The sequence below is a fragment of the Stomoxys calcitrans genome, chromosome 5 (assembly GCF_963082655.1).
Source record: "Stomoxys calcitrans chromosome 5, idStoCalc2.1, whole genome shotgun sequence".
Taxonomy (NCBI): domain Eukaryota; kingdom Metazoa; phylum Arthropoda; class Insecta; order Diptera; family Muscidae; genus Stomoxys; species Stomoxys calcitrans.
In genome coordinates, this window is record NC_081556.1 from 16,376,881 (window position 1) to 16,448,969 (window position 72,089).

The 72,089-nt window shown below is 33.8% G+C and overlaps 2 protein-coding genes and 1 long non-coding RNA gene across 3 annotated transcripts; 2 read left to right on the forward strand and 1 right to left on the reverse strand.

The window, feature by feature from the left end:
• The first annotated feature begins 7,291 nt into the window (after positions 1–7,291).
• Positions 7,292–8,595, forward strand: LOC106088183 (tRNA methyltransferase 10 homolog A). The gene is made up of 3 exons (XM_013253573.2): positions 7,292–7,536; positions 7,611–8,187; positions 8,252–8,595. Exons 1-3 carry the CDS (start codon positions 7,363–7,365, stop codon positions 8,554–8,556), a joined length of 1,056 nt encoding a protein of 351 aa, XP_013109027.2. The 5' UTR covers positions 7,292–7,362; the 3' UTR covers positions 8,557–8,595.
• Positions 8,596–10,695: 2,100 nt separating this feature from the next.
• LOC106088185 (ribosomal RNA-processing protein 8) lies at positions 10,696–32,767 on the reverse strand. Its single transcript, XM_013253574.2, has 4 exons — positions 32,694–32,767; positions 12,042–12,106; positions 10,892–11,981; positions 10,696–10,829 (listed from the first exon to the last, which is right to left on the reverse strand). Exons 1-4 carry the CDS (start codon positions 32,765–32,767, stop codon positions 10,826–10,828), a joined length of 1,233 nt encoding a protein of 410 aa, XP_013109028.2. The 3' UTR covers positions 10,696–10,825.
• Positions 32,768–56,725: 23,958 nt separating this feature from the next.
• Positions 56,726–62,520, forward strand: LOC131997799 (uncharacterized). Its single transcript, XR_009398425.1, has 2 exons — positions 56,726–57,285; positions 61,249–62,520. It is a non-coding gene; the product is annotated as an uncharacterized LOC131997799 (long non-coding RNA).
• Positions 62,521–72,089: the final 9,569 nt, after the last annotated feature.

Below are 72,089 nucleotides of genomic sequence, written 5' to 3' on the forward strand. Positions count from 1 at the left end.
CGTGGGTTCAATCAGCCCAGGCCATGTGACAGGACGGTGCTCTTGGCACTGGACCTATCGCCAACACGTCCCTCCAGCCAGGCCTGAAACGCTGGGTTGCGAATTATCTGTGTGGTCATTTGTAGAATTTATGGATAAGAAGTCGAAGCACCGTAGAGTGAAGCAGGGAGTTCGCCAAGGTGGGGTGATTTTTCTCCGTCACTGTTCAACCTCTACCTATCCTCCATTCCACCCCCTCCAGACGGCATAGAGATCGTATCATATGCGGACGATTGTACGATCATGGCATCAGGCTCCATAACTATTGTTGACATCTGCGATAGGTTGAACGTCTACCTAAACGAACTTGCCTCATATTTCGCTGTAAGAAATCTGAAGATATCTGCCACCAACTCTTCAGCCACATTGCTCACTACAAATACGCGTAAGTTGAATACTGAGCTGACTGTGATGGTCGATGGAGAAATGATTCCGACCATCAAGTGTCCAAAAATACTTGGCCTCACATTTGACTGCTCTTACACATTCTCCCCACATGCCACAGCAATTTGCGATAAAGTCAAAAGTAGAAACAAGGTCCTCACTACTTGCCATAAAAGTAGTGTTATTAAATGTAAATAACTTTAAACCCATTAGCAGCTTCGTTTACGTTAAAAGGATCTTCCTATTGTTGTGAAACGAAAAAAATCTTCAAAAGCGCCTCAATAGTCGCAAATGATTATTCGTGTACTGGACCAATAATTATTCTCTTGTGTCTCTCCTACTAGAGAGAAAGGGAACTCTATGGAACTGAAATGAGCAGATTGGTATTAAAACCAATACCAGTTCGGTAATAAGGCTAGTACCAAACGGTACTAATCATTATATGTTTCATCCATACCATCCGGTATTGTTTGTGTACCTATGGATGAAATATATAATGATTAGTACCATTTGGTACTAGCCTTATTACCGCACTGGTATTGGTTTTAATACCAAATTTGTTATTGGTTTTAGCACCAGACCGTTATTGGTTTTAGTACCAAACCGTTATTGATTAACCCATCCCCTCATGCACCAAAAAAGAAAAACGATTGAAAATAATTTTAATATATTTTTATTTCGATTATTTTTGCTAATTCAGGATACACTGAATAAGGTTAAGCCGAACGATCAGTCGATTTTTTTAATTTTTGCAGTACATGGCATTGAGGATGTCAACTTGTTCTCTCATTCATTCTTTGTTTACGTTTTCTCCTATTTGATGAGATATTCAATTGGCAGATTTTACATCCTTGATGATGTTCAAGGGGCCTATCCACTTAATGGTTTGGTAAGTGACCTAACCTTCTATTAGTGAATATTGATGCTAATTATTACAAAAATTAATGTTACATCGTGACCAACCTCAATTCCTTGTATTCATCAATTGATTCCATATCCATTGATTCCCAGAAGTGGTTTTCATATGAATACACACGCCAACACAGCATCGTTTTCCACAAAAGAGACTATAATGTTTTCGATGTAGAATGTCCTTAGAATTTGTACTATTTTCATTTTCACCGCTTTCGAGTAACAGGTTATTACGTACTCAAATTGTATTAAAACATTTTATTTGTTTGTTTAACAAATATTTTATTATGGCGTCAGTATTTTACGTACAAAGCTCAACAGCACTTCTGCCGCGATGACAAGAATACAAATGTGACGCCGTCAATTCTTAATAGCCTCCTTTGTATGGTATTGAATTGATACCAAATGGTAATAAAAATCTTTACCAATGACGCGAACAAAATAATACCAGGCGGTATTGGCAGCAAAACGGCATTTTTCTATCAGTGTACTAGATTTAACTATGACCCATGGAGATCATTTTCGGCGTATATAATAATGTAGTTATTCCCTTTGTAGGAACTCGAAATATTGACCTGAGACCCTATGAACTTTTGCTCGTCTTTACATTCTGAGTGGATCTAGCCATGTTCGTCCGTCCGTCGAAATCTCTATAGCGGTCGAACGAAAAACAGATACTTTTTATAAATATAGGTCGTTGGGGATTGCAAATGGGCCATATCGGTTTAGATTTGAACATAGCTTCCATATAAACCAATTCCCCTCAATTTTTAACCGACTTGGCTGAAAACAAGAGGACTTGAGTTCTGAATTTTAATATCAGTGCCGAGCATGATCTGAATCGGTCTATAAACTGATATAGGGCCCATACAAACCGATACCCGGATTTGACTTCTTGAGCCCATAGAAGCCTTTAGTTTTCATCCGATTTGGCTGAAATTTGGCATTCTGACTTCCAATATCAGTGCCGAGTATGATCCGAATCGGTCTATAAATTGATATAGTCATCATAAGCGTAGAAAGGCATCTGGCGGGTGCTTAGACTTTAAGTCCTCCCCCCAAGAATTACAGAAATTTTAAAGGTCTATAGCCTTCTTTGGACTAGGGGGTAAGAATTCATTTCCGGCCCTCCTGCTTTCAGCCGAATTCCTACCTATACACATTTGGAACCTGTTCTTGATCTTGTATGGTAGGTTAAAGCCTTTCACCTGAAAGATGTTCTGAGACTTTTTCTCATCGAGATGTTATTTGTTTAAACCAGTTATGGGCAATTTGACACATGTGTACATCATTCCAAAGCAATAGGCGACTTATGTTCTTGTGTATGTCCGCAAATATTTTGCACTAGTGTGTGCAAAAGGTACCTTTTCAGTACCATTTGAATCCCTGGTGTAGTCTAGCTGAGTTGAGGTAAGTTCGAAGCAATTATTGAAAAGGTGAGTGAAGTGAGCTGAGATCCTGCATTTCCTTTTATAACGACAACTACAAGAGAATGTTGTTTATGATGCATTTTAAGTGTACATAAAAAGTAGTTGTATTCACGTTAAGATGCCGTAAAAGATATATCCATGCAAGTCGGACTCTGGTGTAGAAAATTGGTCATCGTTGCCAGACTCATCCGTCTCGATCTCTCTTGGAGGGCACTCATTTGCAATGATATTTCTGTCATTCGAATTATCACAAGAGCGAAGTGGCGTTGCTTATGACCGAGGAGGTGTTGAACATCGAATAACATTTCCTGGTTAGGCAGGAGTAACGGTGGGCATTAGACATCCGTTTGCATTATTTTGTGCTTTTGCCCGAATCTGGTCAACATGACGCCTGACCTCCTTTCCTTCATATAAAATTTCATAGTGCAGGTTCGTCTTATAACAATGCTTTTAAGCCACTTATTCAAACTCTTGTTATTGGATAGAAAATACACTTCCTGCATCGGTTCGAATACACGATATTAAGGTGTGAATTTAATGCATTGCTTTTCGGACATGTTGAAATAGAATTCGTCGGTTTTCATTAAATCTAGCCGTATTCTCATCGTCCTACCAAGAAATAACGAATCAGGAGATTTGCCAGTAGTTGCATGAGGGGCAATTCTGTAATGACGTAGGTGCTGATTCAGCCGAAGCTGCAAATTTTCCTTGTTCGCACCCAATGTTTTCATAGCCGTTTTAATGGTCTGAACTAACCTCTCCGCCTGCCCATTAGTAGCAGTGTGATAAGGGTCAGAACATTTGTGATATTTCACTCCAATTTGCGTCAAATAATCTTTGAATTCTGCAGATGCAAAACCCGGCTAATGCTCAACGTTGGAAGGCTCTTATCAGGATGCAAAATCTGGGTCAATGGCTTATGATCCGTTATCAATGTGAAATGTCTTGCATACAAATAAAGAAAAAACTTCTGTGCTGCCCACACAATAGCCAGAGCTTTCTTATCAATTTGCGGATATTTCCAGTGACCGACAATGTCCGGCTAGCATAAGCTATCGGCCTCTCTTTACCATCCTCCATTACATGTGACAACACTGCACCGAGACTGGTCTTGCTTGCATCCATTGCAAGAGCTAAAGGCAACTGAAAATCATACGACATCAACACCTGGTCTGAAATTAAGACATCCTTTAAATGCCTACACGCCGTATCAGCTTCCTTCTCTTAATGCTCTAGCTCTGGATGACGAATAAAGGAACCATTGTAAATAGCCTTTCCAAGAAAAAGTTGCAACTCATCGTGCGATTTAAGTTTCAGTACATCCTTAATAGCTTGAATATGCAAATCCGACTTATGTATACCTTCTCCGTCAATTCGATGTCCTAAAAACTCAACTGATGATCCGGCAAATACACACTTAGACCGGTTAAACTTAAGTCCCTTCTATCGCAGACGTTCCAACGTCGTTTTGAGAGCAATCATAAGTTTATCAAAAGTTTCTGCAAAAATAAGGATGTCATCAAAGAAATTGCACACATTAGGAACGCCTTGAAGAACAACCTCCATAGCTCGTTGCCAAACAGCAGGAATATTTGCAGCTTCGTACACAGCCCGCAACGGCCGAATTAATCCATGAGTGGTAGTGTAAGTGTGATTTGTAAGTGCGAATAACTGACTTAACTCCTTTCATTTTGTTAAACAAAAATTCCGGTTTCGGAATTGGATGCTCATCTATAATAATTCTGGGATTCAGAGTTGGTTTGTAGTTACCTGTGATTCTAATCTTGCCATTCTTTTTAACCACTACATGTGTTGTCGAAGCCCATTCGGAAAATTCAACCCTTTTGTATAGTCCAGCTTCCAATTTTTTGGTTCCTGGTAAAAAACTCGCTCTAACAGAATAAATCCACCGCTGAAAATTTTTTCTGATGTTCTCGCCAGTATTCGAACCCATGCGTTCAACGTCATAGGCGGACATGCTAACCTCTGTGCTACGGTGGCCTCATCTCACTTCATATGGGGGCTATAAATTTAATGTTAGTGTGTAATGTTACGATCTTAAATGCACCTTTACAATGATCATTTAAAACCTGTTTCAATGTCTCTGTCATCTATTTTCCATTTATAAAATCTGCCATAAATACGCATTTAAAAAGCAGTGTAAGCGTATTTCAAGAACTCAACTCGGGGAGGTTGGTTGATATGGCAACTGTAAGTGTTTAACTGGGTTGCAGTAGGTGATGTTTTTGTTTTAAAACAACTGGGAAGACGTAAATCTAAAACGAAAACGGGAACATTACTTATTGAACAAACGCAAACCATAACAATATAATCCAATGCGATGTAAATCGAGTCATAACTGTACCATCTTCGATGATTTATGTAAACTTGAACATACAGTCCAATTGTATTACTTTGGTAAGGAATATTGTACAAAAGACGTTGCATACTTTTAGGCAGTTCCAAAGCTGTTTCAAGTTCAAATTTTTTTTTAAATCCGAGTTTTTTTTTTTTTAATTAATCACCATTTACTCAAAAATCCGTCACTATAATTAATTATCTTTAGTTATGTGAAATTTTGCGTCCGTTTTAAACATACCAAATTAATGGTAAATTTTTAAAATGCATAATTTCCTTCCGTTTTGGATAAATACAAAAAAAAAATTTAAAAAGAATATATAACAAAATACGAGTATAGTTTACGTATAGAGCAAGCAATGATACAATAGTACGAGCATAAAACAAATGCATTTTGTATTAGTAATACAGAAAAATTGAAAAAGAAAAAAATCATATAAATGCATTCTATATAAAGAAAAAAACTTAAGAAAAATTGAGAAATAAAAAACGAAAAGTAAAACTTACATACGATTGATTGAAAAAAAAAAAAATACAACAACATGGTATTTACAATACATACATACATATATGAAAAAGATTGTTAATATGTTAATTATTATAAAAACATAATTCCATACTCCTTGCATACATACATAATAATAAAATTATTATTATTATTATTATTATTCACTTTAACCATTATACACCCCACTACACAAAAATACAATTAAACCCACACAAACATACATATACATTAGTAAATAAGTATTTTCGCAAAGGAAAACTGTAACCGAATTCTAAAATTCAAAATGTTATTTTCTTTATTTGATAAGATATTTATTGTATTTTTATTTACATATGAAGAAAAAGTTTATTTATTCATTTTTATTGACAATTAATTTTAGTTTGCAAACCAACTTTTTCCATTACATATTGAAAATATATATTATTGTAAATCATATACAACTATTATTATATAATTAATTATTGACAGCAACAACAACAAAAAAATGATATGGTCATTATGTAAACAACAAAAGAGTCAACCATTCAAATATAGTAAAATATTACTTTTGTAAATAAAATATTTAAAACTGTCTTATTTTTTTAATGGAGAGATATGGAGTAGGCTAACGGGCACACTAAATAGTTTTGGTGCGTACTTTACTAACTTGGTGAATGCAAAGCATTTTTAGGCGATCAGCGAGCATGTGGCACTGTGGAACTTTAGAATTTTGTGAAATTGATAAAATAAACTTTAGAAAAGGTTAAAAAAAAATATTGTTTAAAAGAAAATTTTAAAACAGCTAATTTCGAAGAAAAATGGATTCTTTTTTAAAAAATTGACGCGTTGCCAATGTTTTGGATATTGTGAAAAAGAGTATTCCAAAGACGTATGCAAATGCAAATTTTGCCCATGAACATTCCGCTAAGGAACAGGGGCAAATTTCTCACATATCAATGAGTGCGGTCTCCGAGGCAAGATCTACGAGATAGTGGATTTTATGAGTCGGAATAATATTTGGTTACAGCGATCCAGGAGACAAAGCTGACCAACACCTGCAGCTTGCACAACTGGCAGCGATCCTACGTAAGGATCGCTTAAGACATGGCTGTGTAAGATGGAGATTAACGCCTTCTCCGAGGATGGCAAATCCGCATCGTTTGGGTGCCGGGCCATAACGGAGTAAGGGGGAATGAAAGGGCACACGATTTGGCGGTGAAGGAAAGAGGACTGCCGTCAATAAACTCGGTCAACCCGAAGCCTTTTCAGGTCGGCGCAGTGCCAGTTAAGGGCATGGACGACGAATGCGCATGCTACTCTCCGGCCAATCTAACTATTAGTACAACCAGATTTATTGGACGCAATATATAGAGTTTCTAGATCAAAATACTTAACACAAGCTCCATAACAAGCAATGCAGGACTATTACAAAAAACAAATTTGGCGGCATAATTGACCTTTATCGAATTAAAGAATGAGTTCAGTATCAGTCATCATTTAATTCACACAAGAAGTGTACAGCCGTTTGAAAAAATTACTAGTGACTGACCTTAATACCGACTATTGTAGTGCAGTGTATAAACGCGTTACGCCGACGTCGACGTCGTTGTCAAATTGTCCAATTGTAATAAGTTAAGTTGTCGGCAAAGCAGTGTTACAATCTATCGAGACTTGCTTACCGACTGAAACAGCTGATTTATATAAACAAAAACACGCGTGAAAAGCAATACAACACTTTTTATTACCAAAAAAATGGAAAGCGAGCAACTGGATCCTCCTACAGAAAAGAAGCCAAGAGAAGATGTCAACCAATTGCCACCAACTGCTCCTGGCTTTACACGACCAACACCGAACAGTAAAAATCAATTGAAAAAACAGCGAAAACTTGAGCAACAATTACAACTTCGTAAGGAGAGAAGACGACAGGTGAGTATTTTAAGTTAATGCTTGGAATATAAATATATAACCAAACACTTATTTTGCTCCAATTTTTTTGCTAGGAAAAAGAAAGGCAGAAACAAAAGCGCCGGGAAGCTGCCGAAAAGGGTTTGCCCACTCGCACTGGTCCATCACGCAAAGATCTCAAGAAACGCCTACTAAAGGCAGGCGACAATGAAAATCCTTTACGTATTGTCATTGATTTGGATTGTGATGATATGATGAATGAACGTGATATGGCAAAATGTGTAAAACAATGCCTTAGGATATACACTATTAATCGAAGATCAGAATGTCCAGTACAGCTACATTTTACGGGTATTAAAACAGATGGCAATATACATAGGGTGTTGAAAAAGAACGATGGCTGGGAAAATTGGCATCTAAACTATCATTTTGATGAAACTCATCTTCAAGTTTTCGATAATAAGGAAATAATTTATTTAACAAGTGAATCAGATGTGGTTCTGGACACTTTAGTTCCCCAAAATGTTTACGTTATTGGCGGTCTAGTGGATCATAATCATCATAAAAACTTTTGTCATGACAGGGCAACGAAGGCAGGTTTAAAAACAGCACGCTTGCCTTTAGGCGAATATGTGGATATGAAGACGAGAGCTGTTTTAACTACGTTTCATGGTAAACAAAATACAAACCATCGCCGCTATATTAAATAATTGAGATAAACTTTTATATTTTTTAGTTTTTGAAATCTTAGTACGAGTTGCTGAGGGTAAGAGTTGGTCCGATGCTATTTTACAAACAATTCCACCTAGAAAGGGAGCTAAAGCCAAACAACTAAATAATGATGAAACAAACAATGATAAAGACATTGAGAATATAAATGAAGTTGACGAAAATTCTAGTTATAGAAATAATGATGTTCACAGTAATGCCACTGCAGAGGATGATCATGGGGAAGGCGTCAATGATGGTGATTTAGAATCAAAAAAACCTATAGAAAGTAGTAGCTTAGATAATGTTGAAAATACCTTAGTGGAAAGCTAATAAAGGTATAACTACCCATAAGTAGTTATAAACAACAAACTTTAAATTTCATTTACTGGGATCAGAAGGGGGACTCATACTTATGTGTAATTTAAAGGCTGGGTTATATTGGGTGCAGTGAGTTGGTCCTACTGTTATACCATTCTCTCCCTAGATATGGCCTACCTTGATTTTTTTTTCAAAATAATCAACATATAAACAGTGTATATGTCAGAATGCATGGTGGTGGTTGCCAAAGGTTTGTCGTGGCTAAATTTAAATCGATTTTTCTTGTTCTTGAAAAATGTTAAGCGGTGGTCATTTCCACATTATTGTTAGGTATTCAGTCATGTCAAACTTTTCTAATAGTGGTGCCGCCTTATGGTACGCCGTTTCGCCTAGACTTTAAAAGTGATATCCCTAATTATTGAGCTTAGGTTATGTTGGAGGGCACACTACCAGCAATTTCGGGTGCCACTCCCCTCATTGATAGACCAAATGACCAATGTACAAGCCCGGGAAGAAGGTAGAAGAGAACAATTAAAAACGTGCTAAGTTCGGCTCGACCGAAACTGGGGTACCCAGCACCATGGATTCTACCAAAAAATTTCAAAAATGAACTCAGTTGAAGACATATTTGTATTTTATGTACCAAATGTCGTAATATAACAGGCCAATCGGACAAAAATTGCGGCTTCCAGGGGGTCAAAAATTCAAATCTGGAGATCGGAAAGGGCTGTCACTGAGGCATATAACACACTGCTACAACAACAACAATTTTATGGGGTCGCAGATCATTATTACAAACGGAAAGACTAGGTTAGTATAGCCCCCATACTAGTTTGTTGGGTAAAAAGAATACGAAGAAAATCAAAAAGTTAGATGGAAAACAGCAGAAACGATAGCAGGTAAAAGGAACTTAAACCTGTGTGGTGTAAATAGGAAATCAGGACGACCAGGGAGAAACTTACCGATGAGAGCATTTTCCAGTCAGCCAATTCTGCAGCCGGGAACTCAGAAGAGCCTTGAGAGGCTTTACGATAGTTCCAAAAAGTTCCTTGTATCTTCTAACAAGTCTTGACCTCGCATAGCCCGATGGTGGATCGAAATCACCTCCGGTGTCCTTAGGACAACGAAGATCATCGGAAAAAGGGAGTCCCCAGAAAAACATAAAGGGAGTCGCCAGCAGAAAAAAAGAATGACAAAAGTTTGAAAAGCGGCAGGCTCCCAAACTCAGCCTTAGGGCAATTTCCGTGTCCGTGTCCATGCAGGTGGAAATGCCTAGGATCAAAAATGGCATTCAGTCCAGGACCAATGTTGATCTGATCAACATTGACCCGATGAAGTCCTTCATCGGCAAGGTCTGTCGCCTCAGTGTACAACACACTGCTGCAACAACAACATAGGTGAGAATTGGCTGAACACCGCTAACATTTTATTCAATAACTCTGCTTAAGTCTGTGTGGTGTAAATAGGAAATCGGACGACCAGGGAGAAACTTACCGATGAGAGCATTTTCCAGTCAGCCAATTCTGCAGCCGGGAACTCAGAAGAGCCTTGAGAGGCTTTACGATAGTACCAAAAAGTTCCTTGTATCTTCTAACAAGTCTTGACCTCGCATCACCTCCGGTGTCCTTAGGACAACGAAGATCATCGCAAAAAGGGAGTCCCCAGAAAAACATAAAGGGAGTCCCCAGCAGAAAAAAAAAGAATGACAAAAGTTTGAAAAGCGGCAGGCTCCCAAACTCAGCCTTAGGGCAATTTCCGTGTCCGTGTCCATGCAGGTGGAAATGCCTAGGATCAAAAATGGCATTCAGTCCAGGACCAATGTTGATCTGATCAACATTGACCCGATGAAGTCCTTCATCGGCAAGGTCTGTCGCCTCAGTGTACAACACACTGCTGCAACAACAACATAGGTGAGAATTGGCTGAACACCGCTAACATTTTATTCAATAACTCTGCTTAAGTCTACTTGCAAATTATTTGTTTTCTTCTCCCGAGAAAGCACTGTTTATATGTTTGTGAATCTCTTGACAATATTACCTGCGTAAAGACGGTGACATCTCTGTGGTACATTCCATAGTATCTGATGTTTTTTTTCGGTTTATCTTCATATTATGAGTTTACCATCCTTTAATTTTGGAAATTTACCTTAAGTATGTTCCTAATTGAATTTTCTTGTTTTATTTCCTTATTTTATCTTGTGTAGGCGTTTTAACTCCTAAATAATATTGCTAAGTTTCTTATATATTTACTTCGCGTCTTACTCCTTTATGTGACCACAAGTTTATCTGGAACATAATAAATATATATAAAAATTTATTTCTCCACAACATCTGTCACAAATACTCACCGTTTCCTATATAGGCAGGGCTTCAATGACATTGCCGGTAGATTAGCCACCTTACCAACATTACGTACTTTTTTAAATTGAAAAAAGTAGAAAACCTTTTGTCCCACATCCTGTTTAACTAACTGGAATCCGAAAGAGTCCAGCTTTCTCACAAAGTCCTTGACATTATCGAAACGTGTCTGTATCTCGGCCACATACATCTGGCCATCTACTTTTAAAACTCGATTTGCTTCCAGTAGATAATCACTTAGATTGGTGCCCATTAGTGACAAACAATAGACTGCCACATCCAAGGTATGTGTAGTTAGGGGAGTATTGGCCATGTCACAAGCAATGATATCATCGCGACAGCTAACCAAATCCATGGAGTATACCTTGTGCGGTACAGATTTAGCCAACATGCCCTCACCACAACCAAAGTCTCCAATTTCCAAAGATTTGGGAAGTTTCTTTATCATTTTTATAATACGATTCAAGGGGTTCAGAGGCCATTTCTCCACTTGATGACGATAGCCATCATGATAGGCTTTAAAAGCTTCAGGATCAGATTTGAACAGCTGCTCAGCTTTTCTACTGTTCATTGTGTACAACTGTTCGTTGATAAAACGAAATCTTCCTCCCATAAGTTGTTCCTTGAGCTTAGCCTGAAAAGAGTTTATACCACTGCCAGCGGCGCTTGTTGTTGGTGTATCATCATCATCATCATGGGTTTTGCTCAAAGACTCTTTAACAGCCTGCCTCAAAGCGGGAGTTGCTTTTAATTGATTTTGTTGTTGTTGCTTTTGCTTCTTAGTTTTCTTCTTGACCACCTTACCATCTTTAACAGTCTTGATGGCATTCATGGTTTCATCCCCATCATCTTCCATTGGTGGCGGTGCCAATGGGCCTTTGCCGGAAAATCCATTGTCAGACGCAGGTTTTTTATTTTTCTTCTTCTTGTTTTTCTTAGATTTAGCGCTGACATCCTTTTGAGCTGTTGCCTTAAATTTTAAGGCATCAGCATTTTTCCCAAAGGAACTTGGAACGAAGAACTTCATGCTGCTGGTGTGGTTTTCCACTGATGGTGGTTTTCTTCTTCTTGTTTTTTCTTCTATTTTATGAAAGTAAACAATACAGCATGTTAAGCGTATCTACACAGCAATGTACAAACGGCCAAACATCTGATTGTATAAAACGCATAGAGTAAAAACGGCCAAGGCCGTAATAACATCTAAGCTGTTATGAATACATTATTTTAAACAACATTTGAACTTCAAATGAAATGAATGTACAGAATTGCTATAATGAATGCAATCATTTAAATGCTATCAATCTTACAGCAGATATTTGCAATCTCCTATTTACAAAACTCTCCCAATGGTCTTCGCTTTCAAACTCTCACTTACTGAAAAACCAGTGGCTTTCCGCAAAAGTTTGTGCAAAATTTTGATTACGCTAACACTCTTATTACTGATTGCTGCATATTTTTGTCATATCTTCTAAATTACCTTAAATATGTGCTAGAAAACCAAATTCGTTAACAGGGGGCTTACCCCCATGATAAATTAATGATAACTAACACGAACTTTATTTTTTCGACGTTTTTTCTAAGAACAAAAAAATGTAAATTCCTATGAAATTTTTCATACAGACGAAATTTCTATATAATTTTTTCTAAAAACAAAATATTAAAGAAATTTTTCTTAAAAACAAAATTTCTATAATTTTTTTTTCTAAATACAAAATTTCATAGATTTTTTTTTAAAACAATATTTCAAAGAAATTTTCTTCAAAAGTTGAACTTTAAATAAATTTTCTCAAAAAATAAAATTCAAATAAATACTTCTTCAACGAAAAAATTTCGACAAAAATTTTCATTAAATGTTCTTTAAAGACAACATTTGTATAACATTTTTTCAAAGACAAATTTTATGGAAGTTTTCTGTTAAGTCAAAATGTCTATAAAATTTTCTAAAAAACAAAATTGCTAAGAAATGTTATTTTAGGAAAAAATTTCTATGAAATTTTCTCTAAAAAAAATGTTGTAAAATTTTCTCTAAAAGAAAAATCACCATGAATTTTTCTCTAAAAGAAAAAGTCTCCATGAATTTTTCTCTAAAAGAAAAAATATCTATAAAATATTTCCCTAGGACAAAATTTTAAATTTTCTGTAAAGACAAAATATCAACGAATTTTTTCCTGAATAGAAGGTTTCATTTAAATTTTTAATTAATCAAATTAAAAACCAAAATTTTTTAACATATATGCTCAAATGAAAAAAATCATGAATAAAATTTTCTCTAGAGCTTTTTCGCCCGAACAACTGTCTAAACGCATTAAAAAGAAAGAGGTGACGCTGAAAATGAGAATACATTTCGTAGAACTGATACTGAATTCTATGAACGAAATAGCAGCGACATGTCGCTGCGTCACTGAAAATTTTGCTTCAATTAATTGCAAATATATATAAAGCTCACGAAATGAAATTTCATTGAAAATTTCCTAAAAGATACAGTTTTATTGAAATTTTCCCCAAAGACAAAATTTCAGTGAAAAGTTCCCAAAAGATAAAATTTCAGTGAAATTTTCCCTTTAGACAGAATTTTGCTGAATTTTTCCCTAAACACAAACTAGCAGTGAAATCTTCCTTAAAAACAAAATTTCGATAAAATTTTCCTTATAGACAAAAATTGATTCAATTTTCCTTAAAGACAAAATTAGAATTTTTTCTTTTTACAAAATTGCAGTGAAATCTTTCCTAGAGACAAAATTTCAGTTCAATTTTCTCTTAAGACAAAATTTCAGTGAAATCTTCTCTAAAGACAAAATTTTAGTTCAATTTTATCTAAACACAAAATTTCAGTTCAATTTCCCCTAAAGACACAATTTCAGTTCAATTTTCTCTAAAGATAAAATTTCAGTTCAATTTTCCCTCAAGAAGAAATTTTTGAGTGAATTTTTCCCTAAAGTCAAAATTTCAGTGAAATTTTCCCTTTGGACAAAATTTGAGTGAAAATTTCCCTTAGGATAAAATTTGAGTGAAAATTTCCCTTAAGACAAAATTTCAGTGAAATATTCCCCAAAGATGAAATTTCAGTAAAATTTTCCCAAAAGACAAAATTTTAGTAAAAATTTCACTTTAGCTATAATTTCAGTGTTTTTTCCACTAAATACAAAATAGCAGTGAAATCTTCTCTAAAGACAAAAATTTCAGCAAAATTCTTCCTAAAGATAAAATTTCTATTAAGTTTTCTGTAAGGAAACATTTTGAGTAAAATCTTTCATTACGGCAAAATTTCAGTGAAATTTTCCCAAAAAAACAAAATTTGAATGAAATTTTCACTAATACAATACAAAATAGCATTAAATTTTTTCCTAAATGCAAAATAGCAGTAAAATCTTCCCTAAAGACAAAATGTCAGTGAAATTTTCCCTAAAGAAAAAAATTTCACAGAAATTTTCCATAAAGATAAAATTTCTATAAATTTTTCTCTAAAGAAAAATTTTCAGTGAAATTTTTCTAAATACAAATGTCTATGAAATTTTTCTCTAAGGACTAGATTTCTATGAAATTATCTCTGAAGACAAACTATCTATAAAAATGTCTCTGAAGACAAAATATCTGTGCAATTATCTCTGAATACCAAATTTCTATTAAATTATCCCTGAAGACAATTTTCACTTTAGACAAAAATTCTGTGAAATATACCCAAAAGACAAAATTTCCGTGAAATTTTCCTTAATGACAAAATTAATTTTCTCTAAAGCCGAAATTTCTGTGAAATTTATTCTTGAGAAAAATCAAGTCAAAATTTCAATAGAATTTTTTCCCGTGAAATTTCCCTTAAAGTCAAGTGAAATTGTGAAATTTTCCTAATTTTCCTAAAGATAAAATTTCTATAAAGTTTTCTCTAAGGAAAAAATTTCAGTAACATTTTTTTAAAAACGAAAATTCCGTGAGCTATTCCCTAAAGACAAAATCATAGTGAAATGTTCCCTAAACATCAAATTTCAATAAAATTGTCGCTTAAGACAAAATTCCAGTGAAATTTTCTCTAAAGACGAAATTGTTATTAAATTTTTTCTGAAGAAAAAATATTAGTAAAATTTTTTCTTAAGACAAAAACTCAGTGAAATTTACCCTACAAAATTTAAGTGAAATTTTCCCTTAAGACAAAACATCAATAAAATCTCGTTCAAAAACAAAATATGAATGAACATTTCGTGAAATCAAAGTAAACTGTTTGTTTCCATTTATATTTCCATATCTCAAATGGTCTAAAATAAACCACTTGCTAATAAATTGGTAAAAATTCTATGAAGATTGTTGACTCAGAGTCTAAAATGTATGACCTTCGATTTAAAACAAAAAAATTTGCTTTTGAGGCATTTCGTTGAGGTTTGGCCTTTTTTAACCATACTGTACTTTGAAAATGTTATGAATAACCAGAAATTCATTCTTTTTTTCTGAGGATATTAAATTGCTATGCCTTATCAGACAACGAGTATCGTATGATAAGCGTTTCTTTTTAGGAGATTTGAAATAATTTTGAACGATATGTAATTGAATATGATGGGAAAATAACAGAAATGCACAAAAAGCTTCCCCAGCACACATATGTATATGGCAAATGTCTATATGTACATATGGTTGTTAATATGAATGTATGGAAGCTACTTATTTTTGTATATTAAAATTTTTGAATTGTTGACTTTGTCAGATTTTCCTATGGAAGATAGGTTTCAATTGCATTTCCTTGCGCCAGAAAAAGAGGCACTACACCCAATGACCCAAAAATGCACAACCATTGCATGCGAAACGGATGGAAGTGCGAAGCATAATATTCAAATTACATTCAACGCTGGTAAAGGCGATGGTACAGTAGAACATAGATACAGTCTTCAATGCAAATAAAATTAAGCTAGAGGAAGCAATTGCAGAAGTTTTAATTTAAGTAAGGCAAGATTGATATTCAACGACAATTTTGGTATTTGCGATTCTTTAGTCTTACCCTTTACCATTGAACGTAACATACAAACTTTGTCATTTCTTTTAGACTACCTTGACATAATTATCTCTAAACCCGAAATTAAAACCAGTAAGGAAAGGCAAAAATCGGGCGGAGCCGACTATATAATACCCTACACCACCTGGTGTACGTAGTACTGTTTTTATGTAGAACTTATCTCGAAATCTAGTCAGACTTTTATTTGGATACCTATTGAAATATTAAAAAGAACCTTGTAGGATTTTCCTATGATAGACCAACAAATTTGGATTTCCACCTCCTTAAAAGGCCATATCGGATCAAAGATTATATGGGAGTTATATCGAAACCTGTGTCAATTTTGATGACACATACTGGGACATTAAAAAGAACATCTAACGCCCTTTATTGTAGAGATGTGAACAAAATTGTGGCTTTTACGGCCTTAAAAGTCCATATCGGATAAAATATATACATTGTAGCTTTATCTAAATCTGGACCGATTTTTATGAAATTTTGCACACATATGAAGACGTCAAATAAAGCAACCCGTGCCAAATTTGGTAAAGATCTGGCCAAAATTGTGGCTGCTACAGCTTTAAAACTCCATATCGGATAAAACATATATATGGGTGGTATATCTAAATTTAACGCAATTGATACTTCAAAGAAAACACTTCGTGCAAAATGTGGTAAAGATCCGACCAAAATTGTGGCTGCTATAGCCATAAAACTTCATATCGGATTAAAGTTATATATGGGAGCTATATCTAAATCTGGACCGATTTTGACGAAAATCGGTCCAGATATGAGGACGTTGAATAAAAATAAAACACTCCATGCCAAATTTTAAAAAGTTGGGACCAAAATTCTGGTTTCTACAGCCATAAAAGGCCTTTTCGGATGAAAGATATACATAGGATCTATATCTAAATTTAAATCGATTTCGTTCAAAATCGTCGTTGACAATCGGACAATAAATACGACCAGTAACTTTATCACAAGAATACATGGACAGACAGACGGACGTAGCTAAATCGAATCAGGAGGCGATTCTAAGTCGATCGATGTACTTATCAATGGGTCTATCTCTCTTCTTTTTGGGTGTTACAAACAAATACACTAAGTTATAATACCCAGTACCACAGTAGGGTTTAAAAATCCTCTAAATAAACAAACTTTTTATGAAATTTTAATAAATTAAAAAATGTATTAATTTTTCTGAAGTTTTCTTTTAAACAAAATTTTGACAGAAATTCCCCCAGAGACTGGTTTTCAATGATAAACTCTATTTTTTTTTTTAATTTTCTCTAGAAATAGAAATCTAAGTAAATTTTCCTTAAAGATAACATGGCAATAAATTTTCTCTAAAGATAAATATTCCATAAAAAACAAAAGTTTATGAAATTTTTTCGAATGATAAAATTTTAATAAAATTTTCGACAAAAAAAGGCGTTTCAATAAAATTTTCCTTTAAACAAAATTTTATTGAGATTTTCCCTGAAGAAAAAATATTGGAAAATAATTTCTCTGAAGTCAACACTTTAATTAGGTAACAATTATGGGAAATTTTTTCTAAAGACAACATTATTGTAAAATTTTCTTTAAAGACAATTTTTTACTAATATTTTCTCTTAAGACAACATTTTAATAAAAATGTCAAGGTTAGGTAGAAATTTTCCTCAAAAATTTTAATAATTTTTTTTCTAACGACAAACAACAATATTACACCGGGCACTTTAGTAAAAATTTATATATAGCTTGCCACAATTATGCTTGTCACTGTTAAACATAGTTTAAAGTCACAGCAACAATTCATATTTCAACTTGCTTACTTTTTTTGTTCGAACGGTGGTCATCTTCAAGTATTTGTGTATGTTTATACATGCATAATTATGTATGTCCAGATTGAAGAACATAACATAGTACATATAAATAAATGTATGTGAATTTCCATAATGCAGTTTCTAGCTGACATGCATTCTCATTCCATTTGGACAAATGCATTTTGGTGAATTTCTTGTCTCTATGTCCAGTATGTCTGTGTAATTATATTTCCACAAGATCAGCAAATTTTTTATTCATTATGCCGGGAACATTGTTGGTTGACCAAGGAACAAGACCATGGCTTTGACAAGAATTGCATCAAAGCTCAACGTAATCATTTCAAATTCAAAATCAGTGTTAAACAAACAGTGATTGTGTCAAGATCGTATTGCGATTTACGTCAAATAGTTTTGTGTAAGGACAAGTGAATTCAATCAAAAATACAAGCATATATATAACAAAAATTGCAACATATCCTTATAGAAGTATCACCCTTGAGGTGATCAAGTAGCAATTGTTTCTTCAGAAATATTTTCATATCGATACAACTATAGTGGCAGTATTGTTCCATGGCAATGGGTGAGTTATTTTTATATTTTAAGTTTTTTGATTTTTTCCATACTGCTTTAACGCAAATATCCGTGTATTGAAAACTTTTTGTGTAAAAAAGTTAAATTTTATCATTACCTATTTGAGCAAGGCAAATTTTCTAATTCCTGAACAATTCCTATTGATGCAAATTTTGTAATTCCTAAACAAATTGTTTCACACATTTTCTTGCTTCTTAGTAGTCGAAATGATTTGTTTTTAAAATAACTTTGTCTGGTTAATGAAGTGAAAAAAATTGAATGGAAAAACTAGTGAGTCGTGAGTTCGGTTCATTATTTCCATACATAATTGCTATCATCATTTCCATTTTACTCATATTTTGCGTGCCATGTTTTGTTACTACAGTCGAAACCGGAAAAGGGAAACTCCAAAAATTCATTGATTTGTTTTCACTTATCCATTATTTTCAGTTAAGTGTAGTTCTGATTAGTGAAATAAATTTCCAGTTAAGCGATATAAGCATAAGTGAAAGCAAATTTCTTCGTCAACGTATACTCAGTATAACTCTTTTAAAGTCAGAGACATTCATTAGCCAAACATAAAAATATAATTTTGAAAATTTTATTGTGACACGAATTTTTTCAATTCCAGATAATTTTCCATAGAAATAATTTTATCACTTATACAACTTCAGTTTCATATAAAAAACAGAACTTGGAGTGTTAAAACCCTTTTAGGTTTAGCGGTATTTTCATTTACGCGATTTTTCATTTAAGCGAATTCAATTGTATTGAATATCACCAGAATGAATGATTCTTTCCATCAAGTTTCACTGAAGCGATATTTTTCACTAAAGCATATTACAGTTAAAGGTTTCGACTGTTCTTCTAACACTCTCACAAAATGAGGTCTGAATCTCATATAAACTGATCTTTCAATCTTGATATCTCGAACACCTGAAGGTTGCAATTTTTGACCAATTTAGCTACAATGCACATTGACCTCCTTTGAAACCCATATGCCTATCCTTCCACTCCTTAATAACCTTCCACGCCTCAAATGGCCCATCAGCTTAGTTCAATTTTGACAAACTCTTTCCAACATATCTCACGAATAAATGCTTCAATGTTGTCTTCCAATGCGTCAATTGAAGGGGGCTTGTCTGTATTGACATGGGCTTTTTAACATGGCCTCACAAAATATAATTCAAAGACTTAAATAGCACGATCTAGACGACTACTTGACCAGTCCTGAACATAAAATAAAATGTTCACCGAACTGACCTCTCAATAAGTCCATTGTTACGCGTGCTGTGTGGCATGTGGCACAGTCTTATTGAAACCAAATGTGTCATGTAAGTCAAGCTCTTACATTTTGGGCAAAAAAAAAGGTAGACATAATCTCAAGGTAGCGCTCAACATTCACAGTTGCATTACGATTCGTATCATCTTCGAGGAAGTACGGTCCAATGATGCCACCAGCCCATAAACCGCAACAAACTGCGACTTTTCTGGATGCATTGGTAGCTCTTACAATGCTTCTGGCTGATCTTCACTCTAAAATCAACAATTCTGCTTATAGGCGTACCCATTGAGCCAAAAATGAGCTTCGTCTCTGAATGGAAGAAGCGCGCCATGAACTTTCTTTTTTATTATAAAATTCAATAATTTGCAAGCATTGTTCGTTTGAAGGACGATTCATGGTTAAATTATAGGCCAAACTAAAGATGTTTGACAGTGAAACGGAACACAAAAAGTGCGTTAGATGTTTAAACCAGTGTTGCCAAAAAGATAATAGCTAACAAATCACCCTTTAGATTGCGATTTTAATAACTGCTTTTGGTTCTTGCCAATTGGGTAGGGGAAGTTTCCCTGTTCTCTAGAAGACATGATTCAGGAAGCCTCCACATGGCAAGGAAAAAGGTGTAAATCCTTTACGTTAATCCTTTAATGTTGAAAACTCAAAGGGATCCAAAGGATGACTTGTCTGTGCTATACAACAGCTGTAAAACGACAACCTCTGATATATGAATTTGATACTTGCCAAATTGTTGCCTTCATTAGTGTGCTGTTAAAGATGATATCTCTTTGGTCTGACAAGTGCTGGGGACATACAAAGTGGATTACATATTCTCTGAGCTGATAATTGACAAGGAGTTCTTTCTGTACCATTATACTTAATAAAGAAGATTAGATTTAGACTATGTGACCTCATGGGCTTTGGGGTATTCTCTTAACAACTACAACTGGAATTATCAGGAGGGTTACATGATATCAAGCGGAGATCCTAGAAATTACAAATGCAAATTTGCCCATAAATATTCCTTTAAGGAACAGGGGCAAATTTCTCACATACCATTGTGTGCTTTCCGAGTTTTAGCTCAATGATAAGGGGCCTCCTCCAAACCAAATATTTGAAACGCATCCACCATTGGGGTGATATGTGTCCTGTCTTGTCTGAGGAACTGGCAATTTCATTCCTTCAAAACTCATTTAACAACCTCTTCTTTGTGTGTTGCATTTGCTTGGTCATTAAGCTCACACACTTTGTATTCGTCACAAATTCTTGCATGAATTTATCATAAAAGATGTTATTTTACCGTAAACGAAGTCCCAACGTTTGTCACAAAAAAGGTTTACTTGACGGAAATTTCGTTTATGGGTAATGAATTATTTTTTTGCTTGTAAGTTTTACGTAGACTTCGACTTGTCATTAGGTGAGTGCAATATGCTGCCCCACCAGTTCACCGGTGATGTTGGGCCAAATCGAAGATATTCCTATTAACAATTGGCTTCATCATTTATTTTCAATAATAACTTTTATGTATTTCAAATCGATGAACAAAATACATTGCACATAAAGTCCGTTTAGTTAAAGCCTAGGGTAGGGTTCTTCATTTTGGTGCGAAAATAAAAAAAGACCTAAAAATGTTTATTTTCATTGAGAGTCTACAAAAAATGCTGCTATAAGCTTTTCACTTGTAATTCAACACAACTTTAACACAGAATTAATTCAAATGTTCTCCAAAAAAAAACCGACTTCTACCATAACGCATAATTTTTATTTTAATTTTTTTTTATGCAACGGATGTACTTAAAACTAGCATATGAATATGTGCTTCCACCAAAGAAAAATGCCTGAGAAGCAAACACAACAAACCACAAGTTAAGGTAGAAATTTGAGTTTAAAAGGCATCAAATTAACAGGTGCTGACTACAAAGTTTTTTGGGGGGAAAATTATAAACACAAAAATAAAATTTAAAAATTTTTTAACTATAGTTCGCGATAAAAGTCATTTCCAAGAACTTGACATTGCTCGCCTTTTATTTCAGTAGCATAAAATTTCAAGAGCGTCCCTCAAAAGGGAACTTAAAATAAGAAGAGTAGAACAAAACGCCTCATTAGTTGCCCCCATTGAAATAAACATAGTAACCACACTTAAATCAATGATAAGATATACAAACAATTTCACATCATCTTAAAAGGCAATAACTTGCCAAGGGAACTATACTAGGTGAGCTAAAATGAAAATTGAATGTCACCTAAAGGATTGCTACGGAAAAGGCTTGAAAAAGATTTCAAAGAAAAATCCACAGAAACGGAAACTTATGCAAAAATGTGTGTAATCCTTGAGCTAAGTATTTGCATAAACACACCAAAACAAACCAAAATATTTTATGCTACCGCAAAATGCACAGATCCCAATATTTGGATCTCACAATTGTGTTGAAAAACATATTTGCACCAACACCACAAGCGTACATAATCGAATTCTATACAAACTTTTCGTTTTTATACACCCTATCGACCTTCTTCTTATCCTGACTAATTTGCATTTTCATTTTGGGCAAATAAAACTGTGATATTATTGAATTTTAGATTTTATTATATGTTTGTCCTTGGGATGGTTACAGTGGTGGCCAAAAGATCTAACATCATTCAAAATGTCATACAGAGTACAACTGCCCATCTGGAGATAGAACGCCATAGTATTCATACACATTTTGTGAACATTTCAGAAAAATCGGCTCAGATGTTCTTAAGTTTATACGTCACGAACAAACAAACAACAGTTGTATGATTTTAATACCCACCACCGAAGGATGGGGATATATTCATTTTGTCATTCCCTTTGCAACACATCGTAATATCCATTTCAGTCTGTCGAAATCACGCTACAGCCTTAGAAAATAAAGACATTGAACTGATATTTTGCAGAGATTCTTTTTTTGTCCATAAGCAGATTAAGTTTGAAGATGGGCTATATTGGATTATATCTTGATATAGCCCATCTTCAAACTGATCTGCCGATTTAAGGTCTTAGGTCCATAAAAGCCACATTTATTATCCGATTTTACTGAAATTTGGGACAGTGAGTTGTGTTAGGCCACTTGACATCCTTTTTATACCCTACACCACCACTGTGGTACAGGGTATTATAGATTTGTGCATTTGTTTGCAACGCTAAGAAGGAGAAGAGCTAGACCTATCGATAAGTATATGGATTGGCTTAGAAACACTTCCTGATTCGATTTAGCTATGTCCGTCTGTCTGTCCGTCCGTCTGTCCATGTATTCTTGTAATCAAGGTACAGGTCGCATTTGTTGTCCGATTTTCCCAAAATTTAGCATAAGACTCTTTTTTGGTTCAAGGACGAACGCTATTGAAAATCGGTCCAGATTTAGATAAAGCTCCCATATATATCTTTCATCCGATATGCTCTTTTAAACCTGTAGAAGCCACAATTTTTGTCCGATCCTTACCAAATTTAGCATGATGTGTTTCGTGTGACGTCTCAATACGATCTTTACCAAATTTGGCACGAAGTGCTTTTTGTGACGTCCTAGTATGTGTGCAAAATTTCATTAGAATCGGATTAGATTTATATATAGCTCCCATGTATATCTTTCATCCGATAAGCTGTAGTAGCCACAATTTTGGTCCCATCGTTACAAAATTGTGCAGGAGATGTTTTATATGACGTCGCACTTCATGCAAGAAATGTCATCAAAACGAACCAGATTTAGGTAAAGTTCCCATATAAATCTTTTAATCATTTCGACTTTTAAGGCTGTAGTAGCTACAATGTTGGTCCGATCTCCTATGTAAAGTCTGACTAAATTTGGATATAAGTGCTATATATTAAAAGTAATGCGTAGACTCGGTGGTGTAGGCTATAATATAGTCAGCTCCGCCAGACTTTAGCCTTTATTTACTGGTTTAATTTTGCGCAGATCGATTCAGATTTGAATATAGCTGCAATATATACCGATCTGCCGATTTAAGGTCTTGGACCCATAAATGGCGCATCTATTGTCCGATTTCGCTGAAATTTGGGACAGTGAGATGAGTTAAGCCCTTCGAAATCCTTTTTAATTTGGCTCAGATCGGTCCAGATTTGGATATTGCTGATATATAGACCGATCTCTCGATTTGAAGACTTAGCACCATAGAAGGCACATTTATTATCCGATTTTGCCGAAATTTATCACATTGACTTATGTTAGGCTTCTCGACATCTGTGTCTTATATTTGGGCACAGATGCCAAAAAGACCAATATATAGTCTACAAAATTGAACAGTGACTTGTATTTAATAGACCACTCAATGTCCGTGCCGAATTTGGTGCAAATCCGACCAAATTTCGATACAGCTGCTATGGGTGTATTAAATTTGTACTTTTCACCGGATTATGACGAAAGGTGGTTTACATATATACCCGAGGTGGTGGGTATCCAATGCCTTTTTACTTCTTGGGGGCTGTCCTAGTCCCTTTACCCTAAATTGGAATTTCTTAAGCTCAGAAAATTTCCCGATTCTATGACACTGTTCATTCATTTTCTATTCAAACTTTATTGATTTTAACTACCAAAAGATTTAGTAGATTTTTTATCTCCTGCCTTCTATTACTCTACAATCTCAAACTGGAAGATAAATGTAAAAATGTGGATTATTTGCATAATTTTGCAATGCTATACTATACGCACACACTCGCACGTATGTATGTGCATATCTCTCTGTAGATACGTTTAAAGGACACCCTTAACTACATAGTTGATGCAAGGACGATTTAAATGCAAATCAGTCAAAAATGCTGTAAAGCAAAAAAAAAAAAAAAAAAAACAAGGATATGCAAAGAGAAAAGATGGGTAACTTCAAATTGTTGGTTAATGGTGCTTTATCAACCCATCTATCTCAACATACAATTTTGAGATATCGCAATCTGCATAAATCTTAGTTTCACATTCAAAGAACGGCATTTTTAGAATATTCAGGCATGTTGCTATGAACTATGCATTTGGTGCAATTCAATATAAAAAACTTCAAGGAAGATTTCTTTAGTTTTGGGAATATCGAAAATACAACATACATACAAGATAAAGCGAAAAGAGAAAATTGCATTTTATGCAGTGTTACCACAATTTTAGAATTGTGATAATACATAATTTTGAAACTAGAAGCTAAGGAGAACTATAAAATTCATGTTTAAAATAGATACATTTGTATTTTTTTAGCTGACCTTTTTATACCCACCACCATTGGATTGGGGGCATACTTATCCAATCTTTCCGTTTGTAACACCACGTCCCACCATTTTGAGACAATCTAGTCATGTTAGTTCGACTGTCCGTCCGTCTGTCCATCCTTCCGTTTATCGAAATCATGATAGCGCTCGAACGAATGGAGATATTCGCTTAAAATATTGCACAGATACATCTTATTGATGTAGGTTGTTGTTGTTGTTGTAGCAGTGTGTTGTGTTCTATCTTTCGTCTGCTTGATTCTGTTGAATATCCAGAACCAGGAATTCTGTCACTTAGTTAGGGGTGCATCTAGAAGGATCTAGGTCTGAGTCGAGTGGGTCTGGCTGGGCAGTTAAATAGGTGAAGTGTGTCGTGTGATCCCAGGTCACAATCGAGAAGCACATCCTGCACGTTAGCATCAATCCTTGTTCTGTAGGAGTTGAGGCGGCTGCATCTGCCGGATCGTAACTGAGCCATAACTACTCTTGGTTGCTACTCAATTTCTTCAGGTGCGAACGGAGGCGGTCGTTCGCCAAGGTCTACATTCACCCGGTAGCTATTCACTGCATCTGCTATCGTGTCTGAAAGAATGTTACTTAGACCTTCTTGATATGCCGTTTAATTTAGAGGTTCCCTTGTAGCGCTGAACCTCACGCTCTAAATCATCTAGATCCACCTTAAGGCTAATGGGCGTTAAATACCTAATCACAAGATGATGATTTTGATGGTCCTTGCGATAACAGCTCAGAAGGTCTTGCTTAGACAACATGTCTTCGCCGGATAGGATCTTTGTCTCTTTGTGGAAGTGGTGCACGTGAGAATGGTGGAGACAGCCCGTCGAAACTCGAAGATCGGCATTCTAATAGATCTGAATATTATTCCACTGCATGCCACATAGCTGACTAGACCACTCTGTCGCTGCATAACTTACAAAAGATAGACCAATTGCTTTGAGCGTGGTCAACAAAGTTTCTTTGTCAGCATCTTAAATGCTGCCGGCAAGTGACTTGAGGACCTTTTTTCTACTTTTGACTTTAACGCAAATCTCTGTACCATGTGAGAAGAATATGTAAGAGCTACCAAGTATTTTGGGACACTTAATGGTCAAAACCGGCTTATGCCATGATCGTACAATAGTCCGCATAGGATGCGATTTCTAGGACGTATGGAGGGGGTGGAATGGGGGATAGGTAGAGGTTAAACAGTGCCGGAGATATCACCCCGCCTTGGGGAACTACCTGTTTCGACTTCTTACCCATAAATTCCACAAATGACTGAAGACCGAACCATAATAATTCGGTCAACAACCTGATATAGCTCCCATATCTCCCTATATTGAGCCACTGGATGTCGCAATTGTTATCCGAATTGACTGAAATTTTGTTGTTGTGACTTCCAACAACGGTGCCAAGTACGGTTCAAATAGATTGGACAGGCATACGTGTAGTTAAACAAGAATCAATCAACCATCGAAATTTTAAATGGATGGTCGTGTCCGTCAGTAAATACGAAAATAAATAAAAAGATACCATCATTATTTTAGAGTTGGTTCTTTGGGTCATTGCTAATATCCTACAAGAAAGAAAAAATCTTAAATTTTGGGCCACCTTTTTTTGTTTACAGATAATTCTTTAAATTTTTATGATTCTTGTATCAAAGCTAACTTTATATACTCGTACATGTATTAATTTGCATTTTTATTTAAAATTATTTTATTTTTAATTTTTTTTTGTTTTTTCTAGGTTTTTGGATTGTTCTTCAAGGACGTTGTGAATCAGCCACTACATCGCAGTCACGTGATTGTATGTTTGGAAGAATGAAGATGTGAGTGTCAAACACATCATCTATCTTCTGTCCATATGGATTTTATATTTCATGTGATGTGACGTAGTGGAACATTCCTGACGTTTAAAAAATCTTCAAGCTGCTTTTAGGAGCCAAATAATTAAGTCAGTTGGTAACACATTCCAAAGCGATATTGGCAAAAAACCTCATCCTATTCACATTAGAACTACGCACTGTATAACATGCAAATCGGATATAAACTGTGGCTTCGTCAACTTAAGGAGTCAATTCTGATGATCGGTTTTTATGGGAGCTATATCCGGTTATTTACTGATTCATATGGGAGCTAGATGCGATTATGGACTGATTTGTTAGTTGGAGCCACAATGAAACTCGTCATGCAAAATTGCAGTTATATCGAATAAGAATTGTGTCCTACGCTGGTCACAAGGAGCATAAACGTAAGAGTGGTTCTTATAAAGTTACATATTCTATTAAGGTTTAACGAGAATTCGGAAATGGAGAGGGTTTGGAGAGGGTCGGTCTCACCGACGCTAAGACCCTAAATATCATTTATTTGAGTCCATTATTGTCGGGATCTACAAATCCTGCTGAACGGCAGGACGTGACTCAGATACTTGAATGCATATATCAACATTAGATTCGAACTCTAGTCTCATATTATCCCGATCGAAATACCGTTTTGGGGGGTTTTATGGTCTATATGCCCGATTTGAAAGCTTTTTGAATGGGGCACTCGCCCTAGTTGCTTAACCCCAAATTGAAATAGATGATTTGTTCTTGTGTTTCCATAACGGTAGATTGATCCAACCATAACTTATGTATCGCAAAACATGGCAGCCTTCTTTTTAATTAATAATACACAAAGACCTCTAAAAAAGTTGGGCCTAAGCACTCTCAAACCTTTACTGACCTAACTTGGAATTTCTCATCCCCAAATTGGTTGTTGAATGAAAATTTAATGTAAAATTCGTTTTGCATGCCAGTGCGGAACACGATCGCAGCAGATGTTCTGTAGTTTCCTCCTCCTTGAAGCACTATATAGATTCTTTTCCATTTCAGATTTAAAATATTTAGCTTGTATGATGCTAGTTAGTTCCTACTCTTGCAAGCTCGTTTGCTCTACAATTGCCTGAGATATCTATGTAGCCCGGCACCCATAACAGGTGATTTTATACCCTTCAGAAAGTCAGCCAGGTTAAAGGTAGTCATCTTCAACACTTTATATCTCACCCTGTATTAAAGATATGGGCCAAAACCAAAATGTTGCTGGAAGCTTATGCCCTTGTATCTCACCCTGTATTTAAGATATGGGCTAACAGTATTATGTTCCTGAAAGCTTATTGCCTCTCTACGAATGTATAAACTATTTGGTATTGATTAGATCCATATACTCGTATCGGAAGTTGTTGATTTATTCCACTCTCTGGTCGCTTGGACCAATGTGCGTTTAAATTTGAGAATCCTTTACGCTTTTATCCTCTAAGGTAAGATATTTTTAGGTTCGATGTACATACATAAGATTATTGTTATACTACACAATTACAACTAATGCATTTGTAAATATATATTAACAGAGTATGAGTAAACCACACATACATACCACCAACAACATCCATCATAAATAAGTTTCTGCTTTTGTATTACAAGGATGGAAACAACCTTGGGTTATCCTAAAAATAAAACTTCAGGTTTTTTTCTCATTGTTTTGTGGAACCCTAAACAGCTCGTGGGGTTTTTGTTTGAGCCGCGCAAACAAAGGCCTCCCCACGGGAACATTGTATGTAAACATGGTTATGGACCATTTTAGCTGTACCATCAGTCAATTGAATTCATCAGCGGACTCCCAACCAATGTCCCCTATTTTTGCCGGGGCAATGACAAACACATTCATATTCGTTAATGCCATGCCATGGTAGACCAAAAAAGAAGACAAAACGGAGCAACTTCGAATGTGTGGAGCATGTGATGTGATGCGAACCGTTTGTTTCTCGGTTGACGGTTGATAAATTATGTTGAGCCAAAAGATTGTGCCACTGCTTGTGGTAAAGTATCAATATGTGGTAGTACCAGCACAATTGGGATGGTGAACATGAAATCCCAGGACATGAACAGTATTTTAAAAAAAATCATAATATGAATTGGTACAATTATCATTTATGAAGGTTTATTAAAACATTATAGTGTTTGAACAAGTAAGAAGACATTAAGTTCCGCCAGGCCGAACTTTGGATACGGGTCTATATGTTAATCATCTTTCGTCATAATCCATTGAAAAATGCATCATTTTTGAACCCATAACAGCAATATAGAAATACGTTCCGATTTGAACAAAACACGGCACGGACGTCGAGGGGTCTAATAAATACAACTCACTACCTGCTTTTATGTGTTTGGTGTATATGGCAGCTATATCCAAATAAAATCCCATCTTAACCGTACTCGGTATGAATATCAAAGAGCCCAACATAGCTCGCTAAGTCGAATTTTATCAAAATTGGTTGATAAATGCGCCTTTTATGGGCCCAAGACCCAACCTATATCCAAATATCCGTTGAAAAATGTATCATTTATAAACCCATAGCAGCTATGTCGAAATATGTTCCGATTTGGACAAAACTCGGCATGGACGTCGAAGGGTCTAATAAATACAACTTACTTTTCAAGTTGCTAAACGAGCATTTTTACATACGGATGTCGAAAAGCCTAACATAGGGCACTGAGCCAGATTTCAGCGAACTTGGGGAATAAACTCTGCTTTATGGGTCTAAAGACTAAACCCGGTGATAGGCAGCTATATCCAAATATAGCCCCATCTTGACCGTACACGTTGCGAATGTTGAGGAGCCCAATATAGCCCACTATGTCACATTTCATCTAAATTGGTTAATAAATGCCCCTTTTATGGGCCCAAGACCCAATCTATATACACATATGGAAAAATCGTGGCCATATTGAACACGGATATCGAATAGCCTACCCAGCTCACTGTGCCAACTTTATGCGAAATCGGGTATTTAATGCGCCTTTGATGGGCTGATCGGGAGAACGGTATATATAAAAGCAATATCCAAATATAGACCGATCTGAAGCATATATGGCAGGGATGTTGAAAAGCCTAGCATAGGTCCTTGTGCCAAATTTCAGTGAAATCGGATAACACATGTGCTTTTTATGGGCCTAAAATTTTAAATCAGGAGATCGGTCTATACGACAGCTTTATCCAAATATAGTCCGATCTTGACCATACTCGGCACAAATGTTGAGCAGCCTAACGCAAGACATTACGCCAAATTTCAGCTCAATTGGATATACATATGGCTTTAATGGGCTTTAGATCTTAAATCGGCAGATCGGTCTATATAGTGGCTATGTCAAGATATAGTCCGATATAGGCTATCTTGAAATTTGACAAAAGACAGGGGCCACCGTAGTGCTGAGGTAAGCATGTCCACCTTCGAGGCTGAAAGCCTGGGTTCGAATCATGGCGTGAACATCAGAAAACATTTTTATTTATTTCTCTTTTGAGACGTGCTCAGGAAAGCCAGAGATTGCAACACACGAACCACTATGGGACGCGTTTCGTCTTTGGTTAGAGGACTTTTTAAACATATTAGGTGTGAAGACTTCAAAGGCCGTGCGATGGTATGTTGTATTTGAATCGTATTTATTGCTAAAACGCCTCTAAGATACAAGTACCACATTAACCACGCGCGACAACCCTGTATATTAACTGTTTGCCAATGCATGTCTTTTCGTGTAATGACAGATTTTTTGTCTGCCATAATTACACTACTTCCATGGTGCACATGATTCTGTGCATTTGTTGGAGGTTGTATTGATGACTTCGAACGCTAGACAACGGTAACGGCTCTCGCTGTTGCTCCGTGTGCCCAGGTTTGAATCAGAAAAAATTTTCAGCTGTGGTTATCCCCTTCTAATGCTGGCGACATTTGTGAGATGCTTTGCCATGTAAAAATTTCTCCCCAAAGAGGTGTCGCTTTGCAGTACGCCATTCGGACTCGGCTATAAAGAGGAGGCCCCCTATCATTGAGCTTAAAATTGAATCGGACGGCACTCATTGAAATTTGCAATTTGCATTGACAAAAGAATAATCTGTTCAAAGTTTCAGTTAATTATCTCAATTTTTAAAGATTGTTGTTAATTTCAACAGACATAGGGACGGACGGACGAACTTGGCATCTTTTATTTTTATCATCTTTCGGTGGTGGGTATACAAATGTAAGGAATGGTAATAGACCAGTGGAGCCGCTAATCGTATAATTTGATAAGCAAACTAAAAAAATGTTTGTGGAAGTGATGTAAAAGGTTAATTTGTAGTGGCAGTCACAATTAAAACTCAGGGAGGCCTAGAGAGTATGAGGAATGACATACCAACACATCAAAGGATCTCAACTTAAAATCGAACAAGACGTCAGTCCATAGACATTCGCATAAAATATGATGCAATTGCGGCTAAAAGACTTAGAGCGTTAGGATACAGCATTAGACTGACATTTTTTACTTCATCTGTTTCCTATCCCACTGTGCGTCTTCAAACAAAATATACAGGGAATATATTTAGCTGATTTTACTTGCTAACTTATATACATTCCACACATTTCACATAAAGCAGTGGATGCATACAGTTACAGTTGGTGGATACAACATGTGGCCACATGGCTAATGATAATCACTACATGGGGCTGATTATGAACTGGCCACAATGCTGCCAAATGATGTGGACAATGATAACGATAATGATGTCGATGGTGGCGATCATTATCATGAAACACCGCGTAGTTCTCTTTTCGCATAACGAATTGGCCTTCGTTGGAGTGCCTTTCGTTGCACTATGGAACGAATAAATGGTTTCGGAGGCAACACTTAAAAATGATTATTCCAAACTAACAATGTTTTTTACCTCCATAATTGAGTATTTAAGCAAGTTATGGAAGAACACCTTTCAAATGCAAATTTGTCCATAAACATTGCATTAAGGAACAGGGGTAAAATTCTCTCAAATCACTGAGTGCTGTCCGATTCAAGTTTAAGCTCAATGATAAGGGGCATTGAGCTTATAGACTTCCTTTTTATAGCTGAATTCGAACGGCGAGCCGCAGTGCGGCACCTCTTTGGGGAGAAGTTTTTACATGGTATGGAACCTCGTAAATGTCGCCGGCATTAAGAGGGGATAACTACCGTTGAAAATTTTGTTCTGATGTTCTCGCCAGGATTGGAACCCAAGCGTTCAGCGTCATAGGCGGACATGCTAACCTTTGCGCTACGCTGATCTCCATAAACACCTTACCTATGAAAAAATCTAAAGGTTGTACCAAATGTTGGCCAAACTATAGAATGATTGTAAATCAAAATTCTATGTTTGTTGTTGTTCCAACCTGGCTGTTCGGACCGAGCAACAACAAAAAGAGATAATAAATAAACATTCATAAACATTAAATTGATATTAAAATTTTTGATTAAACGAATAATAAAAAACTGTAAATTTTTACTCCAAACCTAGAATGTCCGTAACTTCTTTATTAGGCATCAGACAGAAAAAAGGATGATAATTCATAGAGGCAAAAAAAAAAAAATAAAATTTGTGGCAACAGTCCGTCAATAGTAATTTATTTACAAATCAACTTTTTACTTTTGAAACTAGTCATTGGGCCCATTGTGCCATGTAGGAGTAAAGGTGGTAGCACATCTACCATAGTCCACAATTTTTATGCAATTCCATGGAAGACCAATCGACCAAATGAGCAAACAGCATGCAGCATACATCAGCCATCTAAATATATAACCAATGTTCAATACTCACGGGAAATTAAAGCACGGTTTATAAGTATCCTTGTCTACATCGATGTTGTGATACGTCGACCTGTCTGAGGTGGTTTTTGTGTAAATATTTTTGTTTTTGCCACAGTTTAAACAGCTGTGTTAGCTTAAAGGGGAAAGTAAAATTTCTTAATAATGTTGCATGCCTTACATACAATCATACTAGTATATTATATTAGCAACACGTACTAAACTTTGGCGTATGGTGCATATTCTTAATGCCACAGAATGTTTGATTAGATAAATGGTTGTTGTAAAAGCCAGGACACTATACCATAGCAAACTTACTTATATGGTTGTGTGGGAAGCCATTTCGTTGCATCCTTGGGTTGGAGTTGCTTGAGATTGTTAATTTGATGCATGCCTAGGCTTCTTCATCTTTTCTTTGTACTTTCATGCTATTATCGAGGGTTGATCTGCAATTTAGAAAGAAGTGAAAATCAATATTATAAGAATAGGGAACTACTTTCTCCATATTTCTTCAATGCCGCAAAGTGCTAGAATGTATTGTGGCAACGCCTCAGTATATAACACATCGCTACAACAACAACAACATAGTCCAATCTTGACCATACTATGTGAGAATGTCAAGGGTCCTTATACAACTCATTGAGCTAAAGTTCAGAGAAATGCACCGTTTAAAGGCTCAAGACCGTAAGTAGTGACATCGGTATGTAGACAAATGTATCCACATATAGCCCGATTATTACCATACTCCATACGAGAACTTAACGCAACACCTGGTTCCAAATTTCAGCGAAATCGGATAACAAAAGGCTTTTATAAAGGCAAATGGGAGGATCACCTTGTGAGGGAACTCAGAGGCTAACGACCAAGTTGAGTCAGTTCTAATCTTTATTTATGCTAACAATCATACAATATGTTGCAGAGATACCAATAACCCTCCCTTTGGTTTTTCAAGCTCGTAGAACTTCAACTGTTGGGAAGAGCTCACTGTTCTCCCATAAGTATCGGAGAAATATATTATCCAAAAGGGTTATAAAGGGTGATTTTTTTGAGGTTAGGATTTTCATGCATTAGTATTTGACAGATCACGTGGGATTTCAGACATGGTCTCAAAGAGAAAGATGCTCAGTATGCTTTGACATTTCATCATGAATAGACTTACTAACGAGCAACGCTTGCAAATCATTGAATTTTATTACCAAAATCAGTGTTCGGTTCGAAATGTGTTCATTCACCGTTCAGCGATGAGGCTCATTTCTGGTTGAATGGCTACGTAAATAAGCAAAATTGCCGCATTTGGAGTGAAGAGCAACCAGAAGCCGTTCAAGAACTGCCCATGCATCCCGAAAAATGCACTGTTTGGTGTGGTTTGTACGCTGGTGGAATCATTGGACCGTGTTTTTTCAAAGATGCTGTTGGACGCAACGTTATGGTGAATGAACACATTTCGAACTGAACACTGATTTTGGTAATAAAATTCAATGATTTGCAAGCGTTGCTCGTTAGTAAGTCTATTCATGATGAAATGTCAAAGCATACTGAGCATCTTTCTCTTTGACACCATGTCTGAAATCCCACGTGATCTGTCAAATACTAATGCATGAAAATCCTAACCTCAAAAAAATCACCCTTTACAATATTTTCGAATCCAAAATGCCACAATCTGAAAAAGGTTTTATAGGGTCCTAAAAGACAAATTTGTCAACATTTAAAATCTAAGGAATATTAAGGCGGATATGGAATAAGCTGTACTTACCTTGGTGATATGCTTAGAAGCAGCTTTTAAAGTATCATCCCCACAAATCCGCTCAAAAAAGAACTTCTCTCTAATTTGCATATCCAAACTGTTTTCAATGGAAGTTACCAAAGCTCATCCTGTCAGCCGTTCAGTGATAAGCTTAAGGAGTACAAACAAGTAACAAGTAAACGCGTGTTAAGTTCGGCTGGGCCGAATATTGGAATAATGGATCGCGTTTGCATGGCTTCTTTCATTACAAGCAGAAGCTAAAGATATATAGATCATATCAAGAAATTCCCATGGATATTTATGAGAGAATTACTTTCTAAATGTGCTCAAGATCTCAATTCGAGAGATTAGTTTCTATGGGATTTATATATTGTTACGGACCGATTGGGATCATACTTGAAATAGACCTTGAGGTCACGAAATTTTATCAGAAGCTCTCAAAGAAATTTTATCAGACGCTCAAGAAATATACTTGGCAGACAATCGGAATAAGATAAGAATTGCTCCTTTAAGAGGCTCAAGAAGTTAAATCGGGTGATCAGTTTATATGGGTGCTATATCAGCTTATGGCCCAATTCGGATCTTGCCAATTGCAAACTTTGTCAATGAACATTCCACTAAGGAACAGGGACTTGTAAACATTTTTCCCATAGAGGTGTCGCATGGTGGGATGCCGTTGGGACTGGGCTATAAAAGGAAGTCCTTGATCATTGAGCTTAAACTAGAATCGAACTGCACTCATTAATATGTGAGAAGTTTGGCCCTGTTCTTTAATGAAATGTCTTTGGGCAAATTGTTGATTACTTCCTTATACCTTTCTTTGGACTTGGAGTGTACTTTGGGAGTGAGGTGGCCACCCAGATAATTGGTCCTTAAAGTAAATATAAGTTTCGTGCTATACTCTCAAATCCTTTTTATGAGACCCATATTACCATAATTGGTAAATAAGTCCTGTTTAATTAGAGCCCTATATTGTCGTTATAGGTCTATACATTCATTTGAAGGGTAGTGATTTTTGGGGGATGGGATGGTGCCTCAGAGATGTCGCCTAAATATGAATGTCAAATTCGTGTTCTTCTCCCAAATACCTTTCATTTAAGCCATGCTCCATAAACATGTACGGTTTGGAGGAAGTTTTGGGTCTGGGACTGGCACTCCGCCACTTTGTCCTAAAAATAGGTATCAAATTCGTGCTTCACTCCCAGAAACCTTTAATTTGAGCCGCACATTGATATTTTCGGGATATAAGTTCAATGCTTTGGGGCTCACCCACAAACACTTGGCCCCTTTTTATACCCTCCACCATAGGATGGCGGTATACTAATTTCGTCAATTTGTTTGTAGTGCTTCAAGACATTCATTTAAGTCCCCATAAAGTATATATTTATATATTCTTCATCGTCATGATATTTAAAGTCGATCTAGCCATGTCCGTTCGTCCGTCGGTCTGTCTGTCGAAAGCACGCTAACTTTCAAAGGAGTTAACCTAGGTGCTTGAAATTATACACAAATACTTCTTATTAGTGTAGGTCGGTTGGGATTGGAAATATGCCAAATCGGTCTATGTTTTTATGCAGCTGCCATGTAAACCAATGTTGGGTCTTGACTTCTTGAACCTCCAGAGGGCGTAATTCTTTTCCGATTTGGCTAAAAATTTTGCACATATGGTTGAGGAATGACTTTGAACAACTGTGCCAAATATGGTCTAAGCCAGTTCATAACCAGATATAGCCGTCATATAAACCGATCTTCCGATTAGACTTCTTGAGTTTCTAGAGCGTTTAATTCTTATCTAATTCGGTTGAAATAAATATGCTGTTTTGGTATGACTTCCAACAACTGTGCCAAGTATGGTCTAAATCGCTTGATAGCCTGATATAGCTGCCATATAAACCGAGATCCCAGTTTGACACACTGAACCACTGACTTCTAACAACCATGACAAGTACGGTCCATATCGGTTAATAACTTGATGTAGTTCATACATATATAATTGAAGTCATTCAAAGAACTTGAAAAATGCGTTCCATGGTGGAGGGTACGAGAGTTCCCTTTTATATTTCACGATTGGACTACCCTTGCGCTAAAATCTGCCCACTGACAACTCTATCGTAAAGCTTAACATTTTTGAGGTTATTCGTACTCAGAACGTTTTGACGTACGAACGCTATTTGTGTGGTTTACAGTAACTTAAAAGATTCTTCTCGCTCAAAAAATAGAAATAAATCGTGAACATTTTCGTGCAATTATTTTTCGTGGATTTACTCTACGACGTGGATTTACTCTACAACAGTGCATCGATGAACTTAATTAAATTTTTGGCGATGAAGTTCCATCTAGGAATAGTGTTTATCGATGGTATGGTAAATTCAACCGAAGTCGTAGTTCACTCCATGACGAATTTCGTAAAGGTCGTCCAAAATCAGTTGTTGTTCCAAAAACCATTGATGCTGTGCGTCAACTGACAATGCTAGATCGCCATGTGACCTATCGTGAGATTGTCGATTGGTCGAAAGAAATGCTCTAAAAATAATAAACAACTGTATTTTAACACGGTTTTTCTTGTTTACTCTAAAATATCTTTCATATGAGTCCCATATTGTTGTGATGGGTCAAATCCTGTTTCAGGTGTTTTTAGGAGGATAAGCACCATTTAATAATTTTAATGCAATTTTCCTAAACTACTCCCAAATTGCTTTCAAGATTTCTTGCAGCAAATTAAGTAGCATATGCGATTGGGGTTATGAATTCTCAAAAGACAAAATGAGGACCTCGGCAAGGCATTTGACTACAGCGCAATCTAATTCTTCCACAACAGATACTTGATCTGGATGTCTTAAGGAAATTTTATCGAAAGTATAAAGTATTATAATGCGTTTTTGGCAAACTAACCTCGTACAGATTTATTCACTACCTCCTTAGTGTGAAGGAGAAGCATCATCTGTTCTGACAAATAAAATGATTGAAGAGCTCAAAATTCAGCATTGACGACTACCACAACATATTACCTTTTAATGGAGTTCTTCGCCACCCGTTGTTTTGACTTTCATTATGTCAATTGCTCCTTTTAGACTAAAGGTTTGTTCAAAATTGATAAATCGTTTTGTGAGGGTAGACAAGGCATCCTTTTTGATCCAATATTAAGGCAATCATCAATCGCACACACTCCACATATGTTAGAGTTATTACATCAATTTTGGCTAGCAAAATTTAATATGAAATCATATTGGAATTAATTTTAGATTTTCTGAAGAAAAATGATAGATTTCGTTATTTATATTTTACATACCAGTTTAGAAAGTATCGATCAAATCTAAGTTGGAATGACCCAGCCTTAGCATAAATATATGTGGCCCAGCCCTTATTATAAGTGATTTAAATTTAAGTTCATAATGAAGATTGTTTTGAAGAAAATTTCTTTACATTGTAAAACCTCATATATGTATTTGTGAATAGGACTTCACAAACCTTAACTCATTAGAGTCTTGTCTTGCAGAGCTTCGCAAAGTACACTTAATTTCAAGTGGATTACTACTATTCGATACAGTCCATTAACTATTCATATTTTCATGCCAAGATTTGTTGTGAAGATAAGGAAAAATCTCATCGTAAACGAAAAACACTTTCAGTTTCCATTTCCATTTTCATTTCAGTCATTAGTATTCAATGCAAATTGAAGCAATTTTCATATACATTTCGAAATTCATTTCAAAGTGTCTCAGATATGGACAACAAATGCAATAGACGTTTGTTATCCATAGCCAAATTTTGATGCAGACCCTGGTGTTGGCAGTTGGCTTGGCTGTTTGGTGTACAATTGCATCTATGCAAATGGAGATAATGTGGCAAGCCACATAAATCCAACCGCATTTGTTGCCTATTCCACCAGTACGTGTTTCTGATACTTTTGGTCATTGTCCATATGATTATCCTGGTAAGGGACTTTCACTTATTATTATAATTTTTTTCTATTTTCTGTATTTGTGAGTGAAATAATGGCAATAAATTAGTGCAAAATGAAAACGGCGTGAATAGAGACAACAGCTAGCTGCAGCCAAATTGAACTGTGCAAAAAAGTAAAATACCCTTGCATTGCCCCGAAAGAAGTACATGCTCGTAATTTTCAATTTATTTGCAACATTTCCTCCCGGACACACATCGGATGGGGTTATAAAGCAACCAAACGAATCAACCAGCGGTACATCCATAAATTGTGGAATTAACAGCAACTGTGTAAATACATTTCTGTAGCAGGGTATTGGTGCGACAATGCACAGTGTGATGAGGCAAGGATATTTAAAAAAACAATTGCAAAAATTAATCGATTTAAGGAAATAAGGCAACATCTGGGAGACTAGTGTCATATCAATGAGTCTTGTCCTTTTCGAATAGTGGGTCGTTGTCTATGAACCAAGTTTTTGGGCTGAATATAGTAACCTATGATCTAGAAAAGCCATTGTGCCCTTATATATGTTATATTCACAAAACACATGAAGACATTGCAACAGGTTCAGAGATGGTGTCGCCTTGGTATAGGCGTAGAGAAAGTAATTATGTCGACTAGGGCACTGGAGAACATACTAGGTTTCCGATAGACATTCAAATGAGGTCTGAGCAAGCCATTCGGCTATGAGACTTAAGGTGATAGAATAGTGGATATAGGATAAATGCAGATCATATCATCGCCGGATAAAAGATACATGGAACTTGACTGAGTTGAAAGGAATTTCGGATGGGATACCTGAGACAGCAATTAAGGTGTAGTCCGAGATGACAGGAGCGGGGTCTTGGTTGAAGGAACTCCGGTACATCTCGCTACCACCGTTTCGCAGAGGATATCATGTGCGCCTATGACGCTGAACGCCTGGGTTTGAACCTTGGCGACATTACAACAACATGAAAAACATCAGAAAAAAATGTTCAGCAGTGGCTTTCCTCTCCTAATGCTGACGACAATTGTGAGGTACTATGTCATGCATAGAAGCCATGTAAAAAAAGGAGGCTCCCTATCATTGATCTTTGAACTTTAAACGGACTGCAGTCATTGATGTGTGAGAAGTTAATTGAGAAGTGAGATGTGAGAAGTTAATCTTAATGGTATGACCATGGGCAAATTTGAATTTGTACATCTCGCTACGCAGATGGCTGAAAGTTACAGGGGGAATAGGTCTGGGTGATTACATTGAGGTACCAGAATTTAAGTTCAACTACCTGTCCATAACACGGTACGGCAGATGGATATTATTACGATATCATGGGCAATCATGGGGTGCGAACTATGGTATTAACATTTGATACATCATGCTACACATATGACTGCAAGCTAGAGGGGAAAACAGATGTGGCCATCTATATTGAGCAGAGTCTGAGATTCGCTTCCAGGTGTCTGTCCATAACACGGTACGTCAGGTGGATATTCGAACCATCACTGGGTGCGTGAGATGGTATAGTGACAGCGCCCAGTGTTGCAAGTGGAGCGGTCTTGGTTTGAAGGAACTCTGATTTTAACATCTGGTATGTCATGTTATACAGATGGCTAAAAGTTAGAGGGGAGAATAAGACTGGGTGTCTATATTGTTGGCCCAGAGTACTAAAGGGTGATTTTTTTGAGGTTAGGATTTTCATGCATTAGTATTTGACAGATCACGTGGGATTTCAGACATGGTGTCAAAGAGAAAGATGCTCAGTATGCTTTGACATTTCATCATGAATAGACTTACTAACGAGCAACGCTTGCAAATCATTGAATTTTATTACCAAAATCAGTGTTCGGTTCGAAATGTGTTCATTCACCGTAACGTTGCGTCCAACAGCATCTTTGAAAAAATACGGTCCAATGATTCCACCAGCGTACAAACCACACCAAACAGTGCATTTTTCGGGATGCATGGGCAGTTCTTGAACGGCTTCTGGTTGCTCTTCACTCCAAATGCGGCAATTTTGCTTATTTACGTAGCCATTCAACCAGAAATGAGCCTCATCGCTGAACAAAATTTGTCAAAATTTGAACACATTTCGAACCGAACACTGATTTTGGTAATAAAATTCAATGATTTGCAAGCGTTGCTCGTTAGTAAGTCTATTCATGATGAAATGTCAAAGCATACTGAGCATCTTTCTCTTTGACACCATGTCTGAAATCCCACGTGATCTGTCAAATACTAATGCATGAAAATCCTAACCTCGAAAAAATCACCCTTTAGTTCTGCATAATATGGTACAGCAAGTGGATATTCGGTTGATCACTGATTGCCCGAGATGGTATAGTTACAAGGTCGATTACGGCCCTGAAGTGTAAGAGGAAGATTGAAGCCTTCTCTGATTGTGGCTTTGAGTGGCTTGAGGGGTCATATGTCTTAGTGGTGTAAGGGTCGGAGGACTTCCACTGACATATATAGTGAATAGAAAGCCATAGCGTAGTAAGGGGGAATGAAAAAGCAGACCAGAGAACTACCGTCAATAAACTTGGTTAACCCGAAACCTTTGGGTTTGACGCAGCCTGAGTTAAGGGCTTGGGCTATGAACGCGCATTTAACACTGTGGAACATCGAAGCGGTGGGTAGGAGAATCCGATGGGGAGATTTAAAATCGTGAGAAGATGAGGCTATTACTGAAAGGAAATAACCAGGAGGTCAATATAGCTTTCGGTATCACAACAGGACCCATTAGACTTACAGCTCACTTAAAATCGGTCCGGAAAGTGATAGCAAGTGTAGGGCATTTGGGGAAGATGATGAGTCATTGGAGCATGTCCTATGTCATTGCCCAGCTTTCGCGGCTAACAGGCAACGGTACTTAGGTGGGGACACAATACCAGACATGAACCAACTTAGGGGCGTGATATGGAAAACAATACGGAATTTTGGAATTTTCTTTTTCGGGGTTACTATTTAGTATTTAGAGCGCACAACAAAATTGTGTCTTAAGACGCCTTTTGAAGTTAGCCCACTGTCCATACACATAGACCAACCGTTTGAACGAATCTTTTGTGCCCTGAATCTACAAGTATGCAAGTGTTTGTATGCAACCAGCAAACGGCAGCCAAACAACCGCAAGCAAACTGGGCGGAAAGGAAAAACGTTCTGCTTTGTTAACGCCACATATCTTTTTTGGTATTTCATGCTGTATGCTGTTGCAGCTTTTTTTCTTGCATTATTTTTCTTAGGCTTTTTCGCATTTGTCAGATCGGCGATTCCCACTAATTCATGTTGGATGGTGGCAACGAATCGCAAATCGAAAACACACGCGTACAACGAGATACCAACACTTATCAGCATGGCAGGAATACGGACCATTGGCATATGGGTGTCAAAGTGTCATGTGTTTTTATGTTTTAATGCAAATATCCGCATAAATTGTCACATCATGACATGAGGTGTTGGGCATAACTCTTTTTGTGAGCTTCCTTGTGGGGAAAGAAGAATGCAAGGTATCCCATTCCCCCTCTTTGACTATAGATAGAAATGTATAACTTAGAAAGTATGATGAAATAATGTACTCATAACGCTCATGTGAAGCTACTAGTGATACAAAGTTTTTTTCACATACAAGATTTTAGCGAAGTTTTATAAAGAGAGCTATATCTGCTTGTGAACCTGAACCCGAATCTGATCGGTTGTTGGAGGTCATTAGTATATTTTACTTACCAAATTTCACCCAATTCAGACGAACATTTATGAGCTCTAGAAACCTAAATCAGAGAGCTATTTCTAAATACAGACAATTTTGTCCAACTTTAATCTTCCTTCAGCAAATCGGTTAATGGAAATTTTCGAACAAACACTCCATTAAGGAACAGGAGGCAATGTTCTAACATATCAATGGGTGCTGTCCGATTAGGCCATTAGTATATTTCACTTACGAAATTTCAAGTAATTCAGATAAACATTAGAAGCTCAAGGAACTGACATCAGGGATCAGTTAATATGAGAGCTATTTCTAAACATATAACTATTTTGTCCAACTTCAATCTTCCTTCAGCAAATCAGTTAATAGAAAATTTCGAACAAACAATCCATTAAGAAACGGGAGGCAATCTTCTTACATATCGATGGGTGCTGTCCGATTAGAGTTTAAGCTCAATGATAAGGACAACCTTTTTATTGCTGAGCACGAACGGTGTACCGCAGAGCGGGCCTTCTTGGGGAGAAGTTTTTATGTGGCTTATATGGAGGTCGTAGTCGCAATAGGAAGTATTGGTGCAATATTTCAAAATGGATTTGAAAGTTAAAATGCTATCTGCAGAAAGACGGACGCATGGACAAACAGACATTGTCAGAAAATTAAAATATCATGATGATTAAGAATATATATAAGATCTGTTCGCGTACCTTTCCAGTACAAATTTTCAGGAGAGTAAGTACAGCCTTTCTTCTCTTTTGCTATTTATTTTAGTTAAAAAGATTGTTTCAATAGGCGTTCGCTGCTGCAAATTTCTGCTGGGAAGAAACCTCCAGTAGAAATTTGCAAGCTCTCAATTACCAAATTCTCAACATTTTGCTCGCTCTCACGCACTCTCCCGCTCTATTCTCTATTAAGGAAAGTACGAGAATGACTACCGGTAAAAATGTGTGCAAATTTGCGCAAATTTTTGAATACGCGAAAACACATAAAGACTTTATATGGTACTATATATCCTGTGCTGTGGCGGAGGTTTTATACCCCCATTTTACAAATTTATCTATTGTGTATATGTCAAATTTCCATCTTAGAATAGATATTATATTCATCAGTCTGCATTATTCTCTACCTAATTCATATAAATGAAAGAGAAAATATAACAATGAATGTTATTAATATTGCAATGGACCCCAACGATACCAAAAAGTTTTAGGATACATAACACCTTGAAATGTTAAGCTACTTGCAACAAAGTGGTAACATACTTCTTTTTAATAGTAGCTATAGTGAACTTACAATATTAAATCACTTAACAAGTAGAAAACTCCGTTAGAAAGTTGATGATGCTGGCGCTCTGTGATATGTTGGAATTACGGATGACAGACAAAACATCATCTTATCAGTGACGACAAATCGAAGAGTCAGACCAATGCACCTATGTGGGCTGCAAATGCTACCGCAATGTTGCAATGCTTTGAGACGTCTGCCACCATGTACCACGAACCATGTATGCCTGGCGGACAATACGTATTAAGTATTTTGCTTGAGTTAATTCAATTTTTTAGTCTTCTAGCCTAAGTTAAGCCAAGCCGAACAAACACTTGCCTAACTGCTGCATTCAACAATACTAAACGAGGCAATAACATGAAGTGAAACAATTGACGATGATAAAGATTAGAGGATGTTTTCTTGTTTTTCTGCCAGTTTCTGGCGTTGCAGTAGAGATGCAATGAAATTCCATGTGTTTGTTATCAATCAAGTGAGTGCCAAGCAGAACGGACAATGTGTAGCAAAAAATGAAGAAAATATTCGCTATTACAGAAAACTTTCGTACAAAAAATCACCACCTAAAAAATTTTCTCCAAAGACAAAATGTCCATGAAATTTTCTATATGGCGTCGAACGCCTGGGTTCGAATCCCACCATGAATATCAACAAATTTTCAGCTGTGATTATCCCCTTACATTTGTGAGGTATTCTGTCGTGTTAAACCTTCTCTACCAAGTGGTGTAGCCATGCGGCGCGCCGTTCGGACTCGGCGTAAAAAGGAGGCCCCTTTTCATTGAGCCTAAACTTTAATCGGACTGCACTCATTGATATGAGTAAAGAAGTATTCCCTTGTGCCTTGATGAAATGTTAATGAGGAAATTTAATAGTTAGTCTTGTATCATTACTGCATTTCTGGACATACCATGAGTTTCTTTGAAGAATCTTTCGGTAGCCATAGACAGATTTCGCCGCTTTTTCGTAGAGAGGGTACACTGATCGAAAAATTATAGTAATTTGCCAATACTGCCTGGTATTATTTTGTTAACGTCATTGGCAAGGATTTTTAATACCATTTGGTATCAAAGCAATACCAGACAAAGGACGCTATTAAGACTTGACGGCGTCACATTTGTATTCTTGTCATCGCTCCAGATGTGTTGTTGAGCTTTGTCCCTAAAATATTGACACCATTATCAAGTATTTGTTAAACAAATAAATGAAATGTATTAATACAATTTGAGTGCTTAGAAACTGGTTCAAATGCTCGAAAGCGGTGAAAATGGAAATAGTACAAATTCTAGGGACATTCTACAATACATCAAAAAAGTTGTTGTTGTTGTTGTAGCAGTGTGTTGTACACATTATGAATATGATAGTCTCCTGTGTGGAATACGATGCCATGTTGGTGTATTCATATAAAAACCACTTCTGGGAATCATAGATATGGCATCAATTGCTGAATACAAAGAATTGGGGTTGGTCACTGTGTAACGTTACTTTTTGTAATTATTAACATAAATAATCGAAATAAAATTAGATTAAAATTTTTTTTATTTCTTTTTTTTTTGGTTCATAAGGGTTTGGAATGTTCGATAACGGTTTGGTACTAAAACCAATAACGGCCTGGTGCTACAACCCATAACAGATTGGTATTAAATTCCATACCAGTTCAGTAATAAGACTACTACTTATTATTTTATGATTCATCCATACCATCCGGTATTGTTTTTGTACCATACGGTGTTGCTTAACTTTCAATACCGTATGGTACTGAAATGATTACATTTGGTATAAACTTTTCTCTGGGTGTAATGGTTTGCCATTGCGTCGCTATATCATCAGGACAAGAAGTACTTTCTTCAAGCTATTGGGTATGTCGAGTGGATTAGGTCGTTTCCATTTTGAATGCATTAGCAAGCTATCATTTCATGCATCCACTACATCAACCAGCAAAAAAAAATTTGATACACCTGTTTGAGTAAGCCCCTGCGAGTGTGTTGTTATATGTATATTTCAATTAACATTCTGCCGTTTCGTAGGATGCCTTTGTTTTCATACATCCATGGAATGCTTCACTCACCTTAGAGCATTTTCAGCGAAAAAACCGGTAAAGTTTAACGATATGTTTTCCTATTTGGTTTTTGGGGAATTTCATTCATGAAAACTCATACATACACCAAGTTTGTTTACTTTCGCTTAAAACGTTTCAACTGTAGTCAGATAGACACTCAGTGAACGGATGTTTACTGTATGACTACTATGCTCCATCCATCCACATTGTTGCTTCTAAAGAGCCTAACCTGAAGGCCTAGTTGCCCGTTTTAGTTAAACTTGGTGAGGCTATTTGTTGGTGACATACATTTGGCTTGTCCATAGTTATTATATGTAAAATTTATGCTGTTTACTTTGACTGTTGGCAATGTATGTATAAAATTAGGCTGAATAGTGTTGTTGTTTAAAAATTTAACAACATATAATAAGAACTTAAAAATAATAGTCAAATATTTGTGAATTTACTTTATTTAGACTTTCATGAGTCAATGTAGACTTTTTGCGGTCAGTTTAGATACATTTTTATGAGCTATATCAGATATTGTGGCAATCTGTAGTCAGACTTAGATAATTTTTAGTCTATTGCAATACCACAAATGGATTTTTGTTGGTGAAAGTTGGACCCGTACCCAATACTAGTAAGACGAGCAGGCTATCAGGCTTGACTAAACATTTTTGGTGGGTGCACCGAAAAGTCAGGAGTCCACCGTTTCATGGCCGCCGTCTATGATGCTGACCGCTTGGCTTCGAACTATGGCGTGAGCATCCGAAACAAGTAAAAGCGTGCTAAGTTCTGACGGGCGGAATTTTAGAAATCCTCCACCATAGATCGCATTTATCAAGTTCTTTGCCAGGTAGCTCATTATAGGCAGGATTCACTGATAGAAGGTTAGGTCTTTTGCGAAAATATAAAGTGGATAGGCCCAATGAACATAATTGAGGATGTGAAATCTGCTTATTGAAAAATGTCATCAAATAGGAGAAAACGTTAACAGAGAATGAATGTAAAAAGACAATGTAAACAAATTGACATCCTCAATTCATAGTACTGTAAAGAACTAAAAAAATTGTATGTCGGCTGATCGCTTGACTTAACCTTATTCATTGAATTCAGCAAAATAGGTAAACAAAGGATAATGGATAATAATTGCTATGTTATTGCAGTTATGTCAGGTCATGGATCGAATGGGGCTATACTTAGTTTATATGTTGGAGACTATAGTAGAACTTCTGCCAAATCTTATTGGTATTGCGCCTAATATGAGTTCAAAAATAAAATCGGAAAATCAGTTTATATGGAAGCTTTAATAACTTACGAATCGATTTAGACCATATTTTGTACATTTGTTTTAGGTCAAAGGAGAAGTTGTAGTGCGAAATTTGAGCCAAATCAGACAAGAACTGCGCCTTCTAAGGGCTCAAGAAGTATCGTTAATATGAGAGCTATATCAGATGTTAGACCGATTCATACTATTCATGGCACTTATATTATAGGTGAAAAAGATCTGCCAAATCGAATAAGAATTGCACACCATAAGGTCTCATGAATTAATATCGGGAAAATCGGGTTGATATGGGAGCTACATCAGGTTATGAACCGATTCAGACTATGTTTGGCACATATGTTGAAGTCATAAGAGAAGTCATTGTGCAACATTTCAGCCAAATTGGATAAGAATTGCGCCCCATAGGGTCTCATGAATTAAAATCGGGTTTATATGGGAGCAATAGCAGATTTTAGTCCGATTCATACCATACACATGTGTTATAGGTCATTGGAGAAGTCATTGTGCAAAATTATAGCCAAATTGGATGAGAATTACTTAATCCGGAAGTTCAAGAAGTACAATCGGGAGGTCGGTTTATACGACTTTCACTAATAGAAAGTATTTGGGCAAAATTCCAAGCACCTAGCTTTAGGAGGCCACCGTAACGCAGAGGTTAGCTTATCCGCCTATGACGCTGAACGCCTGGGTTCGAGATCCACAGAAAACATGTTTAGCGGTTGTTATCCACTTCTAATGCTGGCGACATTGGTGTCGCACAGCGGCACGCCGTTCGAACTCGGCTATAAAAAGGAGGCCCCTTATCATTGAGCTTAAACTTTAATCGGACAGCACCCATTGATATGTGAGAAGTTTGCCCGTGTTTCTTAATGGAATGTTCATGGGCAAATTTGCAATTTAGTCTTACTCCTTCGAAAGTTAGCTCGCTTACGACAGACAGTTGGACAGTCAAGGATATATCGACTTAAAAAATCATGACAATCAAAAATATCCTTACTTTATGGGGTCTTAGATAAATATTTCGATGTGTTACAAACGGAATGACGAAGTAAGTATACCCCCACCATATGGTATATACCCCATGCCAGGGTGGGTATACAAATTGTCAGCTGTGGTTATTAGTTATCCCCTAACTAATGCTGGCGGCATTTGTGAGGCACCGTGTCATTTGCCTCCGAAGGATGTGCCTTAAATGAGGTCCGTTAAAGGAAAAGAGGACCATAATCATTCGGCTTAAACTTGAATCGAACAGTACTCATTGATATGAAAAACTTTGCCCCCATCCCCTAATGGAGTGTTTAGGGGCAAATTTGCACTAAAAGTCGTAGTTTTTGGTATCTGTTTCTGATTATAAACACCTAATAGGCGGGTGAAAATTTTATATTGAATCGAAAGTGTAAAATATGATTAAACTACTATACTGACCAACAAAAACTATCACTGCAGTTTTATTTTAAAATATAATCCTAATTTAAAATATGTTTTCCATTTCTTTGGAAACTCATTGCCTATCTTTTTGAAATTTGGTTTTTGTGCACTAACTTGCCTGAAATTGATCAAATATATCTGCACACACTGGTACATATGGAAGTGTGAGGTCCCACAGCATCTTTTTGCATTATCTTGCTCTGCATGTCCATTCCATCGACAGTCATCGGTCGGCACGTTCGTGTGTCTGTCTGCCTTCTCCATTGAGATTATGTGATTACACAAAATGAAATGTGTGTCAAGTTGTTGTTTACCAAATACTTCCTCGTAGCTGCTTTTATAATTCCAAGCTCCGTATACCTACCTACGCACATACCTGTATTCGCCTTCTTGCTGGGATGTTTTCACTTTTTAAACACCAGTGTTGCCATTTGTTTTTCCTGTCGAACTATTTTCAAATATAGTCATGCTGCGATAACCTGAGAAGAGTTCTCTACGCCGTTTTCCTTATTCACAAGTCCATAGGCTGAATTCCCAACCTAACTTCTAACAACTCAGTTGCATTGGTTCCCATAGCCCTAGATACAAATGTTAGAGAGACTCTTCCTACCCTGTTTAGGTTATGGACATGTTTCACTTCTGACACTGAATACAATGCTTCAAAGGCCTTTCTAATCGTTGACCCCATGTTCAGTCTCCAATCCAATTTGCTGTCTGGAATCACCCCAAAAAATTCACCGACAGCGATAACTGTTAAGTCACCCCCTACAGAATGGGTAACTTATATATCGGTAGTTATCACCTATGCGTAAACAGGATCAGTTCCGAGACGAGGTAGTACTAAAAGTGTTTAAAAGAAAGATTCTTCGTAAAATGTATGGAAGAAGAATTTTGGCATCGTATGAACGTTGTTGAGCGTATCAAAACATACGTTTAGAGGTTAGCATGTCTGCCTATGACGCTTTATGCGGCGGTTATCGCCTAATGCTGACAACATTTGTGATGCACTATGCCGTCTAAAAACTTCTCCGCCAATAGGTGTCGCACTGCGACCGGAATCGGCTATGAAATGGAGGAAATCGGACGGCATTTATTGATGTGTGAGAAGTTTGCCCCTGTTCTTTAATGGATTTGCATAGTCATCACGAGAAGCTTAGCTGAGAGCTATAGGATCCACAGATAATAATTGGAGATAATGGGATGCTTCGTATAGGAAGTAGTTGCAATTGCAATCGCGGACAATCAGTGCTATCGAGTGGAGAGTTTAAGTGAGAGACCGGCCGACACCCGCTCTTGCCTGAGTGCCTGGGATACTCGATATGACAAGGCGTGTTATTCGCGGCTTTAAGTAACCAACGGCCATAACGTTCCCACAGCTATCGGTTCTATGGACCGGGACGATAACCTCTAAATAAAAATATGTGGCTTCAACAACTTTAATCTCAAAGCTCCGATTAAAAGACCAAATGCAGATACACATTTCGAAATTAGGTATTAGAAATTGGATAAGGAGTGTAGTAGGTCTAGATCTTCGAAATCTTTTCTAAGTTCGGTTCTATTAAAACTGTCTAACAAAAGATCGCAGCGGCAACCCTGCCATCCATTGATTATAGTGAAGCACATACCCGTAGAGCTTCATTTCTGGACATGCAAGAACCTGAAGAGTATTTCATTCATGACAAAGAGAAAAACGAGTTGTAGTAATAGGAGATGGTTCACAATTTCGTCGTTTGATGCCGGTACTGGAGTTTTCTGTCCTGAAAGTCCTCACGTGTTCGCATTACAAAGAGGAAAAAATGTGAATGAAATTGCTTTTTTTGTGTGCATTTAAATCAAACCTATCAAGTTTAATTACAATATTTTAACCAATTGGCAGTAGTTTTTAAGGAGAAAAAAATCATTCAGTCATAGACTATTAAATGGTGGGCATTATAAATTTGCAGTTGAAAGCAAGCGTATACAAAATGGATTGTTTATTGCCCATATGAAAACCTCTGCTGAATTTCAAATCAAAATCGGTTCGTAACTAAATATAAATCCCATATAGTTTGATTTGGGACAATTGCTATTCCTGAGGTCACTGTTGTTGTTATATCAGTGTGTTGTACATTAAGGCGGTAGCCCTAGCCGATGAAGGACTTCATCGGGTTAATCCGGTACGTACAGCCGGCTGCCATGGGATTGTCTCAGGATACTCTACAATTATTTTTTGAGATTCAAATATTATTGGGCTGCACTCATTGATATGAGGGAAGTATCCCCTGTTCTTTAATCAAAAGTTCATGGGAAATTTAGTAGTAATTTAGTAGGTCACTATTAGTTTTCAAAGAAATCGGAGAAGTTCATCTGCTACAAACCGTGTAAACAATTAAAGGACTACCTCCCTTTAATATGCTGTTGTGAAAAGTAGTTTTTGTTATGAGTAATTATCAAGGAATTGTTATGAAAAAGAACCCTTGCTTGAAGGATATTTTAACAAACCGGTTATGGTATAAAAGGCAATTATTTTGAACAGCATGGATGCGCTTCATAAGGCGCTAGTGCTGCTTTCTGACAATCACTAAAAACTTTTTTTCTTTTAAAACATTTTTTGGGAGTTTACGTAACCCCTAAATTAGGGCATAAAACCGGAATAAACATCTGTAGCCAACTGAAAAATACTAATTACTAGCAAGAAAGTTCTTATTCATCTTCCAGCGACCTCGTGAAATACAACAAATTTCTTTAAGAACGAAAAGATCCCTTAGGAGAAATATCTGTTTACATATGAGAAAATCCAGTTCAAATTCGTCCTTGACGTAGATCGTCAGTCACATCAATGAGGGATGAAATCGAAAGCGTTTCACTCATCTATTGAGCTACCGGTGCTGTTGTTAATGCTACCGCCATAAATGTCAAAATGACATAAAAACACACATTAAAAATTGAGGTGAGGCACAAGTCTATTAACCACCTCCAGCTGAAAAAGAAATCCATGCGAATATCTATAAGTAAGAACATGCGGATATTTTAACGACTTCTACTACAGGCACTCATCGCCGCCCGTATAATGCTACATTTTGCTTAGAGAATTGCTCAGCGAAAGCCTTCTGGCAATCCGAGGGCTTCGTATGAAGAACAACGATGATAATTAAATGAGTCTGAAATGTTTTCAAAACGGTAGTTATTGTTCGCCGAGTAGGGGGTTGCACACATTTCCTTTGAATTGATGGCGCTATGCCATGCAGACGTTTTTCCAAACCAGCATATTTGACAACGGCGGTTGTTGTTTTTAAAATTATTTATTAATCGATAGTTAAGTAATACGTTACTTTTGTACAAACGATGGCTCGATTTTAAAATGTTTGTAATTTGAGAAGAATTTTCATTGAGATTAATTTGTAAGATAGTCTATATTAAAATGAGTTGTAGTATAGTAGTAGTAGTAATGTAGTATATGAAACTCTTAACTAAATCTGTAATTAAACTATTTGTCGGATGCTATTAAATAACCAGTAGGGAAAGATTAAAGTCGGTCTGTGCCGACTGTATGGTACCCTACACCTAACCTAAAAGTACAATGTGGGAGCTTTATCTTATGCTGAACCAATTTATATGAACCTCGCCAGATGTTTTCGGATGGGTTTGTAAACAATCCGTATCAAATTTCGAGCAAATATTGGGTTGCCCAAAAAGTAATTGCGGATTTTTTAAAAGAAAGTAAATGCATTTTTAATAAAACTTAGAATGAACTTTAATCAAATATACTTTTTTTACACTTTTTTTCTAAAGCAAGCTAAAAGTAACAGCTGATAACTGACAGAAGAAAGAATGCAATTACAGAGTCACAAGCTGTGAAAACATTTGTCAACGCCGACTATATGAAAAATCTGCAATTACTTTTTGGGCAACCCAATATATTCAAATTGTAGAAAGCACGGTTGACAAATGACAACATTATTGCAAGTTTCCTAAAATATGACGTAAAAAAAATATGCTATTGCAATGCAATATATGGGAGCTATATCCAAATCTGAACCGATTTCGAGCAAACTTAGGTATTGTGGTAGTCGTCGAGTAAAGCGTTCTGCAAAATTTTGCCAAGTTTGGTCAATAGATGAGCTTGCAGTGGCTCTTGGGGTGAAAATCGGGCGATATGCATATATGGCAGCTATATCTTATATATTAAGGGCCATAAGAAAATCTTTCCTGCGAAATTTCGAGAGAGTCGATTAGAAAATGAGCACTAAATTCTTATATTTCTCAAATTGGGAGGAACATTTATACGGGAGGTATATCTAAATCTGAACCGATTTCGAACAAACTTCTGCAATGATGTGGTAGTAGACAGGGAAAGCGTTGTGCAAAGTTTTGGCAAGATTGGTCAAAAAATGCGTTTGAGATGTCACCAAGAGTTAAAATCGAATCCGAACCGATTTTCATGAAATTCAACATTTATGTCGATCAGTTTTTCTTTGATCTTATCCTGAATGCGACGTGGTGTTCATATCTGGTCTATTGTGGATAAACCTGATGAAAAGCAGCATAGATTAGGCCCAAATATCTGCTTGACTTCAGATTTTATTCCCTCAAACTTTGCGCTCGAAAGTATTTTGTATGCGATGAGAAAGAGACTTAGTGCTCTGTACTTGGTTGTCTTGTCTTCTCCTATACAGCAGGAGCTGATGGGTTACCACTTGAAACGTTCAAGGCCGGAAACGAACGCTTATAAGGCGCATTCTCCTTTTTAACGTGTTGACTTCAGTCTTGAATGGTTCTGTTGGTAATCCATCGACTCCTGCTGCCTTGTTATATCAACCCCCGTAAGATTGGGGGCAATTCACTTAAATATTGCGTTTGCATGAGGCCACGGTAGCGTAGAGGTTAGCATGTCCATCTATGTCGCTGAACGCCTGGATTCGAATACTGGTGAGAAAATCAAAAAATATTTTATAAAGGTGGTCGTGAATTCAACCCAGACGTTCGGCATCAAAGGTGTAGTTGCTAGACTCTGCGCCACTATGGCGCTTCCCCTGGTATAAGGAGCCTCGATTCCTCTGTCGAGCATGGTCGAGGTTGGATCACATTGGTCTATAAATGACATCTAGATCTATCTCCAGATTAAGGGGTTTTGGCCCCATAAAAGGTGAAATTTTTGTTCGATTTCGCAGATATTGGGAATAGTGTGTTGTAAGGCCCTAATAAGGCCACGGACAAAAGCAAAATGTATTTAGATAAAATGTATATCAATGTATAAACATTTGCAAAATGTAGATAAAATTCATATCCATGATGGTGACCTTCCCAAGTTCGGCGACCAAACTTAATGTGTTTTTACTTGTTTTCTTCATTCCGAATATTGCTGACTAGGCTAACGCTTATACCATCATCAGATATCGATTCTTTGGCATCCTCGTCTGCGTCACTATCGGTTACCAACAGCTGGGGAAAATGTTCTTTCAATATTCTAAGCTCACTATCTGTATCTGTTACCATATTTGCTTCTTTGTCTCTGCGAGGGTATGACTGTACCAAAGTCATTGGTTTGGTGTTTAATATCTTGATATTGGTTGCCCAAAAAGTAATTGCGGATTTTTCATATAGTCGGCATTGACAAATTTTTTCACAGCTTGTGACTCTGTAATTGCATTCTTTCTTCTGTCAGTTATCAGCTGTTACTTTTAGCTTGCTTTAGAAAAAAAGTGTAAAAAAAGTATATTTGATTAAAGTTCATTCTAAGTTTTATTAAAAATGCATTTACTTTCTTTTAAAAAATCCGCAATTAATTTTTGGGCAACCCAATAGAATTTTTAGACTTTACTTCAGCCCTGAAGAGCAAGATTCGCTCACACTCGCTGGCTTCTATTTCTCTCTTCTTCCTGCAGAATAGAAGTTAGTCGTTTTTTTCTTTTCTGTCGATACCTCTCCTTAGCCAATAGAAAAGAAAGCTAATATTTCGAGAAATTGCATGATTATGGTTGGTCTATTGTTTTGGTTAAAAACACCTGGTCTTACATTATTAAAAAGGATGTATTTTTTCTTCGTTTCATTGATAGAACCATAATAGTAATGTGTACGAGCATATATGTACTTGAAATCAATAAAGAAATGCGATCTCATATTTTTTCCAACAATGCAACCTTTGTCTAATAGTCAGCTCAATAGAAAATAATAGAAAGATTGTAATCTTGGCAAAACAATAATCATTGAAAACTTCTTTAGCTTCTTATGAGGGAATTGAGAAAGTCTCTCATACCTGTGAATTAGGAAAAAAGAAAACTAATCCTTCAACAAAGGAAACCGCCAAGCTACTGCTGCACTGATCCAAACTTTTCCCACTCTTCAAGTGCCCAAAACTGAAAACAATAAAAAAACAACGCTCTCACAGTTATTGTATGCGTTCTCACATTCAAAACAACCAAAACTAATTTCCATTACAGCGGAAGTAAAAGGATCCCAAACATTTCCATAAAAATGGAAAATATTATAATCAAATTCATATAAAGAAACAGCCAAAATACGCAGTTTACAGCTTCAACCCGGCGTTACGGTGTTATGATTTGCTTTGGCGGGGGGACACATTTTCCCACTGGCTGCCTTACCAGTTGCTGTTGCCAATGCCACTGTTGCAGCCACTTAAATTCTGTTACCGCACCCGTTTATCTAACCATTGCAACAATGTGAGAGAAAGATTTCCCTTTCAGGGATTTTTTCATCAATACCAGCACAATTTCCATTACCTTCCCCTTTTTTCTTAAGCCAAAGTATTTCATCATTTCACGATTGCGCGCATTTGTATGTCTGTCCGTCTACCCGCCTCACATTACTAGAATAAACGGCAATGATCATGAATGCCATTGGTTCCCAAGCCCTTGCCTTTCAGTCATCAGCATTCCCTTGGTAAGCGAAATTTCATGTTGTTGCTGCGAGAACATACTCGTATGTGGCACCAGCATAATTTCATCAAACCTAAACAATAAAAATCACCCTTAAAATTTGTCCAGTAGTTTTTTGGGGGGTGATTGAGTGGTGTGATGGGTAATGACCAAATGTCAGTGGGATTTGTGGTGACATTTTACCTAAACACAAAATTGTATAGAAATTTTTTCTAAAAACAAAATTTCATGAAAATTTCTCTAAAGACAAAATTTTAATGAAATTTTCTCTAAAGACAAAATTTTAATGAAATTTTCTCTAAAGACAAAATTTTAATGAAATTTTCTCTAAAGACAAAATTTTAAGGAAATTTTTTCTAAAGACAAAATTTTAATGAAATTTTCTCTAAAGACAAAATTTCAATGAAATTTTCTCTAAAGACAAAATTTCAATGAAATTTTCTCTAAAGACAAAATTTCAATGGAATTTTCTCTAAAGACAATATTTCAATGAAATTTTCTCTAAAGGGAATATTGCATTTAAAGTTCCTCTAAAGTCAATTTTCAATCAAATTTTCTCTGGCAAAACAATCTGATGAGGCCCCTAGTAGGGCTGTAATCGAGATCATTGTACGAGGGTTGCCTTTTATATTTCGAGATTGGATAACCCTTGTGTTGCAATCTGCCAACTGACAGCTCTATCGTAAAGCTTGACATTTTTGAGGTCATATGTACTCAGAACCCTCAGTGCTATGAAACACGTCTATGACATCGTGATAAGTGATTAATCGCGAATTTACGCGGATGAGCTCGAAAGTAAACAGCAGTCGACTGTATGAGTGTTTCAAGATAAGCCAAATCCAACAAAAGTTGCTCGCACACGAAGCACTTCCAAGCAAATGATCGCCTGTTTTTTCGGAACAAAGTGGACATGTCGCAATCGTTCCACTAGAACAATGCGGAACAGTCAATTTTGAGTGGTACACAACCATTTGTTTGCCAATTGTCTTCCAAGAAATCAGGAAAACCAACCGCCGAAGAGGGATCATTCTTCACCACCACAAGGCGAGCTCTCCACATCGTCTTAAATAACTGCATTTTTCAGCACTCAAATCCGCCTTATAGTCCTGACTTGGCACCGAATGACTTCTTTTTATTCCCGTACGTAAAAAATAAAATGAAAGTTCAACGTTTTTCGACATTTAAAGAAGCGGTTGCATGCATTCAGAATGCATGGCAATCAGAGAGGCAAAATTGCTTCGACAATTGGTTCAAACGCCTGCAAAAGTGTATAATGGATGTCTTTTTAAAGAGATGTTGGTTTCTGGATTTTAATATTTTCTTACTGCGCTAAAAGCAAATGTTGACTAGGATAGGTTGCAAAGAGGGTGCGGATATTAATCCGCTCCATGTTACTATGGACATATACCTTAGCCAGTAATCGGCTTGTTGTGCGCTCTAAATACTAAATTTTGACTTACAAGACTAACTGCTCACTATCTAATCTTTTAGTGTCATAACTATCTGACGAGGGCTTTGGTAAGGTTGAAATCGCGATCATTGCAGCCTGTCCAATACTTTTTGTACTCAGAGTCTCGGCATACTCTTTATAGTGTTTTTGTTATAAAAACACAAAACAATGGTATAGACTGGAAGTAAATCCAAAAACCGAATGAAATTTTCTCTAACCATAAAATTTCAGTGAAATTTTCCCTTTTTAGAAAATTTGCCTGAAATTTTATCCTCATAAACTATTTCAATAAAATTTCTTTAGAGAAAATTTTACTAACATTTTTTCTTAAGAGAAACTTTATCTGAAATATATGGGGACATTTGCAATTGTCATTGTCCATTCTTTACCATGACTCATACTTCTCATTTTCCATCACTCTCAGTCATAACCCCCTATTATTATAGAAATTGCGTCGTTTCTTATTCTAAATCAACAATTTGTAGAATGGTTCAATGTGGCAAATGGTTGAGAGACGATGTGTATTAATTTACGTGCAAGATCTTTTTGGTGGTGGGTTTTTCTTTCAGCGTCACTTCAAGTATAAAAGGTCAGCTCCGTTCTGGAGGAATGGCAGTGTCAGTTGCAAGACCATAAAGTTAACATCAAAAAAATAGTTTCAATTCAGGAAACCCAAATTTTGTGCTCCCTCAAGAAGCCTCCCATTAATTGGGAGGCTTAGAAATAGAGGTCACCAAATACAACATTCGTCAACATAAATTCATTAACCAAAAGAAAGTGTTTCGTAATATACAAAAAATATAATTCAAATCATCAAAAAGTAATAGAAACCCATTACCCATAACAATCGGTTAATTGATTGTTATTTTTGAACAACCACTCACATATTCAACTACACTCAAAGAACAAATACAAACCATAGGCGCCTATAACAACATGATCAACTATGATCATGCCAAATTGTGAACTAAATTAAGTTTATTCTACAAAAATCCAGTTTAGATGTCATGGTTACAAAGCAAGAATCTGGAAAGAGCCTAGCTGTTTTGAAATTTCATAGTTTCGAGTCTAAATTATTGCTTTCGAATAAATCAATGATCATCCCATCATGGCAGAAAGTTGGACATAAATCAGTTGGACATCATGTAATAAATGACAAAACAATACTGAATGCCATAAACTCGGAGTAAGTAGAAAAAAGCAACTATAAATATATTTTTTTTTATTTAAATTAATGTATAAATAAAAATTTGCATTAAGAATTAACCTTAAATAGTCATGGAAATTAAAATACATGTGATATAGAAAACAAATAAAAGCATGCTCAGTTAGGCCGGGCTAAATCGTATATACCCTCCACCTTGGATTGCATTTGTCAAGTTCTTTGAATGATTTTTTCAAATATATACGAGCTATATCAAGTTATTGACCGATGTGGACCGAACTTGTGATGGCTGTTAAAGTCATAGAAAACCACCATCTTTAAAATTTCAGGCAAATCGAGTAATAATTGCGCCCTCAACCGATTGCTCAGAAAGTCAAATGGAGAGGATGGTTTATATGGCAGCTATATCAGACTATCAACCGATTTAGACCATGCTTGGAGAAGTTGTTGGAAGTCAAGACACGGAAAGACGGACAGACGGACGGATGGACTGACATGGCTAGATCGACATAATATGTCATGAGATCAATTTCCAAACATCATAGTGGGTATATATCTTTAAGAGATATTCATGATCATCTGAGTAAGTAAAATCATCAGTGAGGATACTAACAAGCAGTGGGGATACTAAATAACTCTCAGAGAAAGGGCATTTAGGCACGTCCGAAGTAAAGACGAGGAGCTAGATTAAATATCAACCATTTTCAACCATACTTGGTATGGACCTAATAATGTTTTCACTGGGATTTGAATTCAGATATTTGAAATATAATTGGCAAAATAACGATGGAACTATTCGTTCTGTGCATTGATATTGGTTCTATATAAAACGATATTCTGATTTTTATACCCACCACCATGGGACGGGGGTATACTAATCTATTCATTCCGTTTGTAACACATCGAAATATTGATCTGCAACCCCATAAATTATATACATTCAGGATCCTATCGATATTCTGAGTCGCACAGATACTTTTTATTGAAATAGGTCGTTGGGGATTTCAAACGGGTCATATCGGATTTCAGATTTGGACATATCCCCCATATAAACCTTAGGAGCCTCAATTTTTAGCCGATTTAGCTATAATTTGGAATAATGACTTGAGACATGACTTCCAACATCCAAGTATGATTCGAATCGGTCTATAAACAGACATAGCCCCCATAATAACAGATCCCCGGAGTTGACTTCTTGAGCCCTTAGAAGCTAAATTTTAACTCGATTTGGTTGAAATTGGAATTAAAAACTTGAGTTATGACTTCCAGCATCCATTCCAAGTATGATTCGAATCGGTCTATAAACAAATATAGCCCCCATATAAACCAATCCCCAGATTTGACTTCTTCGGCCCTTAGAAGCCAAAATTTTCACCTGATTCGACTGAGCTCAAAAGTCTATCTTATGATTTCAACATCAGTACCAAGTTTTATCCGAATTGGTCAATATGGTGATATAAGCCCCCATAAGTACCGATATCCCGAAGACAAATGCAAACTCAGCTAAGAAGGGTAAATTTTTAGCGGAATCCAAGGCGGTAGGTACCCAAGATTCGGCCTGGAGAAAATTTCATCATATTCTTATCTTTTGAGAAAATGTGATTGAAACTTGATTGGAAAAAAGTTCATGACAATTTTTCTGTTCAATGAAAGATATGACTGTAGGCAAATTCCAATGAAAACTTTTCTTTGTAAAAAATTTGGGTAAAATTTTTTTAAGAAAAATTTCATCAAAAATTTTACCCAAACTTGATGGAAAATTTTAGTATAAAGAAAATATCATAGAATTTTTGGTTTTAGAAAATATCATTAAAATATTTTTTAGGAGATAATTTCAACATTTTTGTTTTGAAAAAATTTCAATCGATTTTTTTAGAAAGAATTTCAATTCAACTTTTCTAGTAAAAATTTTTATTGACATTTTTGTCCTAATTTTTTTGAAGTTTTTTCTGTTGGTTGTTGCTTTTCGTTGTTGGATTTCTTCGTCCTGCTGAAACAAATAAGACTTTGTATATGCTTTTTCTTACAAACTATTTCATTGATATTTTTTTAAGGAAAATTTCATTAAAATTTTTGTCTTCGGAGAACATTTCATAAAAATTTTAACTTTAAAGAAAATTGCATTAAAATTTTGTCTTTAGAGAACTATTGAACTTTGCGAACATTTTGTAAAATTAAATATGTTCTTATCGACAACTTATAGAGTATAACCTATTGAAATGCCGGCTTTGTTGCTTAAACAATAAATCGCACAATTTTCTAACAAAAACAGATGTCCTGCCACCATCCTAAAATGAACTTCCGCCATCTGCTCGAACGAATGACAATGCAAAATAAAGGCGCGCAATAGAAAATATTTTGCACAAGCTCATCTGCCGGGTTTGTTTTAGTTTCGCTGCGTTTCCTTTTCATCCCTTGTCAAAGGACAATATGTTATAATAATTGACCCATGTACTTTTAAAGCTTTATGCCTTATGTGCGATACGCAATAAGAGCGAAGCTTACAGTAAATAGGGGCTCTTATAAATTTCAAGGTTACAGCAGCAAAAGTTGCGTGTGGTCTTTCTTCGCTATTTTGTTGTAGCAGAATTAGGTAATTTAATAAGGGGTTGTTTTATTTAGCAACACAAAAGGAATAACCACCTTTTTCCATTTTGCTAATTTATGAGTATGGGAATTTAAACACTTTTCAAACATATTTGGTGGTGTTTTGAAATGCAAGAGTAATGAAGAATATAACCTAAATTTTACCAATATGGCTGGAATGTTTACAAGACAAAACTTTGATCAGGGATTCTTGACAGTGTTTCAAAGCGAGTGTTAAAATTAGAGTTTCGGGCCATTTCAAGGACACTTATTCAAATATATGTCTACGTTTAGCAATGTTTATGAGTATGAATTATGTCCGATAGCAACAGACAGACATTTTTAGTGCGCCACCTGGTCTGTAAATAACATTTCGTGGCAACAGGTTATTTCATTGGAATCAGACCATCTTCTCATAATTATATCCATTGACCTATCACTAGAGCTGGCAAATCGATTATCGCAACATTCAATATTTTCGATATATCTTATTGATTTTTATAGAAGCAATATCAATGCACAGACTTAGTGAAAAAAAAACAGATGCATTGGGAAAAAGTACAGCTAATAGACAGGGTTGTCGAGCGTGGTTAATGTGGTAATTGTATTATAGATGCGTTTTCGCAATTAATACGATTCAAATATAACATAACAACGCACGGCCTTGAAACCTAATATGGTTGAAAAGTCTTCTAACCAAGGATGAAAGGCGTCCCATAGTGGTTGGTATGTGGTACTCTCCCTGGCTTTCCTTTTTCATTTGCAAGGAATATATCCGATCATTGAGCTCGTCTCGAAAGAGAAATAAACAAAACAAATTTAATAAAGTCAGTTGAAAGATAGGAGAGAAATCATTGTACAAGATTTTAATTTTTTGGAAAATACTTAACTTTGCCAATAGTATCGATAGGAAAAATATCAATCGATATTCAGACAAAAAACAAGATATCGATAGTGCAATCGATATTTGGCCTGCTCTACCTACCACCCCATTCATAACCTCTGAATACCGGATGCTAATGCGGTGATAGCTTCTGTAAAACTAGAACCTTCTCTAGATAACATGGTGCTGTGGAAAATTGCGAGATATTGATTAAATAGCAAATACAAATTTTCCGGGGAATATTTTACATAATAATGCTATCCGTTTTAATGTTAAGGTTAAAGATAAGGGCTAGCTATACGCGTAGATAGAGAGACCTTGTAGTCTATGAGTTTATAAAGAACAATTGACAAATCTGTGCAAAACATGTTGTGGAATAACATCCTGGCATAGTGGAATAAATTCCTAAGACTCGTTATTTCCTTAGTTCTTATGTAGAACACATATAAAATATTTCCAGACATTTTTTTCAATTAATATTACTATAATATATTTTTCTCTTCTTTTTACTATAGCCATCAAGCCTTTGGCAAGATCATAACATCATCAGCATAAGAAATCACATCAAGGATTATGCCTTACCCCCTAACCTTCACAGGAAGCATGTAAATGCTACGAATTTCTCAACTCTATCACAAATTACGGAACAGAACTTATAGTAAACCAAATTATATTTTTGTACAAATCTAACGGACAGAACTTACAATAATCCAAATTATACATTTTGTATGAAACTTTTTGAATATTTAACATTTCGTACCAACTCCATTTGATATCAATTTTATAATATGCTATGCTCCGTTAAAATTTTTTCAATCCATATTTTACTTCTTACAATTTTTTATGATTTTTTAATCAAAATATAAGTAACATAAATTTTGAAAATTCAATTAAATTTTAAAAATGTTTTGCATTGTTACAAATTTTTTTTCCTACATTTTTTCCTTTCAAAATTCCTTTTTGCCATTTTTATAACTTTATTACATAGTGTTACTGCTACTATTCATCTGTACTTTATATAGTTTTAAAGTCAAATCTATAACAAATCTAAACTGATATCATGTTGAAGCAAAGATTTCATGTTTGTTTTTAAATTGCTTATTTGAAAAATAAGAAAATATATATATATTAAAAATGTAAATTTCATACATTCAAAAAATCTGTTTCATATATTTAAAAAATATATATTTCTTAACATTTTCATACTTTTTAATCCAAATCTGATATTATTTCTTTATGATTATTTTATTCACTTTACATATGAAACTCTTTATTCAAACATGGTATCTTCTTTACAAATTCCTATTTCAAACTATATTCCTAATTTTTATATACTTTTTTCATATACATAACTAATATAAGTGTTGTTTGTTAATATCAAATTTGAAACTTTTTTCTTGCCCATCTGTATACAGAAAATATGCTTTATAACTATTCTTTATTACGATTATTTTTTTCCAAATTTTTTTTTAATAATTTTTGAAAAATCTAGTTTTAAGATTGTACATCTCTTTCTAATGCCCTACCAAATTATTATTTATAAATTTTTACTATATATATTTTTTTATCCTATTTTAAATTTAATTTAAATTTTTCATAAAATTTATTTTGGTTTTATTTTCATTACAAAAAATTTAATGTTTTCAAAATCAGTATATACAAAAAACAAAATTTGTTGGAGGCGTTCGCGAGCATAATATTGGTATTTCTTGCCAAATTATGTTTTTAATTTAATATCATTTCGTAATGACAAAAAACGACAAATTTATTTTTAATGATTTTTTTTTTATAAAAAAAATGTTTTTTTTGGTCACAGCAAAAAATAATTAAAATTAATTTTTTTTATTTTCATGTTTTTTTTTTTTATAAAAAATTATATTTTTGTTAGTTAATTTGAAAAAAAAACAATTAAAATTTAATTTTGTTTCATTTTTTTTTTCATAAAAAAAAAAATTATTTTTCTTGCCACCAAATTGGAAAACTGTTTTTTAACCCTTATTACAGCCATGCAAAAAATAATCAATTTATTCATTTTTAATTAAAGTTTTAATGGGAAGAACAATGAGTGCAACTTAAGCACTATTGTAGATTGAAAATCATTGCAAAATCTCCAAATCATAAACCAAAGCCAATAATTTCAAGCCATTAGAAAATACATGCATTACATTTTTTTTCTAATATATTTTTTTTTCTATAAAAATTTTATTTATTATTTTTTTGTTTTAAAAATTCAGTTTTTTCTTCAAATTTTTATTTTCAAACAAAAAAATCTTTTTCACCAAAGCCTTAACCACATTTGTCTTATTTTAGTAGATCGTGAATGCCTTCCTTTTCAATTTCAATGTTATATTTTTTTACATTTTTCAATATTTTTTATTTGCTTGCAGTTTGATTATAAATTTTACTAAATTTTTAAACAAAATTAATTACTTTTTTTAATTTTTTCAAACCATCTTTTTTATAAGAAATAATTTTTAATTTAAATTTTATTTAATAATTATTTATAATTTTTCTCTTTAAATTTTTTGTATAATTTCAAAAATTTCATTTATTTTAATTTTTGTGATATTTATTTTAAATTCATTTTTGTTTTCAATAAAAAAACAATTTTATAATATTAAAAATATTTTGTTTTTATTTGTTTACATTTTTGTTACTCCTTTGTGCCTTGACAATTTTTATGTTTTTTTTTACTTTTTTCATTTCAGAAAATGTTTGGTTTGTTTATTGAAATTTATTGTGACATTTTAATTTAAATATATATTTTTTTAAATTAGATAGATCTTTTTAAGAGTTTATAATAATAAATATAATATATTTTTAATGTGCTCATTAGGGGATCATATAGTAACAAGTTTTATGTTATATATTATTTAATTTTTTTCTGGTTTTTTAATTTGAAAGGTTTATTTTTTTTTTCAAATACGAGATACCATCAATTTAGTAACATGATTTTAATTTTAATATCTTTCTTATATTGTTTTTTTAATAATCATTATCATTACCGTTTATTTTCAAAATTTTTATATTTTGTTTATTTTTCTTTTATCATTTAAAATACTTTTTTTGTTTGTTTCTCTTTCGAGACGAGCTCAATGATCGGAGATGCAAATGGAAAAGGAAAGCCAAAGATTGCCGGCCGCGATTCGAACCTGGGCACACGAAGCAACAGCGTGAGGTATTGCCGTTGTCTTAGCGTTCGAAGCCATCAATACAACTTCCAACAGATGATCCAAATCATGTGTGGTACAGAAGAAGTGTAATTTACCACAGACAGAATGTCTGCCATTACTCAAAAATAAATGCGTTGGAAAAAGTACAGCTAATAAGCAGAGTTGCCGAGCTTGGTTAATGTGGTATTGTATCATAGATGCGTTTTCGCAATTAAATACGTTTCAAATACAACATACCAACGCACGACCCTTGAAGCCATCTCACCTAATATGGTTGAAAAGTCCTCTAATCAAAGACGAAACGCGTCCCATAGTGGTTTTTGTGTGTTGCTATCTTTGGCTTTCCTTTTCCATTTGCATCTCCGATCATTGAGCTCATGTCGAAAGAGAAACAAATTAAAAAATACTTTTTTTTAATTTTTGGGATATTTTAATTGAGCTCACTTAAATAATGTCTCAATATGTAACTTGCCCTAGATTTTTTGGAAGTATTCCTTTCGTGTTAGAAATATGCTTTCTATATTTTTTTTATTATTACTAGTAAATATAATCTTTTTTAATTTATTATGATTTATATTCATATTTATTCATTTTCCTCCAATTAAAATAGAATTATTTTAATTATATTTTAGTTTAATAATATAATATAACTTAACTAATAATAATATATAACATTTCTATTTGTTTTGATTTATTTTTTTTTTCTTTTCTTTTCATTGACATGCCTTGAATTTAAGAAATAATCAGTTTCGTTTACAAACTCACCTCGCTTGAAATGGCAATCTGTCATCAGGCTCTCTTAGACATTTTAGTCCATTGTGATTACGCAATTCGACAACTTTAAACAAATTATCATTTTTTCACAGGTTCTTTAGGAAATATAAACTTTGTTTTTTTAATTCACTCCGATCACTCTTCTGATAGAATTTTTTTTTATTAAATGTTCTTTTTTACGCTTTATTTTGTTTATGTTTTTTTTAAGACTATGATAATATGTATTGTCTGCTTACTCTTAAAAACATTGTAACAGTTCTAATTTGTTCTCCAATTAAGTTTTTCTTGCGTTCAATGTAATAAATTCACAATCCTAGGATTTATTGATTAAACTTTGGTTTGGTTACTTAACAAAAATATTTTCCAAGAATTTTTTCTCTCATTAAATAATTTTTTCCATTTCCACTTTCATCACATTAATTAGAATTTATTTTTTTTTTTAAATCTTGACACTTTTCACTTTATTTTTTTATTCTCATTTATACATTGGATTTTTCTACTTGTTTATTCAAATTGTTGAATTTTTTTTCTTGATTTCTTTCTTTCTTATATATTACACTTTTAAGTTTTGGAATATTTTTAAGAATTTTTGGATTTTTTTTTAATGTTTTTGAAATCATTTTATATTCATTTTTAATTTTCGATACTTATGTTTTTCCAACTTTTTTATTGATTGCATTGAAAGTATAGAACTGAATACATGGCAGTTCTGTATTTTCAATACTTTGTTATGATTTTAGAATATTTATTCTATTAATTTTCCTATGTATTTTTTGTTTTACAATTATTTTCAACTTTGAATGCCTATGTTTCTTTATGTTCAGACTTTTTATTTCCACGTATTAAGTTAAACTCTTAAATTTAAATTCATTACACCTTTATTATAACGGGTTAGTTTTTCGTATTATTTATTTAAATATTTACTCCCTGGTTCACAATTTTGGTTTATTATGTTTAATTTAAAGTTTTGTACAGACATTTTGCGCTAAATTTTTCTGTCTTGGAATAAATCCTTCAATCAGATATAGTGCGGCTGCAGACCGTAGGGTTCTGTTTCTATTACAAATATAAAAACAAAAAACCCTATTTTTAAAGATTGTATAAATTTTTTCAAGACCGAATAAATTTTGAGCAAAACACGTGAACATTTTATTAATTTTTATCTTATCCAAAATTTTTTCTGCAGAATATTTTAAAATTTCGTTTCTGTAGAATATTTCTTTGAAATTTTATTCCTTTGCAAAGTTTTATTTACAAAAAATTTTGAAAAATTATATAACATTTTTGTTCTGAATTCTGAATGACGTTGCATATATCTTTTTTTTTATTAATTCATTATCTGCAATCTTATAGTCGAATGTGCATAATGTAATTAACTTTCGAGATTAAATATTCTTTGACTTCAAAAGAAATTTCCCGTTCCAATCTTATAATTTTCAAGTCAAATTTTTAGATTTTGATTTTCAATGGTGATAATGATCGTAACTTAATTTTTCATATTCATCTCTACCCCCATTATTTGTCTGTTTGATTTTGTTATTATTGTGTGTATTATTTTATTCTAGTTACTTTTCTTCGTTTTAATATATAATGGGTTCCAATTTCCAATTGAATTTTTACTTTTAAGTTTTGAACAATGAATTTTTATTTCTTTAATTTTCACTATTATTAAATAAAAGGTTTAAATTCTTTTGATTTAAATATTGAGTTCCTTGACACAATACATAATGCAGTATTTGTATTTATTGGTATTTATGTTTAAATGTTCATTATTTTATTTTATGTAACTTTATTTTATTAAAAGTTATTATAGTTTTTTATATTTTTTTCTTTTGTTTTATTTAAATTTGTTCAAACTTTTGTTTTTGATTTTTTTATTATCAAATATGTTAATTTTAACATTTGTGTTTTATACATTTTTTGTTTTAAAATATTTAATTTTTTTTACTTTTTGTTTGTAAAATATTTTTTTATTTTAATTTATTTTTTATTTTTTTTTATTTAATACCATTTTATTTCATTTAACATATTTTATTGAACGATCTTTTATTTTAATTAAATTTGTCAAATATCTTTTTTATTTTAATTTATCTTTATTATTAATGCCATTTTCATTTATTTTATTTAAAATTTTGTTTTATTTTATTTAATTTATTTGTTCTTTAATATTCTATACTTGATATGTTTGTTTTAAGTTCTTTTTGTTTACTATTATTTTTTTTTATATAATTTTATTTTATTTGATGTTATCTTATTTTATTTTTCCTTGTTTTGTTTTATTTTAACTTATTTTTTATTTTACTTTACTTTTTTTTGATTTTATTAAATTTGTCTAATCCCTTTGTTTTATTTTTTTGTTTTTTTAATGTTATTTTGTTTTTAAATATTTTATTTTTATTATTTTTGTTTTCAACATTTCTCTGTTTAAAATATTTTACTTTGTTAGTTTGATATTATTTTATTTTATTCAACGTTCTTTTGTTTTAATTTAATTTGTCGAAGCTCTTTACGTTATTTTATTTTTTTTAATTTTATCTTGTTTTATTTTCTTTTTTATTTATATCTATTTTTTTTATTCCTGTTTTCATTGCAAATATTTTTTTGTTTTAAAATATTTTACTTGTTTAAGTTTAATATTATTGAATTTTTGTTTTGTTTAATATTATTTTTTATTTTATTCACTATATTAGTTTGTTTGAACTTTTTTTGTTTATATATATATATATTTTTGTCATTCTATGATACTTGTTTTTTATTTTTTTTTTGTTTTAACCATTTCCTTTATTTTAAAATGTATTACCTTTTATTTTTTAATTTATTTTGTTTTATTTTATTTTCTTTAATTTTTATTTAATTTTTGTTTACTTTATTTTTTTTTTATTTTATTTTATTTAATATTATTTTATTTTCTTGAGTTATTTTCATTTTATATTTTGTTATTTTATTTTAATTTACATTGTTTTGTTTTATTTTGTGATTCTTATATTTTAACATACATAAGTATTTTTATACTAATTTTCATGATTTTATATAATATTTGTGTATAATTTTTATTTAATTATTGTTTTTAAAAGTATTCTATTTGTTGTCGTAACCTTTTTTATATATATTTTATTTAATTTTATTATTTCTTTGATATTCCTCTGTTTGTTTTACCTTATTTAAACCTTTTTTATTGCTTCGAATTTTTTTATTGTGTAATAAATAATTTTCGTTTTAATTTTGTTTCTTTATATCATTTAATATTTCTGTTTTATCTTATTTTACTTTATGTTGTTTCTTCTTCTTCTTATTTATTCTTCACTTTTCTTTTCATTTCTTTCTTCTTTTACCAAAATTTTTGTTTTATACTATTTGTTTATTCTTTTTACAAAAATTTTGCTTGTTTTAAATTAAATTATATTTTATTTTTAATTTTATTTGTTTTGTTTTATGTTTATTTCCGGTTTATTTAATTTTATTTTTGTTGTTCCATTTTTTGTTATATTATATAATGTTATTTTGTATATTATTATTTTCTATATTTAGTTTTATTTTCATTGTTTGTATTTTATTATGGTTTATTTGTTTGTCTTATTTTATTATGTTTAGTACATTGTATTCGTATCTAACCTTTTTTATTTTTTAGCATATTACGTATTTATTTTATTGTATTATAAGTATTCGCAATATATTCAAGTTATTTTTCCCTAATTTTTTATATATATTATAAATTAACTTTTTATTTTATATTCAACTTTTTGAATTATATTTTTCATTTTAATGTTTTGTTTTTATAATATGATGCTTTTTTGCTGTATGTTATTTTTTGTCATAAATTTATTTTATTAGATTTAATATTTTTATATTATGTTATTTTAAATTTTATTTAGTATAATTTCTTATTCCTTAAATTTAATTTATAATATTTTTTGTTAATTGTATTTTATTTTTTTGGTTTGGTTTGATTTTGTGCTGATTTATTTTGTTGTAATTAATTTTACTCCAGTTTCGTTAGTTTGCGTTATTTTTATTTATAAGTTTCCTTCAGGATTAATTGAGCTGAAACTTGAATCGGAGAGCACTCATTGATAAGTTAGAAGATTGCATTGTTCTTTTATGGAACATTCATGGGCAAATTTATTATGTAATAATTATTGTTGTTTCTAATTTTTTTATTTAATTTAATTTTATTTTATATAATTTTATTTTGTTTTTTTTTATTTATCATTATATTGCTGATTTCGTTTCATGTTAGTTTATTTTGTTTTGTATTACTTGATCTTGTTTTATATCGTTTAATGTATTGTATTTTATAATTTTTTTTATCAATTTATATATTTTGATTTTTTTAGTTAAATATATTTTGTATTTTATTTAATTTGTTTTGTTTTTTCCTATTTTTTCAATTTTATTTTAGTTAATTATATTTTGATTCATACTTTTCACACTTTTTCATTTTGATATATTTTATTTTATTATTTTCCATTTCATTTCAATTAATTTTTTTTTTACTTTATTTTATATTATTTTGTATTGTTTGTTTTAGTTAATTTTATTTTACTTTCTATTTTCTTTAATTTAATTTTTTTTGATTTTATTTTTTATTTTTAAATTTTGTTTTATTATATTTTTTTACTTTATTTTATTTTGATTTGTTTTATTTCATTTTTTTATTTTACTATATTCTATTTTATTTCTTGACTTTGTTTTATTTATTTTATTTTAATTTGTTTTGTTTAATTTTATTTTAGTATATTGTATTATATTTTATTTTGCTTTAATTTATTTTATTATTTATTTATTATTTTATTTTATGTTATTTTATTTTTTTATTTTATTTTAATTTAATTTTATTTTGTTTTATTTTATTTTATTTACTTAAATTTTACACTATTTTAATCGTGATTGTTCGAACATCTTCTAGATCGAGATCATATATGATTCTTTCTATTCAAAGAATAGCATAGAAAGAACTTATGAAAGTTGATCAAGTGTGTGTTAACACTCAGAACACTTTGACTGGCTTGATGGATCATGATTTCTGATACGCCATGTATCTTCATCAACACCTTTGTCAAATTGATTAAGGTGCCCTACATACCCAAGGACAATTGAGTTGGGTGCAGAGCACGCTTTTACTTTGTAACAGGGTGCAATAAGTACTCTAACTCTCCTTAAATCACTAAGAGACAAAAAAACCTTACATTCCACAATTCCGATATAAGTTAATCATCAATCCTAAGAACAACAAATATTTTATTTTATATTATTTTATTTTATTTAATTTTATTTTATTTTGTTTTAATTTTTTTTAGTTTTTTTTTGTTTTACTTTATTTTATTTTTTTTAATTTACTTTATTCTACTTTACTTTTTTATTTTATTTTAGTTTATTTTACTTTACTTTATAAAACTAAAACAAAATATTTTATTATATTTTATATATATTTTATATATTTTATAAAACAAAATATTTTATTTTATTTTTTTTATTTTATTTTATTTTATTTAATTTTATTTTATTTTATGCTATTTTAATTTATTTTATTTTATTTTTTCACTTTCATTTATTTATTTTATTTTGTTTTGATTCAATTTTTTTATTCTATTTAATTTTTTCATTTTATATTATTTTATTTCATATTATTTTATTGTGTTTTACTTTATTTATTTATGTTTTATTCTATTTTATTTTTTTTTATTGAACTCTGTTTTTTTATTTTTATTTTCGTAGCCTAGTTCGTAGTTGTAGGCCATGTTCATTTATTGCATTGTGTTTTATTTTATTTTTTTATATTTCTATTATTTATTTGCATTTTCTCGAGTTTGATTTGGTGGAATTTTAAATAACTTACGGATTAGTTTTTTATTTTATATTTTTTAGAATTTTTTTTATGTTTTATGCTATAAAAATACGATATAAAACAAAGTTTGAAGTAAACCGTTTAATTATGGTTTTTACATTAAAATTCAATGTCTTCGTAAACATCAAAAAAATTATTTATTTGTTTTGTTTGTTTTTTCCGTTTTCTTGTTTTGCTTTTACTTTTTTTAAGTCTGATTAATTTACCTATAGCTGGTTGCAAATATAATTCATTTCTTTCGTGTTTGATTGAAACTTTTGATTTAAATTCCGCAGCAGGAAAAAATTTCTTTGTAACACAATTTGTAGAGAAACTGAGTTTCAGTTTCTTTGTCTAAAGTATAAAAAAATTGTTTTTTACTTGTTTTTGGACCACAAAAACGATTCTTAAAAATTAAAAATATATTTCATAAATTGGATTTTTTGTTTAAGGAGGGAGAAGATGTTGAATTGAAAAAAAGAGTTTATCAAAAAAAAAAAAAAATAAATAAATAAATAAAAAAAAAAATATTTTTTAGTTTAATAATAAAAGAGAATGTCCGGTCATTTTCGGTTTATTTAAGTTGTTCTTAATTTTTTTAGTTTTTTGTTTTTATTTAATTAAATTTTTAAAACTTATTTAAATAAGTTTTGTAAAAATTCCTACTTCCTTTTTCAATTTGTTTCAACTTGAGCTTGATTTTCAATAAAACTTTAATTTCTGCTTATATATCTGTTTTGATTTGATTTGCTTCTTACCTTTAAAAAAAAAATTCTAGATAGCTGATTTTTTTTTTATTTTATTCCATATTTAGAATGCGCCCATTAATACACATATGTATGTACACGCATATATACCTTTTCCATATATCTTCCATTATGACAAAGATGATTTAAATAAAGTTATGAATAAATCTAACCTATTACGAGAAAATTGATTATCAATAAAATATTTTCATATATTATATATAACTCAAAATTGTTACGAGATAGCTAGTTATCATTAAGTTTGTTGCAATAAAATCCATAAAAATTACTGCACTCTATTAAAAAAAATTAGTTTTCATCTTCTTCGTGGGTATGTAAAAAGAGGGAAAACCATGTGCTGATCTTGTAATCGTGCTAAAGGGGTAGGTAATTATGCATTGGATTATAATATGCACGTTTTGTTTTATTTTTTGTTCTAATCATTTATTATTGTTATAACCAGTTTTAAGTAATCTTCTTAATTATAATAGTACCGCTATTATTCGAATTATGCCTCATTAAAGTCCATTTGTTGACATCTAAAATGAGAGATTATTACTTGCCTCATTACCAGTCTGCGGCTTAGAAGTCCACCTTATAGAGTAGCTTCGATCAATTGAGATACCGCAAGAAAAAGATTAGGAAGTATGCCTTACCTTTTCACTGCAAACGTCTAATAAATAATCAGTTGATGTTCATATTCCGCAATTCTTTAATACTTCTTCTGATTGTCGGAGTAGATCAACCGCACACTGGATGTGTTTAGGTGTCCACTTTCTCTTAAAATTCTCACAGCTTTAGGAATGAAAATGTCCTTCGTGTCCCTCCATAAATATGAC

Coding starts and splice junctions, on each gene's coding strand:
- LOC106088185 (XM_013253574.2), bottom strand. CDS start 32,767: ATGCATCAAATTAACAATCTCAAGCAACTCCAACCCAAGGATGCAACG. Junction 12,107..32,693: donor CTTCCCACACAACCATATAA/GTAAGTTTGCTA, acceptor TATTCATAACAG/CTTAGATGTTATTACGGCCT. Junction 11,982..12,041: donor ATACAATCAGATGTTTGGCC/GTTTGTACATTG, acceptor TTCATAAAATAG/AAGAAAAAACAAGAAGAAGA.
- LOC106088183 (XM_013253573.2), top strand. CDS start 7,363: ATGGAAAGCGAGCAACTGGATCCTCCTACAGAAAAGAAGCCAAGAGAA. Junction 7,537..7,610: donor GTAAGGAGAGAAGACGACAG/GTGAGTATTTTA, acceptor TTTTTTTGCTAG/GAAAAAGAAAGGCAGAAACA. Junction 8,188..8,251: donor TGTTTTAACTACGTTTCATG/GTAAACAAAATA, acceptor TATATTTTTTAG/TTTTTGAAATCTTAGTACGA.